The sequence below is a fragment of the Nesoenas mayeri genome (genome assembly GCF_963082525.1).
Source record: "Nesoenas mayeri genome assembly, chromosome: 5".
NCBI lineage: Eukaryota > Metazoa > Chordata > Aves > Columbiformes > Columbidae > Nesoenas > Nesoenas mayeri.
In genome coordinates this window covers 25809131-25877686 of record NC_137548.1, presented here as the reverse complement: position 1 = coordinate 25877686, position 68556 = coordinate 25809131, and the positions used below count along the sequence as shown (strand labels likewise).

General features: G+C 50.1%; 2 protein-coding genes and 1 pseudogene across 3 annotated transcripts; 2 read left to right on the top strand and 1 right to left on the bottom strand.

The window, feature by feature from the left end:
• Nucleotides 1-16172: 16172 nt before the first annotated feature.
• Nucleotides 16173-37862, top strand: VSX2 (visual system homeobox 2; the record flags this gene model as incomplete). The annotated part of the gene is made up of 5 exons (XM_080346115.1): nt 16173-16647; nt 17928-18012; nt 20828-20951; nt 36318-36498; nt 37531-37862. The coding sequence occupies exons 1-5, from the start codon at nt 16206-16208 to the stop codon at nt 37860-37862; spliced, it is 1164 nt and encodes a 387-aa protein (XP_080202241.1). The 5' UTR covers nt 16173-16205.
• Nucleotides 37863-40991: 3129 nt separating this feature from the next.
• LOC308041200 (acetyl-coenzyme A synthetase 2-like, mitochondrial) lies at nt 40992-51229 on the top strand (annotated as a pseudogene). Its single transcript has 14 exons — nt 40992-41588; nt 42974-43070; nt 44294-44493; nt 44968-45143; nt 46037-46189; nt 46980-47127; nt 47548-47685; nt 47884-47976; nt 48377-48489; nt 48984-49110; nt 49791-49918; nt 50452-50515; nt 50843-50964; nt 51053-51229. The product of its transcript is annotated as an acetyl-coenzyme A synthetase 2-like, mitochondrial (transcript).
• A 1057-nt stretch (nt 51230-52286) lies between these two features.
• Nucleotides 52287-67496, bottom strand: ABCD4 (ATP binding cassette subfamily D member 4). The gene is made up of 19 exons (XM_080345668.1): nt 67431-67496; nt 67182-67306; nt 66949-67076; nt 66593-66732; nt 63345-63461; nt 62929-63054; nt 62032-62082; nt 59341-59435; nt 58245-58366; nt 57301-57392; nt 57047-57136; nt 56572-56780; nt 56191-56282; nt 55944-55980; nt 54645-54694; nt 54325-54377; nt 53888-53964; nt 52587-52702; nt 52287-52424 (listed from the first exon to the last, which is right to left on the bottom strand). The coding sequence occupies exons 1-19, from the start codon at nt 67460-67462 to the stop codon at nt 52329-52331; spliced, it is 1848 nt and encodes a 615-aa protein (XP_080201794.1). The 5' UTR covers nt 67463-67496; the 3' UTR covers nt 52287-52328.
• Between the last annotated feature and the right edge of the window lie 1060 nt (nt 67497-68556).

Here is a 68556-nt window from a genome sequence, read left to right as displayed (position 1 = left end):
AGACTCTTTTCAGGTTTCCCTGCGTGTGTCTTTCGGAGACTTGCAGAGCAATTTCTACATTGTGCTGGGTGTAATAAAATCATAAGTAGCACAGAAGCTCTGGCTCCTCCTCTTGCACCAGGAAGCACCAGCAGCAAGTCCCTGAGCCCCGACAGTGTCTCTCCCTGGTGAGCTGTGCCCAGACTTTTCCAGGAAACTTGTCAGGGATTTTTCAGTTACATTTTCTCTTCTCCCAAGCATACAGTCACAATACCCCACAGCCAGGCTGAAAGAGACAGTGCAGCACTTGTCTAGGTATTTGAGACAGAAAAAATTGGAGAGAAAAAATACAGCACAATCCTACCTGAATGCTCCGTGAGCGTCCACCACCGTGTCTAACAGAGCCCTCTCTCTCCCTCCTAGCTGTCACCTGTCTATGTCAATTGGGAGTGCTGGTGCAAACCTCCATCATTTGCTGTGATTTGCATAGCTGAAAACTATTATTAGTTTATTTTTACTCATCTTGTAAATTAGAAAAAGGAAAAAAAGTCATTTGCTGATGTTCAGTGCTGAGCTGGAATGGGCTATTTATTTCAGGTAATTTCAAACATGAATTCGAAACTCTCAGTTAACAATTTAAGTCAGATTTGCTCCCTAGTTCCCCTAGTTCAACAGGGAACCTATCAGATCTGGGCAGTGATGATTAGCGATAGGCCTTAGAGAAATGCTCTTTTACAAGAAAAATGAAGCTGAAAACCCAAACATATTCACTGTCACAGATGCATCTACCTGTGCTAAGGTACCAGGTATTTAGAACCTTCAATGTCTTGGCTTACTATGTGAGTGCTGTCTTCTTTGTCACCCTGTTTCTGAGTTAAAAGCTCTGCTCCCCCTTAAGAGCACTGCTCACAGCAGCAGGTCCGTCTTTCCTTCTTCAAAGCACTAAGCCATCTGCAGTCCATATCCCTTTCCCCAAAAGCAGTCCATAAACAGCTGCTCCACCTCTCAGGGACAACTGCAGTGTTTGGAAGTCAATGGAACCAGCTCCTCTGTTCCTTCAGCATCAATTTAAATCCACATCTCCAAGCTGCGCCTGCACTAGGGTTGTCCTCTATCATTGACACTGGTGAGATCAGATCAGGCTCAGCACTTGCACAGGAGTTCAGGCTGAGATGCTGGCTTTGCTGCAGAGAGGTCTGAGTTAACAGGAAGGGGAGAAGGACCAAGCATGGCTCAGGATCCAAAATCTTCAGGTGCAGCAGTGTTGTACATAGAAATATTTGCATATAATATTATTCACAAACATCTATTTGAAGTATCTAGTCTAGATTTTTATGCTGTGTTAATTACCATGACATCTGAGCATCCTATGAATGTAATCCAATACAAATCATTTGACATAAATAACACTTTGTATGTTGGTGTTTTTGTTATCTTCTACACCTCTTAGTCAAAGGAAACTTTAAGGAGGATCTTCTTTAAGCAGTATGGTGATCAGTTCTCTGCCCTTTTAATTATCACAGACTTCTTCCTCTTAGGGAAAGACGGTACTGACAGATTTACTGGAGCTGCTGCATTGTGAGGTATCCAGCCTGGCTTGGTCCAGCTGGAAAGCATCACTCCCCGCTGGATCTACTGAGGAGGAGCAGAGAACAGAGACACTGAAGGTCTAAAGCCTAGAGAGAAAACTGAACATATGATTTAATGGGCTGCAGACCATTTTGCTGAGGTCACTGATGACATTGTGATGACAGTTGGTGGTGATTTTACCCTTTAATACACTCTTATTTCTTTAAAATAGAAGGCTATTTCTAGACATAAAGGAATTTAATGTTAGAATTAGCTGTGCACTGACAACCAGCAAATGTTTTACAAATTAAGTTCTGAGAATGTTAGCATCAAAAAAAACCCCAGCCGTTTAAAAAGTAATAGAAATTAATTACTACAAAATCTGCAAAGTTTTGATTACCCTGTCATTCATCTCCTTTCATTAGCACAAATATAAATGTGAAGATTTCCTTTGTCATTCCAGTAACTTGCAGTCTGGGTCAATTCTCTTGTTTTTCCTGTGGAAAGTCCACCCTGCACTTCAAAAAATATTTACGGAGGTTTGTTCTGGTGAGCTAGTCTGTGTAAGTGCTGGAAGCACAGCGTCTGTATTTATTCCCCGTTTAGTCAGTAACTCCAGGATGGACTGTCAGTTCCAAAGGAAGCTGATCAAGATCTTGTTAAGGTAACATGTCTCCTTTACAGGTCACTGCAAGCAAAAGAATTGATTAATTGTAATATCTATGTTGCCAAATTTTGCCATGTTGCCTTGCATCCAACTGTATTTATGGTTTTCACAAAGACCTCTGAGAATCAAGAGATTACAAGAAAATTTCAGTGATTGTTAAAAAGTGTCTGCGCCTTGACTGCTGCAAAAGGTTTGACAGCACTAACTGGAGCGATTCTAATGCTCAAAAAAGGAAGCTTAATACATTATTTAAAGACTTCCATGATTTTCAACCTAATATATTTATGTTTTATGGACTTAATTCAAATACTTCAGACTCTTGGGCTTTTACATTGAGCATTTTTGTATTTCGATAATTAAAATGTTAGGGCTCTGTGGCTAGAAGACGTGTTCAGCAGACTTTGAAGGATATTATTTACATATGATTTGGCTTTAATAGTCTCACCTTTTTGAGTAATATTTTACTCACAAGTAGTTCAAATAGCTTCTAGGAACATTATTCAATATGATAACATGAGGAGAGGTAGCAAATCTGCCCTTCAGGTTAATGCAAGAAAAGCCACAGTTACTGAAAGTATATTAATGCTTTATGTTTTTTTAAAAAATACATTGGTTCTGTTTTATAAATTCACCTCTGAAGCACATATAAAAGTGTTATGCACCTTGGTATTTCTGTTGCAGAGATTCAGAGGGATTACTGAAACGTTTCTCTACCGTTAATTTTCCCAGGTTTAGATTTATGTTAGAGGATGTGCGAACTGGAAGCATAATCAAACCCTTAACACATGTTACCTTTCCATTCTTCTTTCTTTTTTTTCTTCCCCACATTGTTTCCATCAGGATTTTGGAATGTGCTTTTTGAAAGGTTGTTAACTTCTGAAGGAACCTCCAGTTTGAAGCTGATTTTGTTGATGGTTGTTATGGAGGTTTTAAAGGAAAGGATGTCAATTTACAACAAATCTAAGAACATATTGCAATGCTGAGTGATGCTCACCTTTGTTTTTCAGTGTAGAATTTGTTAGGAATCTGAGGACAAAGGGCAGTGCCATCGCATGAGCAGAGGCACTAGGAGCACTGCAGTCCAGCCCTACCCTAACTTCGTCAGAAAACGATGGCTTTTAGCAAACACCAAAGCCAGATGACTTCTCTGGGCCACTCCATGCGCAGGATCTTCTCTAGATGACCACTCTGCACACAATCCAGGAGAGGCAGCGGTGCCATCCTGTGCCGTTGGCTTTGCCCAGTCTCAGCCCTGAGGAGCAAGCACTGCTTTCCTTCCAGGGCCTCCAAACTCCCTAGTTCAGTTCTAAGTACTTCCTTGTCTCTTTAACCTATTCCACCTGACAAACATGCCTGTGTCCTGGCTCATTTCCCTCAGCTCCACCTCTGCCTCGCAAACCAGACCTCTGGCAGGTGGCTGTGATTCAGCTTTGTCTGTGCTCTACCACACCAGAGCAGCAGCACTGACAGAGTCTTCCCACATCCCAGACTGTCAAAATGCTCTTTTAAGTCTTCTAGGTTGGGTCATAAAGAGCCTGGAGAGCGAGACTTTGGTGTTTTCAGAAATCTGTGCTGACCTGCAGACGGGCTGTCGTTCAGTGCTGTTGCAGTGGTGCTGCTCATCTCCACACAAGGATAAAGGCAGGGATGTGTGGCTAAATAGAGGCTATTTTCCAACAGAATGGAATGCACATTGGAAGATATTATGCAAGGATGTAAGATCAGACAGAGGCCCGGGAATGTTCATAAACCATGGACCTGTCCCAAGCAACCTGATGTTGATATAGACATGAGATCTCACAGGTACTAACTCGGAGTCCACAGAAACAAGTGGGCACCCTGGGCTCATTTTGCCATCTCAGCCCTTTCGGTCACCAAGGGGGAAGCTTATGGAACTCCAGTGATTCACACCAAAATGGGGTAAGTGATGCCTACTGCTAGATGCCTGGGCAGCTGGAGCACAACGTTTCTCCCTGCTGCAGAAGCAAGGATACCATGGAGTCACAGCGAGCTTCTGCACAGCTCTGGTTTGGGATTATCACCTGTTTACACCCTCCTGGGGTTGCCAGGATCAGGGATCTCTTGACTCCATCCCTCCACCCGAATTCTTCATGACTGCACTCTCATCGTGGCTTCAGATGGACATTTTGTGGCTTTGTCTGCCCTGCAGGTTATTAATTCATTAGGGGAGGCCAGGAGGCACTAATGACTGTTGGTGCTAAAGACCTGGCACCTCCGCTGTAGATGTTTGGGGCGATTTCTTTGGAATAGTTCTTCTCTGGTGCCATGGACTGAAGACCCATTAGCAGCTGGAAGATGCTGGGGGGTTCCTGCAACACGTCATCTTCCCATCCCCTTTCATCTGTGAGGACACCAGGCTGCACCTCCTGGGACCACCGCACAACAACAAGGGGAACAACGGAGGCGATCAGGATCCTCGCACCCAGAGTGCACTTCTGACCCAAAAGCGATGTTCAGTGTTGGCAGACACATTATTTGCCTAGTCTGACCTGTGTCAAGGCTGAAAGTGTTGTCTGTGCTGGAGCATGTATTTAAAAAGATCTATTAATAAGTGGAAAGATCATTCCTCAGGTAAACATTTTTAATGCTTGAATATTAGAGGTGGTTCTAAATCAGGTTTTCTCATGCTGTGGGAAATTCTAAGATTTTAGAAAATCTTCTTTCCATGGAGAATTAATGTTGTCATTTTAAAATGTTGGTTTGTAACTTCATTTGTTTAGTTTTTTTCCTTTTTCTTTTTCTTTCCTAATAGTCTTACAGGTCATCAACAATAGGTGACAGCAAGCACAGCCTGAACTATGCACACACCTATCGCTGGCAACACACCATGACTGACAACAGAGATAGCGATTCCTATTTAATGTTTTAAAATCATTAAGGTCATCAGAAACTTCATGGCACATGAAATATTTCACACTTTTGGCAGTACAAAGATTCTCTGCTGTGTTATAGCGAAAGAATTTTCCATAGTATTCATTCAGTACTATGTAGCAAACGTATTTAAGAGTTTGAAAATTGAAATGAAAATAGATTTCAACGATTTTTCATGATATAATGTGATAATAGGACGATAACATAAAATGAAAATGCAAAAATTAACATGAAAAAATAAATTTCAGAAGATTTTTCTAAAACATTTCAAAATATATTGGTGTAGGAATTTCTGTAAGCAACTATCTATTTTTCTGTCAAAACCCCAAACATTTCCATCAAAACAGCTCTTTTTCCATCAAGAATCTCTTTCAAAAATGTTTTTCCTACTCTACTAATTATTCTTACTGTGAAAAATCTAGGCCTTATATAAATACTTATATTTAATTAAATTAATTAATCTAATTATGAATTAGCTTGACCTTCCGGTGCTGAATCCTGTTATGCCTTTGTCTAACAAATTAAAGAACCTTCCACCCTCCAAAAGTGTCTCTCCTAACTGCTTATAGAGGGTGACCAAACCACCTCCTAATTTTCTCTCTAACAAGCTGAATAGATTGATCTTAATTCTCACTGTAGGGCAGGTTTCCCAGCTCACAGGTTGCTCTTGAAGCTCTTGTCTGAACAGTTTCCAGTTCTTCGGTGTTATTTTTGAAAGTGCAGACACCAAAAGTGGACACAGTATGAATCTGCTATGGTCTTGGGATGCCAAAATCATCCTCGACCTCCTAGGTAATATTTTTCTTGCAGATATATCCAAAAATTGCTTAGCTCCGATAGAGCAGATTACACCAAAAATCCACGTTTATTTTTTATTATCTGTCACATCTCCTGCATCCTCCTCAGAGCCACTGCTTCCCATGACAGCATCCCCCATCCTGTGACCTTCATTTTCTGTTCTGAGATATATGATCTTGCATTTGGCTATATTAAAATCACATATTGTTCAAATGAGCAGAGCCTGCCAAGTGATCCAGATTGCTCGGTATAACTGACCTGCTCCCATCATTATTTATTACTCAAGTAGAAATCATTACCGGCATTGATTTTGTATTTTCTTCAGAGCCGCTACAAAGATATTACACCGTGTGGACTGAGAGCCGATCTCTGGGAAACCCGCCTTCAAAGCTTCGCCGCCGGCGGATGATTCCCTGCCGAATTTTTCAGAACCACTAATTAGTCAGCTTTTAATTCATTTAACGTGCGTAATTCTGATTTCACCTCAAGCTAATTTTTTTTACCAGGAAGGTCACGAGATGCCAAGCAAAGTGCTAACCCGACATTTAGACGCGCCGTAACAGCAGCTGCTTCCACGCCGCTTTATTTCTTCCTCTCCGGGAAAACAAATTGTTCTCAAAATAATGTTCTCCTTTTGGGGACTCATACCCCGGGATTATTGGGATTGTGGATTTGGGCACCTTCAGTCCGCCGTGCGAAGCGGCACCGCAGCAGCCGGGAGCTGGTCCGACTCCGCCGGGACTCCCCGGGGGTGCCCCTCCCTGCGCGAAGGGGATGGTCCGGGGGCTGCCCGGCTCTGCGGGGGCTCCTGCTGGCGGCACCCCGCTACGGGGAACCGGAGGCCCCCATGCCTGGGACACCTCCGAGGCCGGAGCTGCCTCGTGTAATTAGCGGCATTAGCGGAAGGAAAGTTGCCTGCTCTGATCTCCCATCCCGAGGCACAAGGTCCCCGGGCGTCCCCGTCCCTTCCCTTTCCTCACTGCTCTATTGCACGCCGGGGCGGCCTCCCCCTTCTCCCCTCCCCGCCAGCCGGGAGAGGCTCCCGCTTGTATTTACCAGCAAATGATTAATTGTTGCTCGGCGCTGGCTGCTAATGCTGCTAATCCGGGCGGCTGCGTGTTCGGCCGCTCGCCCGGTGCCAGGCCCGGCGGGCGGAGGGGGCGCAGGGCCGGGCGGGGGCCGGGCTGCGCCCCCGGCTGTAATTACTCCCCAGACAAATCTCTGCAAACAGAGGAGCGGCGAAATCTCTGCCCATATTGCAAGGGGCTGCGTCCCCCACCCGCGGGATAATTTTGAGACTCAAATCCCAGCAAAGACCTGCTACAAATTGCTGCAAATTAAGCTGATTTTGCCCCGAATGAGGGATTTTCTGCTGCAGATCAGCCCTTCCCGGAGCTGATGAGGTGGGGATTAGAGAAGGGACTGAAATCAAAGGGACAGGATGGTGCGGGAGGGGGGAGCCCGCGAGGGGAGCGCAGCAGTGAAAGTCCTGGAGCATTAACACTTATTGATTTCTACTTTGCTGACATTTTATTCTATTACCAAGTTTCCGATTAGCCTAAACTAGGATCCCTGACAGCCAAGGCAGGGTGCGGAGCCCCGAGGGGCAACGGCTCTTTGGGTTTGCGCCCGCTCTGCCCCGCAAGCATCGGCTCTGAGCAAATGCCACCTCCCAGGAGCTGCCCGGCCCTGGAAGGGCTGCGAGGCGAGCTGGGTTTGCGGCACTGGGCGGGCTGCGAGCTCCCCTTGCTCACCAGAGGTGCTGGTGATTTTGGGGGGAGGGAGCTCTGTCCAAATTCTATCTCGTTATAAACCCCCAAATCTTTAACATTACATGTGACAGGGAGAGGAAGTTCACCTCCTTTTCAACATCAGTCTGTCTGTCCATCTCGCCCTCCTCCCTCCCTCTGGATCCTCATTTCCATCTGTTTAAACAGCAACAGCAATGTATGTTGCAGGTATTTCAAATTGCACCATTAAAGATTTTATGTTGTGGATGTTAAAATTAAAAAGATATATGTGCAAATAGTCACTACAAATTTAATCAACTTGATTTAATACTAATAGGAAACAGCAAATGGAATTTATGACTCAAAAAGAAGTGAATTTTTTTTAAATAAATACAAGTACTTTGTGCAAAACAGAAAAAAAAAAATCCCAATCTGAAGAGTTTATTAGAGTCTAATCCCCCAACAACAACCGAAACCGGGGCTGCCCACCCAATAATCCTGGCTGCCATTAAAATATTAAAGATAAATCTAATCGTCTCTTTATCCAAAATAAGCGACTTTTATGTGGAGAGAAAATGTCTAACCCTTTGGGAAGAGAATTACTCCTAATGCATCAAATGGAATTCAGTCAGGATGACAAAACTAGGTTTAAAAGCAAATGAGATGGTAATAGAGATAAAGGCCAGTATAACAAATTAAAAACACTCATTTACACGAATTAAAATCCCTCCTAAAAGGGTTCTGAGTAAGGAGGCCACTGGACGGTCTTGGTCCTTCTTGGTATGCAGGGGCTTATGCAGCCTCTCTTTACTCAGGGGAAGGCAGGTTGCGGTGCTGAGTAGCTATGGGGAAGAAGTTTTGCTCCTGATCAGAGCTTCTCAAGCTGTTTTTTATTCATGTCTTACCATGGCCCTTTATTGCATCCTCAAACCCATGTGCATCTGAGGTTATACCAGCCCATGTCTTCCAAATAGTTGCCCTGGCCCAATAATGCCCACGCCAGCTGATGTGCCTAGGGTGTCTCTGTTCCACTCACAATCTCCAGTTGGGATGCTGGATTCCCCCATCCTCCAAAACTTGTAACATGTTGTATCAGCTCTCGGTGTCACCCTGAGCTCATGCTGGGCATAGGAAGGTGCCCAGCTTGAGACCTGGGCGATGTCTATGGGAGCACCCTGTTGAGGAGGAGTCTCTCCAAGGAGCTCACCCAGCTGGCCTCCTCAGACAAAATCACCTCTGGAGCCTGGAAACCTGGCTTGCTGCATGCTGGAAGCAGGAGCTGCACCCAGGGTGGTTATGCTGAGCACAGAAACCCTGAGCAGAAGTCTGGGACCTGTGAGTTCCCTCTACGTTCCTGCCACCTGCACAGCTCAAAAGTAGTGGAGAAAGTCAGAGAGGAGCCCTGTCCCCACTGCTGTGGCACACTACCTTCCCAAGCCTCCTGCCTGGACAGAACGCCGTGGTGGGGGCTGCTGCAGCACCCTAGCAATCGTGTCCCTGCACACGGCTTCACAGCCCCACGTGGGAAGGCAGCTCCTAGACATGACCCTCTGGACCCCCATGGTGGGGACATGGGTGTGGGCAAGGGCAGCACGCCAACTGCTGCTGAGCGCCGTGGTGGGGGCTGCTGCAGCACCCTGCGTCCTTGCACATGCTCCCTGTAGGTGAGGAAGGTTGCAGCTGGTTCCACCACCTTGTTAGATCATTTTGAGATTGTCTGTGTGCCTCGGTTTTGGAAACCCCAATCTCTTAGTAGGTGCACTGGAAGAAAAATCCCACTGGGTTACTTCTTCCCAATGCTACAGCCACAAATTAAATCCAGCATGGCATGGTCCCAGGCAAGGTGCCATTTGCAATGCGTTACAGCCAAGCACATTTGCCAAAGCTGGGAAGATGCTGAGTTCCCTCAGAACCAACTTCATGAAAGACATCTGCTAAATCCATAAGAACAAGCCTTTACCTGCTCAGACTTCTCCTTCTAGTATGAAATGCAAACTTGTTTCCAAAGTGAGAAAGTGAGACAGTGAAATTTGAACTGTCCCCACTAGCAATATGTGACATTAATAGGAGCAGTTCTCTGCAGCGCTGGAGCTTCAGGCTGCTTAGATTCCCTGGCACCATTTTATCTTCACTTTGTGATTGTAAGATTGGTGCAATTTTATAGATGAGATTTTTTTCTTTACTTAATACTTAGGGTCTGGAAAACAAGATTGTTTCCTCTGGGAAAAAATGCCATTCCTCTTCCCAAATGTGATTGTTAGACTTCACCCTTGGTAGAAGGTAGAAGTCTTCTGAATGGTAGTGAAATAAGTGATGTTTGGTTTCTTATTCATATAAACGTTGCAATTACAGCTCATAAGGGCCTCTCCAGGCTCTCTAGCCCTCTCCTAGCTGTAAGTGGGACCCACTATACACAAGCCAATCATTTGAGGTGTTTGTGTAAACTGTCCTTAAACGTACCGAGAGAAGTTTCTCCAAGATCGTCGTTCTGTCCTAATGCCTGTCCTCATTGTTAAGAGAGTTTATTCTACTGTCTTGCTACAGACTAAGTAATCTCCAACAATTGTCCACTATATCTGCTATCCTCAGTAGATAGAGTGGACAATTTTGGAAGCTCACCACTGCTACATTTTAAAAAATGTATTTGAAGACTGATGGTATCTCACTTCAGTCATCTTTTTTCTAGGCAAAAAAATAATCTATGCTTTCTGGACATTTCGTTATTTTTCTGGTCCCTCACCAATTAGTCCAGATCTGTGATGAAGTTCAGTACCCAGAGCAGGTAGTGCAGGGTGCAACCCAGGTCATGGACTGGCTAGAAAGTTGCATTAGGTACTTGCCTTTGTCTTATATACTGTCCCTAGTATTGACACTCACCTATGGGCAGAAGCTGTGTCTAGTAATATTTTCCTATATGTTTATTTTCCCTAAAGGCTCCATGCTATGGAATAAAAATAGCTCTCCATTGATTTCCCCCCATGCCCCCTTCTCTGCTTTTCTTTGAACAGCGTAGACTATTTTGTTACCTGATAATGGATAGAACATCAAATTGATTCCCAAATTTCCTCTTTCTCACAAACAAAAAAAAAAAAAGGAACACTTAATACAGTTGAAGAACAGTGCATCAGAGAAAACCCTTTGGCATAGTGTATAATTTAGCTGTGGTACTTATATCCCGAAACAATATTTAGAACTGGGCAGGACATCCTCACCCAAAAGTTAGTATTAGAACAAAATGGCTAATGAGGTGGCCAACAGTCACAGTGTATCAAGTACATCTTTATATACATTAACGGCAGCTTTGTTTAGGATGTCCACATCAAGCATCATTACTTCCCTATGCCACATTTCAGCTGGCTTTAAAATTACCTCCACTGAACAAATTTTAGTCCACTTGCTTGGACCCTGGTATAGCCCATGTCTGGTCGCTTTGTTACTTTTTAATGAATCAACACCAGAAGAAGCACTTGAAACTGGTTGAACAAAAATAAGCTTGTTTGCTCCAGAACAGCTAAAAGCATGTCTACACTATGGGTCTAGTTCCGAATAAAAAACACTTTAGTAAGCTTATTTCAAAAGAAGATAGGAACATTTATTAATTGCATATTATTATTCCCTTCTATTTTAGGGGATGGGAAAGAGTGGCAAGAAACCTCTGGTGTTGCCCCATCCAGCACTGCCCACTCTCAGAGAGACAAGGTGGGATCAGATGTGATGGGGCACTGACATGTAATACCCACTCCAGATTGGCCCAAATTTTAAGATTTTTCCCTTTGATTTACAGGTCACTGGGAGCAGCTGATATATTCAGCTAACAGAAAGCCTTGGTGTCCAGCCCTTACCCGTCTGTAGCCCCACACAGAAAAGATATTGTCTAACTCCTTGTCCTGAGCAGGGCAGAACTGCCCAGTGGCTCAAGCTGAAAGATGCCAGAGGAAATATGTCAGGAATTGCTCTGTCCTCGCCACAGGAAAACTGCAGGATGGAGGAACAGCCTCTGATGCGGTGTGGTTGAATCCTAGCAGCTGGATGCTGCTCCACATGGCACGAATGGAGACACTCAGCCACAGGAGAGAAACAAAAGGAAAACTATGGATATGTCTGTGTCAGGAGAGAAGATGAGGTATAGTGGAAAAAAAGCAAAATGCCAAAAGAAGTGCTACGCGAAGTGAAACCCTAGATCTGTTCAGTGTCAGTGTCCAAGGTCCCACTGACTTCAGCAGGACGAGGATTTTACCTACCCAGGCGTTAAGATGTGCAGCTTGAAACTACCAGGATAATTCAGAGCAGGCAGAAACAGAGAGGTCTGCTCTGGGCTGCAGTAACCCAGCCAGCAGCTGCCAGCTGAGAGCATTTAGCAATGGGCATGACGGGTGTCATAATCTCCTTGTCATCGTGTACTTGGTATCTTCAGTGATTATTTATAAATCAGTATACTGACATGTAAAGAAAAATATATGCTTGGCATGGCACTGGAATAGACACCAGAAGCTTCTTATAGGTGAAAGCTTTTTTTTTTTTCTTTTCAGAAAGAACATGTCTAACAGACAACATGAACTCCATGGAGTCTGAGATTTTAGGACTTGAAGGGATCATTGCAACCTTCTAGCCTGAACTTCAACATAAAATAGCCTACAAAACTTCACCAAACAATTTCTGCATCAAGTCAATAGCTTCTGGATGAGTTATAGATCATCTCTTAAGAAGATTTTCAGCCCTTGTTTGAAGACTTTATGTGACAGAGAGAATCTACAACATCTGTGGGTAGGTAGCTATAGTCACTCTTTGTGTTTCAGCAGTTTTTATTAGTATAGCAAGTGTTGGTTTTGTCATATTAGCATTATCATGTCCTATATCCATCTACAGTGCAACATATGGTGGAAGGATAATATGGAAATGTCCAGTGCCTGAGACTTCAGTAGGTCACCAATGCTCTCCAAAGTTAAAAAACACAGCTAAAATGAAAACATACTGGGGAAGGATTTTTATTCAAAGTATTTTTCCTTGTATAGGATTTGAAGGGAGATAGGCAGGAGCTGCATGGCCACTTCCACTGGGAGAACATGCAGAGGAGACCAAGACAAGTGAGGCTTTGCTGGAAGGACCCAAAAGCCATTGTGGGGGAGATAGAAGAGCATCACAGAGATCAGATACATGACCTATTGGCATGAATCCACTGAAGTGTGTCTACACAAAGGGCAAAGCAGCTTTGAACTGAATGGTGAAAGAAATCACACAAAAAGCACATGATAGAAATGGAGAAGAAGTGACACTTCTTTGCAAACTGAGAGGGTGATGACAAATATTGCTCCTACTGGGATTCAGGACACCCATGGACACAGAAGGAGAATGGGAGAAAGTTGAGACTGGATGAAGAACGAAGTCAGCCCAAACTGTGTAATCTGGGTGAAGGACAGATTTGCAAACAGAAATGGGAGAAGTGGAAAAGTTCAGCATCAAGGATAACGCAGCAGAAGACGTTAGTCACAGAGGTATTGAAATATAGTATGTATTGAAATATAAGCAAGTGTTGAAATATCAGCTCAGTTTCATAACAACAAAAGCTTGCAGGGAGGCAAAGAGGAATGAGAAGGCATACTAAAAAGAAAACAGCCAAGCAATGAGTTTTGCAGCTCAGTGACTAGAGACTCAAAAAGAACTTGGCAGAAGGGGACAGAGCTGTCCTCACAGCTTTGGAAGCATGGTCAGGAGAATGGAGTGCTCTCCAGCATCACCAGGAGAAACAGAGGTGAGTATATGCAGGGTACCATTGGGTGATGTTCCACTGCAAAGCCAGCAAAACACTCCAGTGGGCAGGTGACAAAGTTTTTGGAGCAAAGCAATGAAAACACAGAGAAACTCCAGGATGTATCAGCAAGACCCCGTGTCTATACCTCTGCAGCCCGGCAGTGCTCAGAGCATTAACTTGTATTAAGTACAGTGCTTACTTCAAATCACCAGTCAAGGAGGCACAAAATGATAGAGGTGACACATGCTGTAGAATGGACCTCAGGCTGATAAGCTCTAATGGACTTGCCAAGTTGGGCTCTGTGGCAGTACTGCTTGAGTTAGAAAATGTTGTCATACTCAAATAACCCACACCCCTATACCTGTCCTTGTGTAGGGATGCAGAGCTCAGTTTGAAGTATAAAGCGGAGGAAGGGTGGTGCACAGAGATGAGAACATGAGCTCAAGTTGAGAAGCAGCCGTTGTGCATCTCTACACCCTGTGTGAGCCCTAGGCAGTTGTTTAGGCAAAGCCACAACATGCACCTTCTCACACTGATGCTGGTACCAAACAGAGGTAGCTGGCAACATTTCAGAGGGCTTCAGACCTGGTGGTCTTGGTTCTGCAACAGGCTGCAGCTTGGAGCTGTGTAACCCAGATAATGCAGAGTTGAGTCAGAAATGTGTGGGAAGGAACTGTTTCTGGGTGAATTTGAATCAGTTCCTGGACAACTGGAGAAATAAATGAATAATCAGAATAAAGTTCTAAACAATTTATTTGCAACCTGATAGCTTGAATTTTTACCCTCACAGACCCAGTCATGCTGAGCCAGGGTTTGTGTAACTCCAGGCTGAACACTGGGAAGGAAATGGCATACCATACCTGGGGAGCCCTGGCAGGGTGGGACGAGGGCGAACAATGCATTAGCTACCACAGACAAGACACAACCAAGGTTTAAGGTGGTAAGATGGCTTGTGGTGACCCTGTCAGAGCCTGTGGCATGGTCTACCCGACTTCTAGGAGTGAATCTGGTTGTTCAAGGTCAGCTCACCAATCCAGGCTGCTGTTAGGAAAGACCTGGAGGGAGCCCCAGCAGGGGCTCCTCCTCCTTTGCTTGGCAGCTGCTTTTAAGCTGAGGCTCATTCCTGGCTGCTGCCTGGGCTACGCGGCAGCCAGGCCTGTACCTGCCCATGCGGCCCACTCGTCTGGACCCTCACCCGGGGACTTGACTTCCCAGCTTGAACCGGGATCTGCCTCATCCCCACTGACTTGTCTGATGACCTTGACTGGAAGCTGAGCCTGGCTGCTGCCCACAAACTGCTCTGCTTGCCTTGCTCAGGTACGGGGGGATGGGGCCCTGGCTGGTGGCATCCTGCCCCAATGGCTATGTTATCACACTTGGCTCCCAGCTCCCTTAGGGAACAGTTGGCCCCTGCAGCACTCATGCAGTTTTCATTGACTCCTTGTGAACCATTTCTATCACTGTGGAGACATGAGCTGCTTTACAATTGGAGCTGGGAATATCTGAAACACCAAGTTGGTACACGACTCCCTTGCAGCTCTCACAGGAGATCGCCTCAGCAATACTGCCATTGGGGTGGAGGTGTCCTCAGTTTGCTCAGGAACGGCATGATATGTACCATTTGCAGCAGCCTCAATCTTTTGGCAGGCTAAGACTGGGTCTGCCGGAACACGTATGCAGAACATGGCCTGTGGGCAGTCCATAAAATCTGTGGCCATCCTGGACAGATCTCCCTGATTTCAGAGGCAGTTCCAAGCTCTCACTGTGCCATCACACACCAGGCACCAGAGAACCTCCCCCAGACACCCAGAGTGCCTTCCCTTCACAGGAAGGCAGGAGCTGTTTGACCTGATAGACTACCCCAGAGGCCTGCCAAGCTGAGGAGAAAGAGGGAAATGCTTCACATTGAAGCTAGGGTGGAACGTGGGATTTTTTTGCTGATCTGGAGCTGCAGTCCCAGCCCCAGCTTGGTGTCCCACTGATTGACTGGCTCCCATGAGCAGACTTTAGGAGCCATGCTGTGGTGGAGCTGTTGCCTCAGGTCGAGTGAAACAGAGGATGACTTATGCTTTCTCTTAGTTGCATGTCTTTGATTGGCACAGAGCTGGCAGGGATGATGTGTAAGGTATCTTGCCCATGAGAAGTGAAAGGCTCTCTCTGTTTCTGAAGAACCGTGTGGCTCAGAAACTGTGCTCATGGGCAGGAGTGTCTAGAGAGTCTGAGCAACTTTAACCACCTCTGATGACATGAAGCCATATGTTTTTTTCCAAAATACAATGCTTCCAGCTCTACACTTTCAAGGCACACTGCTTGGACTTCGTCCTTAGGCTTCCTCTGTGCACCCATATTTCCCTGCTGACCTGTATTTATCCCAGAATATGGGTTGAGTAAGAAAGCCGGGGAGGCCACTGTTTACCTACGTGGCTGTTTTGCTCATCTCTCCTCCGGGACCAGTACCCCGTGCCGTGAACGGCCAGGCTGAAGCCGGGAAGCACGGATGCTTCAATCCCTCCCTACCCTCATGTCTCCCAGCACGGCTGGAGGTGAAGCGGCGCTCGGGCCTGCCCCGCCGGGGCGGCCCCTCTCGGTGCGGGGGCGGGCGCCGGCCCCAGCCCGCTGGCGGGCACCGGCCCCAGCCCACCGAGCAGCGGGCCCGCCACCGCCGGTGCCGGCTTTTTGGCATCCCTAATCGCGGCTGGCCCCTGTGATTGGCTGCGCGGCTCTGACCCCGCTCGGGCTCCCGGCTGGGCGGATAAAAGGGGCCTGAGCCGGGGGCTCCCAGGCATTCCCGGAGCGGGCACCAGGGACCGCCGGCCGCAGCATGACGGGCAAAGCGGGCGCGGCGCTGGCCCCCAGCCTGCCCGGTAAGCCCAAGCCCGACGGCGCGGCCACCGCCGCCGCCGCCCCGCCGCCGCCGCCTCCGCCGCCCCCCGCGGCGGGGGCCAAGCCCAGCTCCGGGCCCACCCCTCCCCGCTGCACCGGCTTCGGCATCCAAGAGATCCTGGGCTTGAACAAGGAGCCACCGTCGCACCCTCGGGCCGCCCTGGACTCGCTGCCCGCCGGGCACCTGCTGGCGGCCCGCTCCGTTCTCAGCCCCGCCGGGGTGGGCGGCGTGGGCATGGGGCTGCTGGGCGCCGGCGGCATCCCCGGCTTCTACACCCAGCCCACCTTTCTGGAGGTGCTCTCCGACCCCCAGAGCGTCCACCTGCAGCCCCTGGCCCGGGCCTCCGGGCAGCTGGACAGCAGCCAGACGGCCAGCTCAGGTAGGCACGTCTCCGGTCCCCGGGGACCCCGCCGCACCCCACCAGCGCCGCCACCCGCTCCCGGCAGCCGCCGGCACCCGGTACCCCAGCGGGAGGCCCCATGCCCGGCGGTGGGAAGGCGATTTCGTTTCGGTCCCGAGGAGAAATAGTAGGGAGGGCGGGACCGTATTCCGCCCCCGTCCGGGACTTGCAGCCGCGGTGTGATGGCGCGGTCGAGGGCGCCCGGTTCGGTGATGCGCGGAGTCCCGGTGAAACGGCCACCCTGCGGCCCGGGAGGCCCCAACTCGTTGCCGGTGAATTAGGGGCCGCTCGGCATCCCTTTCTTAGACGGCAGCAGCCGCCTGCAACCCTGCCCGCAGGCCTCGCTCCCAGGCCGCTGCGGGTCCCCTCGGAGCAGCAGGCAGCAGCGTCCGACCGCGGGCGCAACACTCAGCCTCCTCCCGGGAGCGGCCGGAGCCGTCCGAAGCGGTGGCCGGCCCGGGTGGTGAATGCTGTCCCCGTCCGCAACACGGCCCTCCCGGCAGCGCGGCGCCGGGGCCGGGAGGGTGGCGGGGAGCTGCGGACAGCAACCGGGCCGGAGCGCGGGGCCAACCCCGGCCGCAGCGGCGCACAGCGGCGCCCATCGAAATGCGGGTCCCGGTTCCGTCCCCCGCTTGCGCCTTCGGGGCAAAGGCAGCGCCGCTCTGCCCTTAACACCCCCCGGCAGGGACACTTCCGGGGAGCGGGGGACCGCGGACAGACACCAGATCTTCCCAGGATATTTTATTTTTCTGGCAGCTTCATAAACCTCAATTTTTCCCTCTCGCTCTGGTGTTTCTGCGGCGAACTCCAGGATTCCCGGCCTGGGGCAAGCGGCCGCGGGTGTCCGGCCGCGGTCAGGGGGCTGCAGCTTCCCCATTTTCTTACGATTTTGTTGAGCTCGCCGGTCTCTGAATTTTAGCAGCGATACGACAGCAAACCCAGCAAACGATTCCGGGGTAGAGAGGGGAGAGCGAGAGCCCTGTCTCGGCCCGAAGTCTTCCTTGGCAGGGGTCGATCTCCCCGAGCCGCTCGGACCGGGACCAGCACCGGCGCCGGAACCGGGAGCAGCGCTGGGACCCGGACTGGGGCCGCGGCGGGCTGGAAGGAGCGGCCGGCGGCGGGCCCCGTCCGCAGCGCGATCGCAACGAAAGCTTCGGCCGGAGCCGCCGGAGGGAACGGAGCCGCCGTGTCCGGCCCTGTTTGGGGGTGCCCAGCGGGGAGGGAGCCCCAGCCCACGGCCGCTGCCTGTCTCTCCGCAGATTCCGAGGATGTCTCCTCTAGCGACCGGAAAATGTCCAAATCCTCCCTAAGCCAGAGCAAGAAACGAAAGAAGCGGCGGCACAGGTAAGCGAGCGGCTGCCACCCCACCGGCTCCCGCCGCGCCCCTCCTTAGGGCACCGGGCACCAGCAGCACCGAGTTCCGCCGCCCCGGCAGGTCCGATCCACTCTCGCCCCGATCCGGCACGGAGCGAAATACCCCTCCCGGCGGCGGCCGCAGGAGAATCCCGGCGCCCCTGCGGCTTCTTCCCCGGGCCCTTTCCTTTTTTCTTTCTCCCTGTCCAAAATAAATCGGAATTGGGGATGTGCCTTTAGGGAGCGGAGGGATTAGCCACAGGTGTCGTTTTATTTAAATTTTCTGGCTGCGGATCTGGGTATCCGGAGCCGCAAACCCGAGAAGACCGTGGGCATTTGGGCGGGATGCGGATCTCCGGTATTCGGGGGAAAAAAAAAAATAATCAACCTCTCTGAAATAATCAAAACCGTCCCTTGCACCGCATACGGCAATCTTAATATTGGCTGTCAGCAAGGGGGATTTTCTATCGATGATTCAAGTATTTTATTACTTGTAAATAAATGTTTTGGCAATGGATTAAATAGTTGGGAATCAGACACAGCCCGCAGAGAAGGTGGAGAAGGCTGGAGAATTGGTTAAGGAAACGAAGATCCGGAGGGGAATTGGTATCCCCTCGGGAGTGGTCAGGACTTGACTTCCCAGTTTGAACTGACTTCTCCCACAGTTAAAATGGAGTTGGATTGTCTGTGCCTTATAAACAGGAACAAAAAAATCCTGTGCTGGGTTCTGGCATTGCTGTGTCCGAAGAGTCAAGACAAAAGAAGGCCAGACACCATCCACCGAGGGTGATTTAGGAATAATTAAATCAATCCTGCCACGGCGCAGGAATGGTGGATTAGAAGATGCCCCAGTGAAAGCTTAGCAGGATGCGGGGTGGAAGGAGAACGACTATCCCAGGAGATATCCCACTATATGTGCAACAGGAGGCTTGGTCTGGAGGGCTCATGCCAAACCCGGCGTCCCTCACCAGGCAAATGCTTCCAGTTTTGGGTACTTTGGAGTAAATGCGGGTTCATTTTCTTGGTGGACTGGACAGGGCTGGGTGAAAACACAGCAGGGCTTGCTGTACAGATGACGGTCTGAATGGGAGAGAGGAAACGAAATTCAGATTTGTTTTATTTTATTTATTATTCTAGACAGAAACAAACCTGCAATATCTAGTTGTAGTCGTATATTCTGTAATAAATGGTTAAGACTTCTAGTATCAAGAAAAGGCTGGAAGATGACAGGCCAATAGCCTGCAAATATCTGTGGCATGAAAATACCAAAAGAGACAGTGGATTGTGTATTGCGAAAGGGACAGGGGCTACCCAGGGATGAGAGCTAAAAGGGGAAAACTTCAGCTGAATGTCAAGTAAAACCCTCCCGCCAGTGAGCCTTGCAGGGCTACGGTGCTCTTGTCAGACAGGAATGCTTGAAATCTAAACTGGATAAAAATTGGAATAATTTTTCCTGTTGTCCCAGAGAGAGAAAACACATGAGTTAATGTACCTCTGCAGTCCCTAGAGTTCACAGATTTGTCAGAGCTGAAGAAAAACTGTTTGAAGAGAATGGATTTAGGAGTTAATTTAAAGAAGGATCTGGCTGCAGGCAGGTCCCTTACATTTGCATGCAGCTTTTGTTAGTAATGTTATCGATCTGGTGGAATCCTTTCAATTCTGAATAGCAGAGGATATTTCTGATATTTCTGCAAGGTGTTTCTGAAATTTGGATGTATTTTAGAGACTTAAAGACTTCCCCTCACCCCCCCGGCTTTTTTCCCTTTCCATCCTCCTTCTGGGAGCTACATTTCTTAGTTTGACAATGTATTTATGTGTTTACTATGAACAAAGGCTGCAATTCGTTGTTGTTATTTTCGGTGATGGCGTTTTGTTTGTTTGTTTGTTTTGCTATTGGAGTGGTGTTAGTTTTTACCAAAAATCGCATTTTATGTATCAAGGCGATTGGAGGGTGGGAGTTCTAACCCTCGGGGGAGTGGAAGTGGTCCAAGAGCTCTCATCCAGCCCCCAGAGAAGGGCTTTCATCTGTCTCGGCTTTCCAGCTGCTGATTTTTCAATCTAATTGTCCCGAGCTGAGAACTGGCTGCATAGAGGCGGGTTGGGCTGCTGCCTGTCCAGGGCAGTCCAGGAGGATTTACAGAGAATAAGGGGGTAATGTAAACTGGCAGAGAGCAGCTAATGGGATATGGGCGTAGAAGCAACCAGGGTGAAGGCAGAGGAAGGGAGATGGCACCAGCTCTCATAGGGAAGGACCGATGAAAAGCAGAGAGGACCAGAGTTGATAAAACCTTTGGAGGATTCAGCTGAGGACTAGGGCTCCGGGGGAGGATTATTTGCCTGTGGAGATTGAAAGAGCTAAGGACCAGCAGCTGGGGAGGGGCTCAGCACCTTTCCAGTCGGGTGCTGAGGGGATGCCGCTTTATCTCAGTGTGGCTATCGAAGGGTTAAGAAACCTCTGGATGCAAGAGGAGGAGGGGGATGGTTTTCAGCCAGGCCAGGGGTGGGTGCCTTGTCCTGGTCGCTGTTGGTTGCTGGTGCTTGCTGCTGGGGAGGGATGTCTCCAGAGGAAAGTCCCTGAAAGGGAAGGTGATTTGTAACTATTTAAAGCGCTGTCTTCTTCATTTTCTGGTTCTCCTTTCACCCTGGCACCTGACCTTTTGTGCACAGAAGGACAGGAAATGGGGAAAACACTATTTGTTAGCAGGTTACCCAGGTTTCTGTAGCTTCTGTGTCCATTTCTCTGACTCTTCATCATCTTTGCTTCTTCTTCATGTATTTTTTGATCAAAGAGTTTTACTCCCCTCAGGACAATCTTCACATCCTACCAACTGGAAGAGCTGGAAAAGGCCTTCAATGAGGCCCACTATCCTGATGTATATGCTAGAGAGATGTTGGCCATGAAAACAGAGTTGCCAGAAGACAGGATACAGGTAATCATATCTCTTGAACCCCCTTATTCTGCCCCTCTCAGCCATGTTCCTTACTCCCTGAAGCAAAGGTAGTGGCGTGGGAAGGCTGACATTGCTCTGAATAAACCTTCCCAGGCCCCTGCTCTTGATGGGTAGGCAGCCAGATTAGCTGGTTTTAGCAGATTTGGATTTGGTGTTTGTGTGTCAACATATTCTGTGTTGTACTGGTGATTTGGGGTGGATGGGGCAGGGTGATATGTAACAGGGGGAATCTTAAATCATTGAAAGGGAACTGGTGTGCAAGGAAACACCACGGTGTTTTGAGTTCTTGGTGATACAGGCAAGAAGAGAGGCTCCCAGAGAGCAGGTCCAGGTGGGCAGGGCAAGGGGTCCTATCTGCTCCTCTGGTCGCAGGAGGGTACACAGGGCTGTCGCAGGCAGCTTGTACTGCTGTGGGTAGGACCGCAGTGCGGAGATGATGGGTGAGTCCCAGGGAGGTGTTGTCACTGTCTCTGAACATTCACTGCATTTGCCCCTTCATCTGAAGCTTCCCTGAAAATCTCTGGGGATAATTTTTTATTAATGATTTTTAATGTTTGGGGTTTAATGGCATGCCAGTCCTGCCGTGCCACTGTGAGGAGGAAGAACAAGGCTGCATGGAGCATCACCGCTGTGTAGTGAATCCCCTAGTGGTAAGGAGCAGCCTGAGCCACAGGCGTTCATGGCAGTCAGTGTGCAAGCAATCGCTACAGCCCAAAAAGCCTCAGGAGACTTACAACTGCTGTATGCAGGGTGGGAGGCAAAATGTGCTTGGACAGACCAAATATGAAGTTCACAAGGGTGGACTTCAGCAGCTTCTGCTGCCTCCCTCCGCCCCATGCCCTGCTCCCAGGTTGCTGCAGAAGACACAGTGCTGTAATGACCAAGCCTTGAACACGTTTTTGCTAGTGCAGGTGACATTTCTTGGCTGGCTGGGGATTAAACTGGCCTGGTCCCCCGCACAGTGGCAGTGGCTGCCTCTGTGGCTGGTGCATAGCTGTTTCTACCAGAACCACTGGTCTGAGCGCCATGTGGTGTTGGGAGGGTCCTGGTGTCCCTGGTTCCTCTTTCTGCTGCTTCTCCTCATGCACATCCAACACCCAACGATCTGTTCCTTCAGCCTGTGCTCTCTCTTGGCCAAAGAGATGGCCCAGGTGGCTGCTCCCTTCTGGGTTTGGAAGGTAGCTCGCAGGGCACCCAGCAAGATAACACTGATCCTGGAAGATGCTGAGGCATGACCCCATGCAGGAACAGGGAGATCCTCCCAAACAAAAGTGTAGTTCTTTTTCTCTCAGTCTTGAGCTCCCCTCACTGCCCCCATTCTTGTGCTCAAACAAGAGTGACATTTTTATAAAAGTAAGTTGTGCTTCTTATCCTGTTGTGCTGGCAGGACTCCTGGTGACCCAACAGCTTGTAGATAACCTGTGTGCTGACAGGATTTCAGAAATAATGGCCCGTCATCTGAAATCCTACCTGATGCATTAGTATTTTGCTCTGAGCAATTGGCCCTGATGCTTTGCCTGTAGAGAGTGCGAGCTGGATGGAGGGTCACTTCTCCACATGTGACCTCATAGGATATCAAGTCAAGAGGGGAGAGACCTGTCAGGAGTTTAGTGTACTCTGCATCTATCATCTGACGCTGGGCTGGAAAGGAGATCCTTTTAATTTTCATAAGGGATCTTTTCAAGCAAGAGGTTCATCTAGTAGCAGCGTGTACGTTGACTTGCAGAGGCACCATTCCTACTGTGGCCAGAGCTGAGGGCCCTCACTGTGGCTGACGCAGAGGGAGATGTTACAGCAGACATTGCAGAGCTGAGCACTGCATGTACTGCTTCGACATCTGCAGCATCCTTCTAGTCCTCAGACTTGGTGTTTTATCTCATTTAGAAGTGCAATAGTGGGTAATTCATTTCAGGTCACGCTGTCTTGCTGCTGGCATGTCATTCTGCAGCTGGCTAAAGAACAACTGCCAACTCCTTCCTGTACTGCAGAGTTTTTAAACCTAAGAATGCTCCTTACTGTGATCCCTCTGCCCCAGAGATCTGGTTAGACTTGTACAGCAGAAGCACCATGTGGTGTGGCTGTTCCAAAGTGTTGCTAATGACACATGTATTCCAGCAGAAAGTGCTTGTGAGTGACACTCTTTTGCTCATCATGAAAGGGGAAATAATGAGAAACAATAGAATTTCTGTGGCATGTGTTGTGTGAGAGCACAAGTACTATGCCAGGGTGAGCATCAGGGTCACATAGGAGTCCTGAGCACCACTGATGAGGGACAACTGTTAGTTCCCACTGACGTTCCCAGGGGGTCAGCACCCAACTGTACCTTATCACATAATCTATGATGTTTCCCTGTCCATGCTTTTTTTTGTGCCACAAGCTATGACAAGATGATTCCCAGCCTTGGTCACACTTCTTGGTATTTAACCTCATGTTCCTTTTCAACTTTAGCCCCTTTTGTACGAGTCCAATTCTTTCCCCCGTGTTATGTTCACACTCTTTAAATAAATCTAATCTGTTCACCTGTTTTCTTCTCCTGGCTGTCACTTTTGGTTTTCATCATTGCTTAAGCAAGCTGTGAAGATCGTTTCTTAAATAATTCTTCATAAATGACACACTAGTCTCTTAATGATGTAGTTCTTCCATGAAGCCCATCCTACCTGTCAATCTGTCTGGAGATAAGGGACCACATGCCTGCAGCTGTACACCGCATGTGTTCTCACCAGTTTGGCTGGACTTTGAGTCCTTGTTGAAACAGCCTTTGATTAGCACTGGTCTAACAGCTCCCATATTTATTTCTTCCTATTTATCTAATTCAGTCACTTCAAGCTATGTTTAGACTGATATTTTTTAAAAATCCTTCAGTGTTCTGTGTTCCAAATAGCATTTTATTAACTTTGGCTAACAAGCATAATAATGGCCCTAGCAGCTCAGACACAGGTGAGATGTGGAGGTTAGAGAAGAGTGTGAGAGCAGGGCAGGTATCTGGTCATACGTACGGCCTCCCAGAATTTTGAACACACGTAGGTATCTCAACATCCCACAGCAAGGAGTTCCACAGCAGAACTGCAAAAGTGAAGTAAATCTTGCTTTGAATTTATTAGCATCATTTAATGCCCCTTGGAAGAGACAGCTGACAGTGAATTTTTATCCCCTTCTTCATAATATTTATAATTTCATGTAATTTTTTTTTTTACTTGCATGAGCTTCTAACTGCTTGAGAGAGCTTATATTTTTGCATTTTCATTGCAGCTTGTAGTTCCTCCCATCTTTCAATATTGTTCTCTCCCTCTTGTAGGTCATTAATGAAAGTGTTTTCTAAGATTGTGCGAATATCACATGCTGTGGGCTTTCACAGCATTTCATGTGGGTTCCCACTGGATCCACACCTAAGAGTGATATCTACCCCTTATTTTCATTCATGGAATTATTTCTCAGGAGATAGTAGTCAAAGAGAAAATAAATCACCTATGAAATTCAATATGAAAGTGAAATTCAAAGACTGCAATTGAGAGAATGATATATAGGAGCTGCTTGCATTTAAAACCTTCAGCAGAACACTACAAATAGCTATCAGAGACCAAGGAAGTTATTGGTTTGAGAGAACACTGAATTAAGGAAAAATATTCAAATCCTCCATTTAAAGAGAAGATGAACGTGTATTTTTTTTCAAGGCAGCACTCTTTCACATTGCATGCATCTTCCTGCTGTATTGAGCTGGCTGCTCCTAGAAGGAACACGAACATCCTCACATTAGGAAACACGGGAAAAGAATTTAATTTTCCCAGTGAGACACTTTGCACAATTCAGACCAGATGTCACCATGGGCATTTTGCAAGATGCTTGAAAAAGACTACATCGATCAAAGTATTTGAAAGAATATTCAGAAGAGTTGAAGTGCTGATATTAAAATAAACCCAGACCATTCTGTAAAATCCAGGCGTGGTAAGTAGATTCCTGCAGGGAAGTATATCCCTAATGGACAACCTGTAGTATTCAAAAGCTTATAAATATTCCGACATACGACTTAAATCAGCGTCTTTCTCATAGCAGTTATTCTCAAGTGCAATATATAGATTTTTAGGTAAGTTATCCTCATTAAATTTACTAATATGTGACAGTTCCAAACTTCAAACACCAGTATCTACAATATTAAAATTCAGTAATAGTTTGATTTGAGATTATGGAAATGACTGTGTATTTGTCATTACAGTATGTCTCCTACTGGTCAAACAAATTGAATAATCAGTTCAGTATTTCCAAAAAGTAAGATCCTGACTGCCATTGCAGGGACACTACATTCACCTTTTCAGGGAACTAATAAATTAAAAAAAGATAATTAAAGTGCTAAAAATTGCCAGTCCTTGTCCTTAAATTATTGTATGGCAATTATGTGGATGAAGTATTTTGGGACAAATAAAATTGCTCATGTAAGCGAAAGGAACCCCAAAGAGATGCCAGTGCCATGTTTGAAGGGGAAGTGATTGTCTGTGTATCCAGCAAGCTTTGTTAGGCAGCTAAGAGGTCAGTTTTGGCTGAAACCAAAACCAAACCAACTAAAACTCTAATTGAAATGTATTATTTTAGGTGTTATTAATTAAGACATTTCAGTATCACTGTGTGTAGCCCTTGAGGATTTGAATGGGGATGGAGGAGTCAGGAGGGGTGGTCACCTGTAGGGAAGCATTCCTACCAAGAGTATTTTCCAGAACAAAAGACTTACCTTGCTTCAGTTTTGCAAAAGTGTTCCGTATTTAGAGGTGAATATAATTTGGAAAAGCCTGAGGCGCCTGAATTGCACGGAGCAGGAGCTCAGGAGTGAACCCATCAAGTCCCCTCAAGAAACACGATACAAAGTGTGAAGGAAAAATTGGTTTTACACAGCTTTAGCAGCTCTTTCTCCCTCTCGCACCAGCTATTCTTGCTTGCTGCAGAGCATTGAATTGTACGTGTGACCAGTGTAAGTGTGAAATGGAGGTGGTTGCTCCATGCGATCACTGACCATTCCCAGATCTGTGCCTGGAATGGCCACCAAGGGATTTCTTAGTGCTGCAGAAAGCAGCGGTGTTATTTGTTTTCCTAAGCTTGTGCTTATCATTATTACTCTCAATAAGTGAAGCCCTGACTATTCTTGCTAAAACTTCGGGTGACTCTTCCAGTTAGAAGAGAGAAAGGCCACCACAAGGCAATGTGCCATGGGTTCCTACCTCTATCTCTATATGGCACAGTCATGGAGATCAGGGAAATTACCAGAGCAATTAGGGTGATTTGAGACAGATTACTGAGGTGATGGAGATGTTGAAAGTGTTGTTGCTGTGTGAGCCAACCATTCCAATATATTATTTCTTTTTTTAAGAACCCTGCAATCCCTGCAAGAAGTTAATCATAAAAGAGAGCTGAGCAGCTCGTGCTGGCTGTCTTTGCCAATAATTCCTGAGCACTGGGGCAAGCCATGGTACTGTGATACCAGATAAGTGTCATTAACTTCCCCTATGCTTTTAAAAACGTAGAAAGTGTACAAGTGAGAGTAATAAAACTAATTAAACTTACTGGCTTGGTAAGAATATTGTTATGAGTGTTTCTTGTGGCGTATGGTCCATCTCTGCCGCCCTGTTTTTAATTGATATGTGAGGAGTTCATCCACTTTGCTGCCTCTTCAATAGCATGCTTATTTAGTTGATCTAAATTCACATTCATTTCCATTTTTTAATTAAGATTTGTATAATTTGGCCCTTTCCATAATGGAGTGTTTTCATTACCCTTTACTATGTCTCGTTTTCAGTCCATGTGCTAGAACTTTATTTACAAGTTAATTACCAGAGCTGCAAACAGAGTGTCTGGGTGACGGGTGAGCACAGTGGCCCAGATGACCCTTCCCAAAGGGATCAATATCTGAAAAGTCTTACACTGTATGCCTTTGGGCAGAGGAAGAAAATTAGATGGGAGACAGGAAGCAAAAAGGAGGCCCAGGAACATGTCTTCAGCTTACTGTGAGGTGGAGACCCTCCTGCTTGTCACTAGACCATGTGGGTTACCTGGCCAGTTTGTGGGATTTACCTTGCTACAGCTGGTAGGTGCAGATAAAATGTGTTTTCAGTGCAGAGATGAAAGTATAGAGGTAGGAATATTTTGTATACCCAGGTACCACTTTATCTCTCTGTGTTCAGTCCCTGAGTTCCTTCAGCCACAAAGCAACTTTCTAAGTGTGAGTGAAAATCAAATAAACCCAACCCTGTCAGTCCTTGTTTTCTACTCTGTTTCTTGCAATATATTTATGGATGTCACAGCATAAGGAACAGTGTGATTTTGGTGTGCACTACTGCAGGGGAAGCGGGGCTTTGCAATGACAGCTCTGTCCTTGTTCTCCCCATGGTCTGGAGACACCACCACTGGGGGTCAGATCCCATAAAGTGTTGGGGCACTGAAGCTCCCTGTGAGAGCAAAGGCAGGCGGGCAACAAAATATGCTGTAGCCCATTGCTGTGAAGTGCCTTGGCAAAGACTTTCCCCATCATGGCCAGGGCAATGAGAAATGGCTGTGCAGTCTTCCTGCCAGGCTGTGACAACGTGGGCTCTCTTCCCTGCACTTATACCCATTTTCTTAACAACCATCAGTTAAGGGTAACACTTCCCTGACTTAGCTTAGGCACTGTGGCTCCTTGATGACTTAAGCTTTTCTGGGAACACTAGCCTAAATCTCTGTGCTGGGAACACTTACATTCACTCCTCCTTTTGTCTCCTCTGCTGCTGCTGCAGTTTTCCACAACTGATTTTTAAAAAAATTATTGTGCAGTACAGCAAGGTCAATAGTTGATTCCCCTCCAGCCTTAGGATACCTGGCAGAGGGATCAGCTGATGGTTGTGTGTTCAAGTTTTCCTTTAATGACCCTTTATTATGAAGTTTTTATCCTTTCCTGACTTTGAATGGAGATTTCTTTAACAGTTCAATAACACAGGCACTTCAGAGACATGGTTAATTTACTCTCCCCTTTATTTCTTAATGGATCTATTTTTCCCTATAGTGTTTATCTTTTAACCTGATAGATCTCAACAAATTATTCTGATTCTTCTCTGGTGGCACAAATCTCCTTTAATTGTTCTTCTTTGTGGATGTTCTGCTAACCAGGTTTTGCACAGGCCTGTGCAGAAATGTAAAAAAATACTACCATCTTCCTCATGCACCAGGTTGTGGAGAAGTCTAGTACTCACTAGACATACAGATGATGCTGATCTCCCCTTGCATGAGGCTGACAGGTCCTTCTGTGGAGGAGAAAAGGGGAATGAGGTGGAGAACAAACTGTTGCTACAATAGCCTACAGAAAAGGTGGCTTCTAGAGACGACCTTCATCACAGGAAGCGTCTTAGCCTGGGTGAACTACGTGTGGGGCATACCTGGGAATGCCCTGGTGAGCTGGATGTGCTGCCCTGGTGCGAGCAGCACCCACGAGTGGGCTGCATGTTGCCAGCTCTGCTGGTCACGCCATCAGCTGTGCTGTGCTCTAGGCCAACCTGACAATGTCAGCTGCAGGCATCAGTGGCATGGCAGTGGCAAGTGCCCGAAACGTGAGCCTTTTGCAGCTGTAAGGCATCATGTGAAATCTCCTGGAGTCATGAGTTACATGACGAAGGTGAAGGGCACACAGAGCTGTGGAACAGGTAGAGCCAGGAGCAGACACCTGGTAGGAGCAGAGCTCAGAATGGCATCTGGCAGCCTGCATGGAGCCATAGATCCAGCTAAGCTGCTGGTCAGCTGTCATTGTGGTCTGACCATGATTAAGTCAGTGTCTCAGGGATGTGTTTGCCGTGCAGACGTGCTGCATAGGTTGAGCATGTGCTGAATCACTGATCTCACTGTACCTACCATGCATTTTGTGTGCACACTTGTTTTTCTCTGGGTAAGATGAGAGCCCTGCAACTTGATGAAGTTCTCCACTTTTGAAAGGTTACCTGCCAATGAGTGAGAAAACATGTCACCACATGAGGTGGCAAGACCAGGTGAAAACCCCAGACTTGCCAAGGGGACACAGTTTAAGACACGTTCCCTGTTTAAGAGGTTTTTTACAGCTTTGGCAGTGTAAGTCAGATAAATTGCAACAGGTAGCTCTTGGCCCACGTAGTGCTTTTAAGAGCCATATTCAGAGGCAGGCCTGGCCTGCAGGACCAGTGGCATGATAATAGCATGTACATTTTTGCTGGGCGCTGTATTGAGCCTGTATTTAGTGTGTGCCTTGTGCTAATTTAGCTTAGAGGGGACCCAAGCTCAGATGATCCATCATGCCTTTGCTCGAGAGGGATGAGTACTGTCTCACAGCTTGTCTCAGTACATCTGGTTGGACCTGTTGGCCAATGCATTACCAGGAAGGGCTCTTGCTGTGCTATGTGCAGGAATTGTTCTTTCTAATGTGAGCTCAGAAAGCTCTTTCCCAGTGTTTAGTAAGGGGAGGGATGATGAGTCCTGCAATCAGCCATGCAGCCCATGTGCAACCTTTACTGCTCTCATTTAACTTCATACCCACTTTACACCAGCCATAGAAAGTGATGTCACCATAAACAGTGCCAATAATTTTTACATTATGTTGAAAAGACAGCAACAAACTGTTTCCAGGCTTACACAAGCAGTACAGTCTCCATCACAACCCTGGGACAAGAAGTTTTCCTGGTGTGATTACTATAGTGGAGGGATTCAGGGAAGCCAGTTAGACCTTATACTCTTGTGACAATTCATTATAAAGCGCCAGGGCCTGTAAGTGCAGATGGGAAGATGCTCTGAGGAAGATATGGGGCTGTTCTTTGCAGTGCTCATATCCTCAGACTGAACCTGGCCAGAGCCACTAGCCCTGTCTGATACAAGGGTGAGGACATCGCTGTTTTTTCGGAGGAGTTTTTTGTTTTGACTGCTCTCATTGTAGAGATTTGGGTTGGAAAAGAAGGTAGAAAGGGAGATGTGAAGTTGTCAAGAGGAACTGAGTGCTGAGGTGGTAGCAGGGCATTGGGTATGGAGGTGAACTAGAGGTGTTTTCTGGTTTGCAGCTGGACCCACCAAAGGGCTTCAAGTGGGCAAGTGACAGGTATGCTGCTGAGCATGATTTTAGGAGCATCTTCCTGCTATGAGGGAGGATAGTGGGCCTGACCAAGATTTTCTAATCTGAGAGAGGCAACACCAGTATGTAGGCAGTGTGAGGAGCTTGCAGTGAGAAACAGAGCTTCTCTGAGCCAGTACTTTGCTGTGAGCTGACAGGATCAGTCCAGAGCAGTGTGGTAGGAAAGGGATGTCAGCAGCTACAGGGTGTTGGTGTACATGTCCGGGTGTTTCCCACAGCAGTAAATACCATGGAGAGAAGAGATTTGGTACATGAATGTGAGAAGTTCAGCTTCTGCATGGTTCAGCCTGAGATGGCTGGGCCCCTGCGAGAAGAGTGTGGTGCTGGATGGACATAAGTGTGTTGGGTCAGAAAGCCACCAACACCATCACATCAGGTGGGACCATGACAGCAGATTACAACCCAAGGCAATGTTACAGGAGAAGTCCAGAGAGCTCCCAGGCTACCTCTCCCAGGACAGGGTTTCTCAGCTGTGTTCTCACTTGAAGAGCTCAGTATTGGAAATGGCTTCTTGGCAAGGATTGTACAGAGTTACAGTTCAGGTCCCAAAAGCCGAAGGTTTGCTCTGGGGGAATTGTCAGAGAGCAGAGAAGTTGGCATGAAATGCCTATTAGTCCGTGTGAAGGGGAGATGGTCTCAGCGTTGCTTCTGGGGGTACTTGGGATTTTGTCCCTTGCCTTAGTTGCTTGTTTGTGCACATCAGCGTGTGGCTGCACCCCGCAGCGTGGGGCAAAGGCATGTGCTGAGGTGTCCGTGTGTCTGTCTGCGCCTGAGTGGACGTGCATTTGCCTGTGGCCATCTAGTGGACACTTGAGCATGCACTGCTGCGGGCTGGGACCAACTTGTGCTCAGTAACACTTCTTACTTTAAAGATCCCTGTTTCAATGCTGTGTCGAAGGCAGTATATGAGATTTGATGAAGGAAAATTTCCCCATTATCTACCCTACAATCTTCCTTTAAGGCAGGGTTGTCAAACTCATTTTCACCAGGGGGCACATCAAACTCGCAGTTGCCTTCAAAGGGCCAAATGTAATTTTAGGAGTGTATAAATGCAGGAGTAGTGGCCCCTGGTGAAAATGAGTTTGACATCACTGCTTTAAGAGATGAATTCTTGGGTGGGGAAAATAATATTTTTTTTAATTAGAAAGACAGAAAAAGGCCAATACCAATTCTTCTGTCTGTGTGCTCCAGCTTGGAAAGTGGTAGCTAAGAAAATGAGTGTAATCAGTGAAAATTTTAGGTTGAAACAATACAGAAACAATACTCAGTAACACCCTAGATACCTTAAAATATCTCTTTGCTAATTCAGATTCCTGGCTTGTGGCCAACCTCAGGGAGACTTCTCTCAGACTATGTTTCAGGAGATGATTAGGTAAACAAACTAACTAATATGATGAATGCGTATAACAAGGACACATTGAGTCGTGCATCCCTTTGCAAATGAGAGATTTCTCCTACCACAATTTGCTCTTCTGCATCATCAATAATCTGAAGAAGTATCTGTCATCTTCTGTGATTCAGAGGAGGAAACTGGCAAGAATAACCTTGCCAGTCTTGACGCTGCAAGCCTGCGATTGAGCACGGGATGCCTCAACTTTGCTTTGGGCAATGGGCACTGAGGGTGAGAATTAGATGATGATTAAGGTTAGAATCATCCCTATTTATAAAGCTTTGAAATGCTGCTGATTTGGGCAAGGGGACCTCAGAAGAACAGGTATGTGGCACAAGAATCCAGGAGATGACACTGAAGGTGCTGGCATTTGCTGTTATCTTGGGTCATAGGCTGTGGCTGCCCTTGGAGGAGACAGTGACAGTGTGATGTGCCCAAGGGGGTTAGAGGGTGTGTGACATTCAACTCTGACCAAATGATAGGGATTGAGTTAATGGGTGGATCCCCTCTGAGTGAAGTGTTAGGTTACCACCTTCTTTTTGCCAGCTTCATGTTGAGAGCAGATTTTGCAAGGTGGTGGGGTTTTGGTTTTGCATCTTTTCTATGCCCAGAGGACCAAACACACGGATATGGAAAATACTGGAGTTCCTGCAGTGTGTGCAGGCGTACCCAGCCTGCAGCATGCAATGTGCAGTGAGCATCATCTTAACCTGCTGCTGGTGCCTGAAGGGCGTCTGGCAGCCTTGTCAGAGGCTCACTTGGCTGCTGGCCCTAGCCTGGTCATGGCAGTGACCCTGCCAGGTCCAGCCCTTGGTGTGCCAAGAGCAGCACTTGTGGAGCCTCAGAAGCAGCCCAGGAGAGGCCTTTGGGCTGCTGAACAGCAAACATGCACACATGGGCTGAACTTAGATGTTAACACATCTCGTGGACAGCAAGACAAACCTGTCCTCTTCCCTCTGTTGTCCATTTTTTGAGGGTCCCTGGAGTAAGCTTCCCATGTTTTACAGAGGGTGCTCGTGTGATAACAAAAAGCTGTAAATCATTATAGGATGCAGCACATTGGTCCACAAGACAGCTCTGCGCATCAGATTGTGATAGCATTGCCCAAACATCTGATGTGCTTCAGTTTAAAATTAATCAGGGGGCTTCACCACTGCTCGGGAAGTGTGGAAGCACAAGCACAATTCTTCACTATACCATGGGCTGGGCAACTGAGAACCAGATGAAAGCAAGTGAGAAGCCAGGTGCATGGTACGCAGCCACATCAGTAATGCATTTCACAAAGCTGAGTCAACCTATGTGATGAGAAGGGACAAGAGGAAACATGGACAAACCTGAACATTGCTTGAAGCAGGCTGAATTTTACAAAGCCAGGAGAAGTTGTAGAGTAGATATCTCCAAGCAAAGACAACAAGCAGTCAAAGAGGTAATGAATACCAAAACCACGAGTAAATGTGTAAGTGTGAAACTCTCTCAGTGAAAAGTGAGATGCCAATAGTAAATAACTGCATACTTAGAAGTTGTGGCTAATGTACCAATACAGCCAAAAATACCTCAGAATTACTAAAACTGGTGTGTAATTCAGCTTGGAATCAAGTCACAGGAAATTTCTGATAACACATCAAGAAATTTAAAGAAAGCAGTAACATCTTCTTCCAGAAGAAAGTACCACTGCTGGAGCCACCTGAATGAGGGCAAAATCCTGAAAATGGGCCATGGAGCATATTTCTGCTGATCTGAAATGGCATGGGGGCTGCCAGCATCATGCTGGAGCTCCTCCTTCTGTGCTCCTTGAGATGGGCTTGTGGCAGAGATGCTGGGCTGTGGTCTGATCCCAGCAATGTTCCGAATTGAGCACCACTGGTTTCACTCAACTTCATGCCTAAGATGAAGATATGGCTCCTGGTATTAAAGCAAGATGGTCAGTCCTCCTGATTTTGGTTCTGGTAGAAATTCTGAGATTTCAAACTTTCCTTTTGCCTAGTTAAAACTGATAGGAAATTTCCATCAAATCATAAAAATGGGTTGAGGGAATCTCAGTATGATCTTACTGAGGTGTTGATGTAATTTTGATTTTCCCATTTGGCTTTAAAGCATAGATTTTGCATGTCATAGGTGGCCAAGCTTAAAATACAGAATTCAAAAGAAAGCCATAGATAATTTTGATTACATATCCACTGGCCGGACGCAGTTTCTCCTGTGGGACTGAATCTGCATTTTTTGATTGAAAATCTTCCACCGGCCCTAGTCAAAATTGGACTGCCAGCTGGCAAAGCTTCTGCTTGCTCCAGCGTTTGCAAGGTCCTGCTGTGGGACAGGGGATGCGCTGGGGCAGCAGGTTCAGTGGCAGCAGGCAGTGCTGGGGCAGGCTGAGCCCTGGCCAGGAATCATGAGCCATGGGGAAAGATGTTTGGGGCATCAAGACAGAAGGCAGGGGAAAGGGAGAGGTGGCAAAAGCATCAGTGAAGAAGCACCTGGATAAAAGAGCATCAAGTGGAGTTTAAAAAGTTGCCCACTTGGTACTTGATGGAAAAACCCCTTTCCTGGCTGAGATCCCAGGTATGGCAACTGCTGAAAAAAAACCCTTTGTGTAGAACTGAGCCCTGCAAACTGCTCTGGGTACATGGAAAGGTGTCACTGCAGCTCCAAACCAAGGTAGATTTGCAGGTGCCAGATCTTGGGTTGTGCAGGAATTCCTCTCTGAAACCAAGGGAAGTAAAGAGGAGTTCTGTGGCAAGGGATGTAATTGTCCTGGTTTATCCAGGGAAGAACAGGCAGCATCCCCCTGCTGGCTCAGATGTGTGGAGCTGCCCCCTTGCACTATGGAGGTGGTGGGGTGGTCTGATGGGTGAGAAGGAACCACAGGGGTTTATGGTGAGGCTGGCAAGGGAGTGAGCCAGTCATTCCCCTCCAGCTCTGCCCTATGGCCTCTGGAAGTGGGAGAAGCGCATGGCCTGGGGCGAGACCCTGCCAGCATCCTGCCGACTGCACACCCAACAAACCCCTGTGTCACCCAGGCACGGAGGCGGAGAGAGGCAGCTGTGCACTCCTGAGGGTCCTTGCTCAGGTCCTTGCTTGGTGGATTGTCAGCCATCCATGTGCAGGGGTTACAAACTGGCAGTATGAAAGTGTAAATCTGACTGTTCATCATGCAGAGGAGGTGACGCGTTGTGAAGCAGCCTGGCTGTAAAATCCCCTCTGACAAGCACAGAGTGTCTTCTGCTGGGAGAAGCTGGAATAACAGCTGTTGGGACCACCACCCCACCCAACCACAGAGTTTCCTGCGGGGCCAGGCCTGTTGGGCTCCCAGGAATGGTGAAGGCTGGCTGTCACCGGCGCTAGCAAGCTGTCGCCAGGGCTAGCAAGCCACTCACCTACCCTGCAGCTCTGTCCTTGTACAGCTTCAGTGCTGGGCAGGTTCTGTCTGCACAGGTAGAAGAGGTGAGCTTGCCTTGCCAGCTGAGAGCAAGACATCACCTCACAGCATCAGTTTCATGGTCCCCACAGCAGAGCTGGGGCTCTGCCCCAGTCTCCCAGTGCTCCTCACTGCAGCCTGAGCTCCCCCACAGCAATGGGTGGTGGGGACAAGAGAGGGTTAAGCTGTCAGCTCTGTAATGTTAAACAGGTGTCAAAGGCACCTCCATATATCTGCAGATTGAAATCAAATTCTTTGCAGTATAAAAAGATAAATTACCCAGGCGATTCCCGCCTCATCCCACTCATCAGACCAGCGCCAGACGGCAAGCAATTTTTTTTTTTAATGTGCTAACGACCTAATCAAGCAATCAAGTCGGAGAAGATTGCGGAGTGACCCCGAGCATCCATCTGCCAGAGAGACCCCGCCATTCATTTCCATTCTGCTGTGTACTTTCCGGGAAAGGGAGGGGAAAAAATAGAAAAGAAAAAAAAATCGTAAACAAATTAACACCCAATTTTCTGTGAGTCTAATTAGTTAAATGAGGAGGTGTTTGAGGTGTCCGTGGGGAGGGAGGGGCTGCCTCTCAGAGAGGGGCCTGGTAACTCCATGGCATTAATTAGCGCAGGTCAATGGTGTGGTTCCCCGGGGACCAGCTGCTTTAATTTCCCGTGATATTTCAGTGCCTGAGGCCCATCGATTCAAACTGAAATTAACTTATTTTTCAATCAGGCCTGGGCTGCCCCTGGGGCTGACTCTTCCTTTGCCTTCTTCTGAATAGACCTCAAGCAATTTTTCATCTAAAGCTGATGCCTCTGCTCGGCGAGAAGGGAGGGGAGCTGGAAAGGGAGGAGGGCAAGGGAGACAAGAGGAATGGAAATCGGAGGGAGAGCGCTAATAGATTTCTGCCAGCATCCCCCACCTCCACCACCATTGCCACCCGCCTCTCTGCTGGCTGCCCCCCAGGTCACAGCTCAGAGATTATTCTGCCAATTTTCTGAGAAGATGAGGGGCTTTTCAAACTGGGAATTCAGGGCACAGTGCACAGCTCGGCTTCCTCCTTCGCCCGCCTCTCCTGAGCATCCGCCCCCAGCCCAACCCTCCCCGCAGGCACCGCTGCCCGCAGCCCCGTGCCGCAGCTCCGACACCCAGTAAATAATGAAAGAAAATCCCAGGCACAAGAGCCAAAAGCCGCTAGAAAAAAGTGCTGCTATGGCAAATTAATTACATCCTGCAGAGAGGGATGGGATCTGCTCTTACACTTGGCCCTACAAGGGAGGGAGAGATACCCAAAGGCTGCTGCATGGGAGAAGAGGTTGTAGTGCTTTTGGGATGAGCATTCATGTGTCTGCCTTCCTGTCACTGCAAAAGCAGGTGTGTTCCCATGTGGTAAGTGGAATGACACACCAAAAAACACATTTTCATCCTTGTTGTCCGCCCCAGGTTTGGTTCCAGAACCGCCGGGCCAAATGGCGGAAGAGGGAGAAGTGCTGGGGCAGGAGCAGTGTGATGGCTGAGTACGGGCTCTACGGTGCCATGGTGCGTCACTCCATCCCACTGCCTGAATCCATCCTCAAGTCTGCCAAGGACGGCATCATGGAGTCCTGCGCCCCTTGGCTCCTGGGTAAGAGAGCAGCCACTTTCGTGGGGGATGGCGAGTGGGTCGAGATCAAGTGGGGGGATGTGAGGAAGAAGCCAGAGCTGTGTTAAAACCCAGGTGGAGGACAGTGAGCTGAGGTCCTCCTGTCACCCTCCACCACCCTAATAGCCCTCATCAATAGGGTCTGACTGCTTATCCCAAACTCCTGATGCTTCTTGGACCCTGATCTGCAGGATCTGGCTGGGGCAGGAATTTGCCACCCATGCTCAGGCTAGTGTTAGCCTTGACTCCCATGATGCGAGCATCCCTTGCCCAAGGCAGAAGGCCATCCCAATCTGACTCACCCAGCCCCATGGTGCTGTGTAGGATGCTGGGACCCCCAAACATGCTCTCCTTGCCCCAGGTCCCAGGGGGAACATGCTGCTGCCTTCTACTGCTCTCAGTACCTTGGGGAGCTGCATTTCTGTCTGGTTTTGCTTCGTTTTCTGTGCAGACATAGAGGTAGCAGCTACCTTACTATGCTCCTGCTCTTTGCTTCCTGCTTTCTAACTTTTTGGGCTGGTTCTGCCCCCAAACTAATGCCTGGCATCTTGACAAAGGCCTGTCCTGTCCTTCTATCAGTGTGAAACTGAAAGAGGCAGAGGGGTGGGTTGTGTGAGGAGCAGGTTGATACAGGAACAGGCAATGGGAGTTCTCCCTCCCAAGCCTCAGTGAAGCTTAGGCAACTGTGCTGCTGTCTGAGCCCCTCATTCTCATGTAGGGACAAGTTAGCTTTAGGTTCACAGAGAGAAATTAAAGGGAGAGTAATTACAGAGCTTTGGGGGCCGACCTGAGGCCAGGGGTGCTGGGGCCAGGCTGCCGGAGCTGGTGGCTGCCTTGCCTGGACTGCCCTCGCATGAGGGCCAAAGTGAGTGCCTCGCCGTTACTACTGTGTGAAGCAAGGGTTTCTGCTTTTCCTTAATTCTGGCCTCTCTTTATCTTTGCTGTTTTCAGTTCAAGATGGCTTTCCCATGCCCAGGCGCTTTTCTAAACCCGAATACCAACAATTCTTTTTAGGGATGCACAAAAAGTCTCTGGAGGCAGCGGCTGAGGCGGGGAGGAAGACGGAAGTGGAGCGCCAGGCCCTGCCCAAGCTTGACAAGGGAGACAAGGAAGAGAGGGGCCCGGATTCCAAAACAACCATTTCCCAGGAGGAACTGAGAGAAAACAGCATTGCTGCCCTCAGGGCCAAAGCTCAGGAGCACAGCACCAAAGTCCTGGGGACCATAGCTGGGGACACCCTGGCCCCGGGCAGGAAGACGGAGACAGGGGAGGGGGCGGCTGTGGCAGAGGATGAGAGACAGACGGAGAAGCTGAACTCATCGCAGAAGGAGGAGAAGCTGATCTAGGGGAGGGAGAGGCAGCAGAATCCAGCCTCAACAGACGTTGTGTCCTCTGGGGGCTGCATTCCCCCTTGGACTGCCAGGCCCCCCGGCTGCCCCTGCCCAGGGAGCGGGGCCCCAGTCTCTGCGTTTGGGGCTGCCTGGCAGGGGCGACCCCCACACATGCCCCTGCCCCTCGCTCCTCCACCCTGCCGGGCTTTCCTCACCCCCCCACCCCTTCCTTTTGGGGGACTGGGAAGTGACCCATCATAGTTGCCACCTGAGAGGACACTGAGGCTCTGGGTCCCTCCAGCCTCACAACCAGCTCTGGAGCTCTCTCCTCCTGCTCCAACCCAGGATCCCATCTGCCATCTTGGAGCGAGCCTGTCCTCCCCTTCTGCCATGCCCCTCCTCGGTGCACGTCTCTCCCCAGTGCTGCCTGGGTGTCCCGTCCCGCCATGCCCCAGGCAGACCTGACACCTTCTCCCAGCCATCACCTCTGCCTCTGGCCCAGGCCACAGCAGGACAAGCCCATGGCAGTGTTTGCATGAAATGGTGTCTCTCCATCCAGGGTGGTTTGCACCTTCCACCTGTCTCTCCCCACCCAGTGCTGGTGTCTGCTGGGAAGGGGCTGTAGCTTTAGAGTGGTTGAGTTTTGCCTCCATTTGGCAGGAAAGCAGCTTTAACCTGTCCGTGCGACAGCCTGGTCCCACTTGGCACCTCAAGGTGACCCCAGCCCATGCAGCTGGCCACCGTTGCTGGGTCTGACTCTGCCCCAAACGCCAAAGCCCTGCACCCTGTGGAGTGACCGAATGGTGAATTTATTTACTGAATACATTAGTCCAGGTGAGACAACATCTGCCCAATGTATTTATTGAATTAAATTTGTCCAGCTCGCCCTCTGAGTGTTAAAGGGAATGACAGCCATGTACATCCACCCTGATACACCCCATGATGTGTACATATGTCTCCCAGACAGCCCCACATGAGCACACGCAGACCCATGAAGCCAAACCCACTCTGCGGTACCATCACCTTCCCATCCCAGTAAGGCACTCTTTTCCCCCGAAAGCCATAGGACAGTGACTTCCAGGTGACCCTTTCTGTCCTGCTTTCAGTTGTGAGCACCCTTTCCTCAAAGCTACTGTTTTTCTTCCGTCAAAGTTTAAGCCCCTCCATTCAGCCCTTGTTTGTCTTTGTCCCCCAGTCGTTTGACGTGTTAGATGATAGCCCATGGTGTGTAAATAATGTATATACAGTGAGAAAAGAATTCAGTATTGAGGTGTTTGAGATATGGAGCTGTAACAACTTCTAGTCATCCAGCATCTGTGATTTATGTGCCATTTTCTGTAAAGATATGAACAAGAATAAAACTAAATGGGAATACTGTGTAAGAGTCTGGCCAATGATGTTCAAGGAGGGGGAATTCAGCCGAAGCTGGGAGGGGGTTGGACATCGGGCTGTAGCTAGAGAGAGATGGGAGCTCCAAAGGGGCACAGAGAGGTCTGCACCTTCCTCCCCACCCAGGCATGGAGAAGACAAGGCTTGGCTGCCACCCTCCCTTTGCGGTGAAAGACAAAGGGCTATGCTTGTACCTGAAGCAGAAGTTAGGCATCATGGCACACAACTGGTCATGGAACAAGTCACTTCAGCATCCAGAACAGCCCTAGTCACCCGGTATCACACGTTCCCTGGCATCACAGAGAAAGTCGGATCTTCGGGCAGGCTCAGCCTCTGCCAGGAGCAGGCAGTGGGGCCCAGCCAGCCCTGGGAGCAGAGGTGGCAGCCAAATGCCGCAAGCACAGGGGAGCTTGTTGCATGGGAGTGGCACAAATGGGTTTCCAGCAAGGCAAGCTTCAGTTTGAGAGCAGCAGGAGCCCATACTGAGGTATCAGAGAAAAAACCAAGATTTGCCCACCCTGCGAAGGGCAGCTGGGTATGGTCTGATGGAAACACCTGATGTCTTACAGGGGAAAAAGGCTGAGGCAGGGCAGACATGCAAAGGAAATTAGAGACTTTGCTTGTGGAATGATGAGACTGCTTGGGTTTGCCTTTGTGGAACAGCCGTAAGCCCACAGGACTGCATTTTCCTGGGGTGACAGAGCCCTCGTAAGTCCTGACGTAGCTCTAGGAGCAGCTCTGATACAAACCAGGTGTGTGGTCTGGGATGAGTGTACCTGCTGTCAAATAGCACCTGTCTCTCATACTGGTGTCCAGCCTGTTCACCCAAGATATCAGCCCTGCAGACCACCAGAGGTGTCATACTATGAAGAACACAGAAGAGATCTACTAACCTCTCATCACTGCTGTAGATCCCATTGGTGTGTCTGGCTGAGAACAGCCCTGCCTGCAGGGAGAGCTTTCTTCTGCTCTTCTCTTGTGCCCTCTAGGAAGGGAGGGGAACCTGGTCAGTGAAATTAAGGAAACCTCCAAGCTCTGCCGTAAAAAACCACTACTTATATAGGGCCTGAAGGAGAGGAAGGCAGACAGATGTTTGGAGGCGTGGAGGCAGCTTAGCTTGGCTACAGCAGGTGGTGAGATATCTTGGTGTGAGATGTGCTGCAGTGTTTCATGCCAAACCAGCACCTCAATCTACCATGGCCTCATTGAGTGCTTCCAGTTCACCCCGTGGTTCAGGCCTGTCTGAAGTGTCTGGGAGGAGGCAGAGAGCCCAGCCCAGCATGCCAGGGGAGACAGCTCACCCAGCAGTGAGGTGGGATGGGATACAATATCCCCCTCCTGCAGCAGACAGCCACAGGAGAAAATATTCCCTGGCCCACCAGAGACACCACAGCCCAGTGCTCTGCAGGGAATGGGCTTTAATTCTGGGAAGGAGATGGTCCTGTCACCCAAGGCTAGCATGGATGGGACCCTAACATTTACAGGTGGGCTGCCCTGGGCTGCCCTCATGGTTGGCAGAAGACCAGGGGGCTGCAGCCAGGGGGTTGTGGGGAGCAAGGGGATGAGGGTGAATAGAGAGAGGTGGAAGACAGGCAGGTGGGGGCAAAGCAGAGGGGTCCAGGGATACAGCTCATCCCCAGGAGAGTGGGAGCAGGCTGGTGGAGCGTGGCCCAGGCGCTTCAGTCCCCATGGGGTGCCCAGGCACCCGCTCAACCTGGCTCCAGTTCAAGAGCAGCCGTCAGGACTCAAATTATCATGAAGGTTATTTTCAGTTAAATATTTCTACAGTCCACCCTTTTGCCCTCCCTTAAAGGGATTGAATTTCATTTTTCCCATAGTGCTCTGGGAGAGAGGAGGGGAGGAATGAGTCAGAGGAGAAGGGGTTCCCTGCACGGGAGAACTGTTTTGTGTCCAGTCAGCCCAGGGCAACATAGCCCCAGGACCTCACAGGGGCCTGTCTTGGGCAGGTCAGGTGTCCCAGGTGGCTGTGAGGGCTCCAGGCATCCATCTCCTTGATAAAAGGCAGGTGCCCTGGTATGATGGCTAGGCTGCTGGTCAGGGCTCTCTGCCCTAAAGCTCTTCCTTGGGGTCCCAGATGCTCCCTTGGGTCAGTGGCTTCCCGAGCCTGGAGCCATGGGCCCCTCACTGCCTACATGCCTGAAGCCGTCGCCTTTCCCAGACCCAAGGACCACCAAGGCTTGTACAAGGTGTCGGTGGAGCAGGGGGACGCCTTCTGGGGAGCACTAGGGAGAAGCCGTCTCAACTGGATCACTCCCTTCCACTCTGTCCAGGACTGCGACCTGCGCCAGGGCAGGGTCTCCTGGTTCCTCGGTGGGCAGCTCAACGTGGCAGGTAAGGAGGGAGACGGACGTGGGAGCCCTCTAAGTGCCTGTGGGTGCCTCTCTGCAAAGATCTTTGGCCCTGGGAGCAGACTGCAGGAGCACAGAGTTAAAGGGTTGGAGTGAGGAGGACGCTCCAAAGGTCTAGTTGGTCCTGCAATGGCTGTAGTGTAGTGATGCAGCTGGTCCTAAGGGAGCAACTGGCTCTCGCTGGCGGGGCTGCACCTGGATGAGGGTGTGCTGGGAGCCAGGCTGCTCTCCCTCAGCTCCTATGGCTCACACAGTAGCTCAGCAGTTCCATTCTGCAGGACCACAGGCAACAGCGCTGGACTCTGTGCATTCAGCAGGCAGTGCTGCACTAGGCTGTCCCTGCGCAGTGAAGGCAGTATGTATCTGCAGAAAGCAAAACGCAGGAGCAATGGGTGGTACTGGAGGTCCCCACAGCCATGCGAGGCTCTTCTTCTGTGGGCTGGGGCTACCAGGGGAAGACATAGGGGCTGGTGACACTGTGTCCTGCTTACAGTGCTCTTGGTCCCAGTGTCCAAAATACAAGACAAGACCTCAGAAATCATGTCCTACACAGTCTATTTGGGTAGGAGAGCAGTGGTTATTTGCCTTTGGGATTTGAGGTCTTACTGTTCCCCCTTCCGTGTGTGTTTCTTTCTCTACTGTACAACTACAAATGGTGAGGAGAAAAAGGCATTTTGGTATGCAAACTGGGGCTGCTACACCATCCCATGACCTCAGTAGCGGGTTTGAGGAAAACAAAGAGGGGAACAAGGCTTCTGAGGAAACTGCAGCTGCCAGCAATGTAGGAAACTTTTCACAGAAGAATTACAGCCAAAGCCTCAGCCTACTATGTCCCTGGAAAGCCAGGAGCTGTGCATGCCTGGCCCATGGTCTCCTTCATCTTGGACAAATGCACCCTCCAGCCTTCCTGTGCAGAGCTTTGCCTCATCCTACGTTTGTTATTTAGGAGCATAGCCACTGAAAATCTGCCCTTAGTACATGCCAGAGGCAGCTGCAAGGCAGTGCTGGGTGGAGTCATGGCTGAGTTAATGTTTGCCAGGCCCTCTGAGGCCACTGGGGATGTGACCTCCAAAGCAACTTCAAGCACTTTTTGTTCTGGACTGCATTAGGTTGCAATTAACGGGGAAGCTGATAGTGGGGATTGGTAGGTATTGGAGTGCTGAGGAGTGTAATGAGCTTGGGGTGGTGCTTGTGGTCTGCTGGCTGGTATCCACAAAGGTTATTCCAGTGGATGCACAAGGCTGGTACTGGAGAGACTCACACACAGCCCTGACTCTGATCTGAAAATGGGGCTGCCAGTGCTGGCTTTGCAGGAGGTAAGAGGTACTGAAGGTTGCTCTGGCAATCAGGCTGGTTCATCTTTTCCAGTGAACTGTCTGGATCGACATGTCCATGTAGCCCCAGACAAAGTGGCCTTAATCTGGGAGAAGGATGAACCAGGAGAGGAGGTGCGGGTCACGTACAGGTCAGTACTTACCTCTAAGCATATGAGACATGTCACAGCGTGCATGAGGACTGCACAGGGCTGATCTGCTGATGTGCTTCACGTGAGGGGATGCAGCATTTTTTTGTATAGATAGATCAACAGTATGGTGGCTGTTGGCTTGCCTGTGCTGATCTGAGACTTCAGCCTACACCCTGATTAACCCTTCGGGCCCGAGGGGTCCCTACCCGGGTGGGCAGGCAGATGTAAGCCCCTTGAGGCAGCACCGCAATGCTTGTAAGTAAGATCACATGGGAAAGTCACACATGTGCCTTCCTAGCAAGGTTCCTGGTGTCTAAACTTGGAGGTGAATGGTCTGCAACAGAGGCCAGATTCACAGCCACATGGGTGCTGGGAGGTCCTATGCTCATCCACACATCAGCAACACTGCTGGGTTTGGCTCTTTGTGGGGGCTGCCTGTCCAGCCTTGCTAGGTTGGTCTGGGCCCCCCCCACCTTCCAGCTCAGTTTGCCTGCTCTCCCAGTCTCCACTGCAAAATCCACTTAAATTCCTCTGCACACAGAACAAGTCCCTCTGTCCTCTCTGGCTCCAGACCTCACACGATAAACGTGACCATCCACCCCTGCCAATCTCCCTGCATGGAGAGCCCTTCCATTAAATGAGTCACTGACAGCCAAGCCATGGTTTCTGGGAGGGATGCTTCTCAGGAGAGGCATCGTTTTGCTCACTGCTTTCCTACAACTGCGGTTCTCGCTGGTGGGCACAAGCTCTGGAGAACTTGACCTTGTCAGCTTTAGCAAAGCACAAGGCTCTGTTTTCATGGGGGAAGTTATCAGACTCCCCCTGTTTAGCCTCTATCCTTGCAGGGCACTGTGTTTCTTCAGTTGTATGGGCTGATAAGAAATGTCATTGGGAAAGTCAGCTGAGGTGGTGTGGGCTTGCTGAGCCAGATAAATTGCCAGTGGCCATTGCTGGCCCTATGGCTTGCTCCTCATGCTGGCCAGAGAGAGTGTCAGGCTCTGTACAGAGGCCATTCTGATTTATTTATTTTCCATAAATAATGGCCCATGCTAGTGACTGTCTTCTCCTTCCCACCGATATTTTATAGTTCTCCCATGGACTCTCAGTGTTGGGGGTTAGGGTACACAGGGATGTAAACTGCACAGCTGAGCCCCCTCCATCTTTATGCACACTGGTGAGATCTGCGAGAAAGTCTCTAACTGTGCCATTGCTTCTTTGGGCAGGGAACTGCTGGAGCTGACGTGCCGCCTGGGGAACACCTTAAAACGTCAAGGGGTGAAACGTGGTGACAGGGTGACAATCTACATGCCCCCATGCCCACTGGCGGTGGCTAGCATGCTAGCCTGTGCCCGCATCGGGGCTGTGCACGCTGTGGTGTTTGCTGGGTTCAGCGCAGAGTCCCTTGCAGACAGGATCCGGGATGGTAAGAGCCAGTAGGTAACAGGGATGTGTGTTTCCCTTGGGGGACAGTGTCGAGCTTGTTGGTTTGGCAGCTGGGGAGGCTCAGGGTTGCGCTGATAGCAAAACTTTCCTAAGTAAGACTCCCTGGACTCAGTGAGGGTGGCCTGCCATGACATGTGGCCATAGAGCAGGGATTAGCACTCCAGGAAACCACACAGGCTCACTAAATATTTTCCAGCCCATAGGATGGACTGGTTCTCTCTCTCCTTCATCCAAGGGACTGAAGTGGCCTAGGATACAGAGTCTCCTCTGAGAGGGTGCAACACAGGCAGGAATGAATGACAAAGATGCAAAGCTGCTGTTTCTGCTAAACGGAGGGCATGAGTAACAGGGGCTGGGAGACAATGGGAGAGGTGCAGGGTCATGGCAGAGCCAAACTGCTCTGTGATGGATGAAGAGAGGCAGAGCTGCTTATGTGGTTCTTCTGCCTTTGCAGCCCAGTCGGAGACAGTGATCACAGTGAACCAGGGGCTGAGAGGTGGCAAGGTTATTCAGCTAAAGAAGACAGTGGACCAGGCTGTGAAGCAGTGCCCAGAAGTGAAACGGGTTCTGGTTTCCATGAGGACTGATAGCAGGGTTCCCATGACAGCCATGGATGTGCCGCTGGAGGAGGTGAGAGGCTGCCCAGCACTACTGCTGCTTCCCATGGGCAATGTGCCTCGTCTGGGAGCAGGGACAGAGCGTGGAGATAAGGTCCTGGCTAGCCATGACAGTTTTTCGGGTGTTGACATGATGCAAGGACGTTGTCCTGCAGCAGTAGCAGCTGGAGCTGCACTCAAGTTCAGGAGAGTCTTGGGAGCCATCAGGAGAGGTAACTGGTGGCTGTTCCTGCACACCAGCCCTATACTGTCATGGGCAGGCAGTGCAAACCAGGACTAGTAGCAGGGTGGACCAGGGTCTAGAAACACCCCAGGTGTGGGCTGACATGTGAGTTCAGCCTTGTACAGCCACTGCACTGTCACACACGGCTCTGCTGGCAGACCTGGCACCCCCTGTGAGTGCCGCTGGCAGCTGGTGTCCACGTAAGCAGGCAGAGAGGCTGCTCATGCGCTCTTTATCCGTGGCACACAGGATGGCCAGGCTGCCAGCATGGAGCACTTCTTCTGAAGAGGTGAGCCCCTGCTCTGTGTTTCTGTTAGCTCCCTGGGGCTGCAGAGAGGTCTCTCTGCCTCTGCTCATCCCATCTGCAAGCAATCAGTGCTAGAAAGCCTTCTTGGAAGAATTCTGTGCTGGTCAAAGCAGCAGCAGAGTAAAAATAGCTGCCTCTTACTCAGCAGGTCTGCTCTGGCTGACGACAGCATTTGCCAGCTCAGCACAGTGAAAGAGAGGTCAGGATGGGGAGCAAGGGGGTGCAGGTGGGGAGGTGGGGGGGGGACAGTATGTGGGGAGCCGGGTAGTGCAGGTGCTTGGAAGATGCTCAGGGGAGAAGTGCACATGTGGATGTAGGGACAACACAGGGAAGCCTGTGAGAGCCTGAGAGACAATGGCTGTGCTCTCTCCTGCAGGAGATGATGAAGGAGGATGCACACTGTGAACCCGCTGTCATGGACAGTGAAGACATGTTGTTCCTTCTCTACACATCAGGCAGCACTGGCAAACCCAAGGGCCTAGTTCACTCCCAAGCTGGTTATTTGCTGTTTGCTGCTCTCACGCACAAGGTAACAGAACCCAGCCACAGAGTGCTTGTGAGCTGGCAGTTCATAGACAGTGCAGGGAATAGAAGTGGTGTCTTGTTGCACCATGAGATCATCTTTATCCAGAACACAGTCTCTGGGAAGCCCTCCTAGAGCATCAGCCCAGTAGAGCACATCTGCCTACAGGTAGTGGGGAAGAGCAACACATGCTCAGAAGCAGGGCCTCCCAAAAACTTACTCCTTTGAGCTCCTCTGCTGGGATCCTTGCTGAGCTCAGGGTTTTCCTGAGGGTTTATGGTGCGTTTGGAGCCTAGTAGTGCCTGTGGGTGGCTCATGGAGGCCTCTACCACACTGCCTTTGCCTACAACTCCTTGCCTTCAATGTGGTCTTGTGGGTGTGGAGGGTCCATCCTCACCCTGAAAGTTCTCCTGCTTTGATACTAGAGGATACTTGGATCAGCCTTGTCTAGACACCAGTAGAAGGAAGAAAGGGCTGTAGCTTTCTCCTTTGGAAAAGAGAAAATTTGGCTGTTAGTTTGTTTTGTTTTGTTTTTTTGGTCTCTCTTCCTTCCTCCTGCACCTTCATAAAGCACTCAATATTTTATTTTATTTTTTTTTCTGATAATATAATACTACTATGATAATATAATAAAACTCTGCAGGAAGAAGGTGTCCCTGCAGGGATGGTGTGAAGATGGAAGGATGTAATAACATTATGGCTAAGTGAGGGTACACTGCTCCTGGTTGTCCCCCCTGCCAGGAGGGCAGGCCCAGGTTGTCCTTATCTCCCTCACTGCCTCTCCTCTCTTGAGCAGTATGTGTTCGACTACCAGGACAGAGACATCTTTGGTTGTGTGGCAGACATTGGCTGGATCACGGGGCACACCTATGTGGTCTATGGCCCCCTCTGCAATGGCGGCACTACAGTCCTCTATGAGAGCACTCCCATCCATCCTAACCCTGGTGAGTGAGACAGGGTCTAGAGGGAGCTGGGGTGCCCTGTGCAGGGTGGGCAGCTGGCGGCTCTATGCCAGGACACAGACAGCAATGCTCCTGCCTCCGCAGGAACAGACTGTGGGCTGTGCCCAGCCGAGAGCTGCAAGGGGAAGGGACTTTTCCTCTGGTTAGGAAGCCACTGCTGCTTCTCTTGGGGTGAAGTTGTTTCTCCCTGTCCCTCCCTGCAGCAGGAAGAGTAGCAGAGCTAGGTCATGTGGTAGAAAAAGGGTTGCAGCTGCGCCTGGGCTGCTTTAGTCATTCCCAGAGTGGGGTTAACTTAGCTGAGGGTACAGGCACTGCTGGAGAGCCCTTCCTCTCACCTCCTCTCCCTCTCTCTTGGTCTTGGGGGTCCTGTGCAGATGGTTACTGGCTTTGTTTCCATTCCAGGCCGCTACTGGGAAACAGTGGAGAGGTTAAAAATTAACCATTTCTATGGGGCACCCACTGCCATCCGCCTGCTCCTGAGATATGGCGATGAATGGGTGAAGAAGTATGACCGCTCTTCTCTCAAAGTGCTTGGCTCAGGTAACTGCTGGTGGCATGGGCTGGAGCAGCACATCCTTGAACAACAGGTTTTGCCTCTTCCCACAAATGCCAAAAGTAACAGCACATGAGAGTAGAAAGTGGGCAGACTCTCCTATTTGGGGGGTGACTCCATGAGCAGGCCTTGGGAAGCTGTGTTTTTGACCTGATCTTTCAGCTCTGTTGTCTTTCCCCTTGCAGTGGGGGAACCCATCAACAAGGAGGCGTGGGAGTGGTACTTTCGTGTGGTCGGCGAGACACGGTGCCCAGTAGTGGACACGTGGTGGCAAACCGGTGAGATGTGTATGACCCCTTGTTTCAGCTCTGCTCTCCCAGGCTGTAGGAGTGACTTGCTGCTTTGTTGGCCAAGCGGGAACGGTTGTTACCGGCACTCTTGTATGAGCAATGCCGTAAGGGGCCATAGGCACCAAAACACGAAAGAGATAAATGGCCTTTAAAACTATCCCAGAGAAACACAGGGGAGGTGGTGGTAGGGAGCTGATCTCTGCTGAACTAAATGAGCAGGATCATCCTTCTGCAAAGAGCCTTTTCCCGCTCTCCAGCAAACCCAGCCTCAACCTGTGGTCCAGCAGCATGCAGCAAGGGCCAGGGCAAAGGCTGTTGGCCAAGCAGTGCTACCTGGCTTTCCTCTTGCCCCTGACTTTGATGAGCATTACAGCTTCTTTTTCTTCAGAAACAGGAGGCATCTGTATCTCACCTCGTCCTTCTAATCCTGGAGCTGAAATCCTTCCAGGCATGGCTATGAGACCTTTTTTTGGGATCAGCCCCTCCCTCTTGGATGACAAGGTACATTTTTAACCTGCAGCCCCAGCAGCAGCTTAGCTCACTTTACCCCAGGTGCTTGCAGACAGGTGTGGAAATCTGCAAACTCCTTTCCTGCTCACCTCTGCTAGATGGCCACCCTCTTTACCAGAAAGGGACTACCAGTAAAGCTGTTCTTGCACCTAGTGCAGAAGTCCAGTTGTTTTCTACCTTGCTCTGTCCTGACAAGATGGGCTGTGCTTGGGTTCTCTACTGGCCTTTCCAGGGTGAGGTAGCTGGGCAGGGACAGCCAGCCTCCCTGGATGAGCCCTGTGTCCCAGCACAGCAAGCAGCTGGTGGCAGACCTCCTCTGGGAGAGACTGGGCCTGTCCCCTTGGGGCCAGGGGCATAGGACACCCCTCACTGCCTTCCCTGGCACTGCCATCACAGGTTGTTACTGGACATAGTGGTAAAAATAGGCAATGACTAAACAACCCAAGTACCCTCAGCCATGGTTACTAAACGTAACTATTTTGCAGGGAAATGTCCTTCGGGAAAACAACATCTCTGGAGCCCTGTGCATCTCACAAGCCTGGCCAGGTATGGCACGAACCATTTACAAAGACCACAAGAGATTTCTGGAAACCTACCTGACTCCTTATCCAGGTAAGGAGACATTGTGGCAGGTCACGGCAGAAGTGTTTGGTTTGGTACCTCTGGGTCTGCTTGCTGGCTTTCTGCACAGGGCAGGACTTGGGAGAGCTGGCACTGTTGCTTCATTCTTTACACTCCCCACGGTGTTGAGGGCCTTCATCTGTCCCTGCCTGAGACCTCATCACTGCCATGGGAATAGGCTTCTGTCACTCACTTTCCCCATTGGATCACATGTGGTTTTATGGCACTGGATTTTTCCTTCTGCCTCCAATGCCCTCAAGCACAGAGAGGCCTCTTGGTGCATCTCTTGCAAACCCTGTTGGCTCCTGTCGCTCATACAGAGGCACTGAGCAAGCCCAAGTGTGTGTCTCCATGTGAAGCAAAGGGGTCAAGCAGCAGGACCACAGGTACCTCCGCTGGGGCAAAGTGTTCCCAGCCCGTGGTGATGAGGCATGACAGGCATTAGCACACTGCAGAATGAGGAAAGGCGCCCAGTGACAGAGCAGGTAGCAACAGAGGCAGACGACTAATAAGGAAGGTAGGCACCTTCACCTGGAGCAGCTGAGAGGAAGGAGCAGAGCACATGAGCCCTGGTGTCAACAGAGGAGAAAGGTCAAGGTGAGAATGTGACTGGTGAGTAGCTCACAAGCTCACGGTAACAACTGACGATGGTGTGGTTCTGGCCCCTGCAGGGTTTTTCTTCACTGGGGATGGCGCGTATCGTACCAGTGAGGGCTACTACCAGCTGACAGGACGGCTGGATGACATCATTAACATCAGCGGGCACCGGCTGGGCACTGCAGAGGTGGAAGATGTTGTGGTAAGAGATGTGGGTGGGAAGTAAAGCCATTTGAGGGGGCAGTGAAGGGGCACTGGTGGTGCCCAGGGAAGCCTCTTGGAAATACCCAGAGAGAAACACGCTGCTGCTGTAGCTTCAGGGAGCACTGCTGGACAGATGGCCTGCCTGCAGGAACAGCTTCCCACCCTCTCCCCTCCCTTTTCACTCTGCAGCAAGAGAGGTACAAAGCCTGATATGCTCGATGCTGTAGGCAGGCAAATCCCAAAGCATCCATGGGCCAGTAAAGGTTGTGGGACCTAGTGGAGCAATCTGGAGGCGCACAACAGTGTCTAGAAGGTACAAGCCTAAATCAGCCAGAGACAGGGGGAAAGACTTGTCTTTGCAGACCAACCTGCTAAGGCAAGAAGGAAAAAGGGCAGAGGCCACCTGAGGCCCTTTCCTATTGCTCCACATTACTGTGGGCTGCAGCAGCCAAGCCAGGGCAGGGCGGGTCCCAGGTGGCAGCCAGACTGCTGAAAAGTGCTGAGACAAACCCTAGCCCTGTTTTCTTCCAGAATCACCATGTGGCAGTGGCGGAATCTGCTGTCATCGGCTACGCACATGAGATCAAGGGAGAAGGTGAGACACTTGCTTTCCTGCACTCAAAATGCCTGTCCTGGGCTGTTGCAATGCAGTGGGAAATAGCACTGTCAAACCAACCACTGGTAGCAATGCTGTGCCAACACCCTCGAGTGGGGATCTTGACACAGCCATCACAAGCTACACTGCAACCAGTTGGGCTCTGCATGAGGTGCAAATGCTGTGGTCAAAAGCACTTACAGCTCATGGTACTGAGTATTCCCCAAGGCCACCAGCAGAGAGGCAACTCTCCTGGCAGTAGGTCCAGGCAGCCTCTCAGGAAGACCCTGCACACACTGCCCAGTAACCCCATGGTCCTTCTGCCAGGAGCCTACGTGTTTGCTGTGCTGAAGAAGGGCAGCAGCTACACGCAGGAGACTCTTGCTGCTGAACTACGGGAGCTGATCTCCAAGAAGATTGCAAAGTATGCAGCTCCAGAGTACGTTCAGGTAACGCCTGTAGGCTGACCCAGCACTCACTCTGGCAGCCTGGTGAACCCCCTTCCCTCAGCCTTAGCTCTGCTCCTCCCTGTTACAGGTCACGCACCGGCTGCCAAAGACACGCTCGGGGAAGATTATGCGTCGGGTGCTAAGGAAAATTGTGGAGGGCAAGGCCAGTGACCTTGGTGACATAACCACCCTGGATGACCATGAAGCTGTGCAGCAGATCATAGAGGGACACAAGCATCTGGTGGAAAGGCAGAAGAGCTGCTAGCTTGGCTCTGTTAGCAGCCACCTCCTGGTCCACTGCAGAACTGGGGACACATCCAGAAATATCAGTAAGCAAATGGTGCTCAGTAAGTTCTCAGGGGCTGTTACCTCCACTGCAGTCTCAGAGCGACCTCTGCACAACAAAGACCCTCAAAACCTCTGTCTTCACACCCCTGTGGGAGGCAGGGAAAAAACCATGATACATCATAGGCAGAACAGTAAGGGGAGACCAGCTGTGTTTCCTCCCTAGAGGAAAGACCCACAGAAAGCCAAAAGCCCTCAGTGGGTTCCTTGTGCCTTGCAGTAGCTGTGGCAATAGCAGCAGGGAAGGATACTACAGGCAGCCCTGGATAGGTATATTACTCCTACCCTGCTCTGCTCTTCAGCAGACTAGTCTAAGAGCACCGCCGATATTCAAGCATCTCCTCCAAAGCAAACCCCAGAAGGAAAAGATGCAGCAGCCAGGTTAACTACTGACTCTTCTCCATAAACATTATTGGAAAACAGGCCCTAGATTTTAATACAAAAATGTTCCTTAGACCTGTAACCCTGTGTCATAAGGAGAGCAGAGACATGTCCTTCTCTGTGCCAGCCATCTCCTTCCCTTACAGTTCATCCCTTGGCTCCTGCTGGGGAGCACAACCTTCGAGACAGCCACTAGTACAGAAGCCTGTTCTGCAGAACTGTGTATCAAAGAGACGGAGGTCCCAGTGAGGCACAGAGGGCAGAACAGGTGGCTGTAGCCCAGCCTTGCACCACTGAACCATGCACAAGTGGAGGCTCCTCTGGCCATTGCTTCTGCAAGCTCCATGAGGCAGCATCTTCTCTTTGGGCAGCCTAGCAGCTCAGCCCCTTCCCCTGTGAAAGGCAGGGAGGTAAGAGAAGGGGACTGGGAGAAGGGTGGCATAGATGTGTCTGCTCCTGGCAGAATCTCACACCACAAGTTCAGACTTGGCCCTGCGTCCACCAGCAAATTGCAGAACTGGTCTTGCACTGGATGAATCCCTTGTTGACAGCTGTTGGCTCAGCAGCCCCACGTCTGCTATGCAGAGCTCTCTCATGCGTGTGCAGGATCTGTGGCTGGCCAAACAACAGCATGCCTTTCAGCATCCTTCTCCAGCTGGGAGCCGCTTCATCTTCTCGCACCGGGTGAGCTCCCATCTTCCCTCCCCATGAAGTTTTAAAATCCATCTGTGGAACTGCAATTCAATAACGCAATGACTGAGGGATGTCTCTGTGAGGTCATATCTTCCCACCCTGAGGGTCTCCAGCCTCAGTCACTCCTCTCTGCTCGCCAGGGACCCTCTCTACCTCCCCCTGGTCTTCCCACCACAGCATGGAGTGCTGCCTCCCCATTGTACCTTTTCCAGGCTGGCCCTGTGTCCCACGCTGATCAGTGTCATGCCCAGCTGAAGGCACACATGGTACAGTTCATGCTCCACCTCTTCCGTCAGGGCACTGGTGGCTTCATCTAGCACTGAAAAGAAAAGCCATAAGCCCCACAAATGCCCTTTCTTCCCGAGTGATCATCTCTCTCTGGGCAAAAGACGAGCAACTGCTGCGAACATTTCACATATTAACCAAAGCTCACCAAAAGCATCTACAAAAGACAAATGAGGAGAAGCCTAAGGACCCTGATTTTCCTCTGGCACAGCTAGTGTCAGCCAACGGGGAAAGTGCCCTTCCCCACAAGCCCTCAAATCCACTCAAAGAGCGCAGCTGACATCTTCCTCTCTCTCAACAGTTGCCAGCCACTGCCTCACCTCCACTGCTGTGAAAGCCAAGACGAAACCCTCCCAAGGTGGGCCATGCCCCAGAGCACCAGGCTGAGCAGGAACCTGTGCACCACTCCCACCCAGACCCCACCTAGAGCAGCCAGGATGGCCTGGGACACCTTCCTGCCAGTTCAGGGTAAATCCTACAGATGTGGAGCAGAAAAATTCAATTTGTCTTACATAATCTCTACAGCTTTTAGCTTGCAATCCACAGGTTCCTTCTGCCCAGACAGCACCGAGCTGTGCCGCTTCAGGGGAAAGAGAGATACTTACATGTGGCTACTTGCTACTGACACTGGCTCTGTTCACCCACACCCACCCTGGCCCTCACAGCAAGTACCCCAACAGCCCCTGCAGCCCCCAGCCATCACTAGCCATCTAGATGTGCAAAAGGAATTAGCCCCATCTGCAAATGGGCGCTACTTCTGAGATCTCTCAGGATCGTTTTCCCCATCACTCCTCGTCTTCTTTTGCTGCGTTACAGCTAAATTTCCCACATTGCTTCCACAACCCTATAGAGGTTCACGAGCTTCAGCTACGGCAGCTGACACCCTGCTCCCTAGCACGCACACTTCTTTGTGGCAACTCATGAGCAAGCTGACAGGGGGCTCCCTAAGGTGCCATTGGACCTGGACTGAGAACATAAATCACTGGTTCCCTAAGAAGGGAATGTCTTATATACAGCCTCTTGATTTACCACCCTCCACACAGATAACAAAATGTTTTCAGCCCTGAATCCTCTGTGTGCTACGCTGCTAAAGTAATGGCCAAGATGAAGCATATTCCTAGCAAAGAAGCAATTTCATGAACTGTCTCTGCACCAGCTTCTCTACACCAAGGGCACCACCTTTGTTTTTTCCTCTATTCTTTCACAGTCACTCACTCACCTGCATATTTTGGCTGGAGGTAGAAGAGCCGTGCAAATGAGAGCCTCTGCATCTCCCCTGGGGACAGGATGTCACACCTGCAGCAGGGTCAAGATTCAAAATGTCCCTCGACAAAGACAGCTTGTCTGCTGATGAGCTTATGGTTGCTGATATTGGAGATCCCAGGAAGGAGCTGTCCCTTGTGTCCCCCATGCCCCCACCGTGCTGGGACCGGCTTCACACCACTGCGCACAGTCAGCTGCCTGCAGAGCAGCATGGCTGGTGACTGTTGGCATTGATGCTTGGGCATGAAGGCTTTGCCCCTGTACACTGCCCACCTTCCCCAGGACACAGGTGGAAACAGATGTTTGTAAGTCCAGCAGCCATGTGCATCTGCTTGGAAGTGTTCCCCACCAAAAGGGATCACCCGAATTCAGGCAGATGATGAGCTCCCTTACCAGTTCCAGTCCACCGGCTCGTCCAGACCTCCAGCCCTTGCCAACAAATCAGTCTGTAGAGAGCACAGGAGACTTGTGAGCACAGCCCCAGCCCTGTCCATAATCGCCCCCTTCCTCCTACTCTCTCTTTTCCTGCTTGAACTGAAGTTGCTCTGTATCCCTTCTCCTCTTCCTGTCCCACAGACCATCCTGTCCCAGTTGCAGACAATGTCCCTGTATGTGTGCAGTACACAGTTACGCTGTGCTGCCACAAAACTTCATTGCCTCTTCCTTCACTGGCAGTACCAGGCAAGACAGCAGCAGCTCTACCGGGGACTCACCAGCCCAACCAGCTCCAGGAATCGCACAATTCTCTCATCATCTGCAGATCCTAGGGGAGAATGCAGTAAAGCATAAACAGAGTCAATGTGTGCTGAGGCCACAGCTGCAAGGAGTTGGTGGGGCAAGAGGGAAGATTTGGAGGATCTCCTGAGGTCCAGTGTAGCTGACTATATGAGGTTCTGAGCTTTGGCACACAGAGCTCCCAAAGACTGACCTTCCCTAAAAACATTAACTGTGCCTGTAAGCAGCATGCCAGGAGGCAGCTTGGCTCCACAGACACACCTGAGACTTGGCTCAGTCCATGGTCACAGGTGGACACAGCCTGAACACAAGGATCCAGGCCTCAATTGCCAAGGCCCTGCTCACCAGCCACTGTCTGATGGCTGACTGCCCGCTGCAGGCAGCAGAGTCATGGGAGCAGTTGCTCACGTAACAGCCAGCAAAAGGAACCTAAGTGGCAGTGGGAAAAACCTCAGGGTGAACCAGCTGTGGACCAGAACATACTCTTACGCTGATACAGCTGCTACAGAAGCTGAGCAGAAGGGCTGTGCATCTGCCATGGACATCTCTGAAGCTGCTGAAAGACCACAACAGTAGCTGATGGCTGCAGTTACTCTCTGCAAGACTGTGACTCTCAAGTGTTGGAAAGCAGCACGTAGCACTGTTTCACTCAGACAGAATCACAGAATGGTTGGGTTTGGAAGGGACCTCTGGAGATCATCTAGTACAACCCACCAGCTAAAGCAGGTTCACCTCAAGTAGATTGCACAGGAAACTTAAACCTGGACATCTGTGAGCTGCAGCAGAGCACATGCATGGTCTGGCTTGGGAAGAGGGCAGGGAAAAAGGTCTACATAGTCTGACCTCAACAGCATGCAAGGCCCTGCGACATCATTTGAAAAAGGGGAACAGTGGAAGATGGAGCTGGATGGAAAATGAGACAAAGGCAAACATGGCTTGCCCAAAGACAGGTTGTATTAGACAGGCCAGATGTATCCCTACACCAGGTTTAGAGGGCAGCAAGGTGCCTCGACATATACCAGGTCTACTACAACACGGAGAGCACAGCCAGACTGTCCTCACAGCATCAAGAGAACATGTTCTCTCTGAAAGGGAGGGAATGCAGAGCTGACTTTAACATACAGTAAGGTAAATATTCCAGGGAAAAGCAGTGAGCAGCTAAAGAGAAATGAATGAGTGCTCCTGATGAGGCATGGTAGGGGAGAAGCTGCACTGGGTACAGGACAGGGAGCTGACACCACAGGGTTGGCTAATTGCTCTGATAGATTTCCACTTACCTGAAGCTGGATAGATCTCCTTCAGGGGATAGATCACCTGCTTAACAGATAAAAAGAAACTGTATCAGAGGGAGCTGGATATAGCCCATCAGAGATGCAACAGTGGTGGCATGAGTTCAGGCATGAGGGAAGGAGCAGCCACAGGCATCCTCCCTTCTGCAGGCCTTTCTGCAGCACACAGGTTTGCAGGACACGACCATGGCTGGGAGCAGAGCTGGAGCCGGAGCAGAACCAGCCCTGGGCTCACCTGCTCACGCAGGCTTCCATCTGTGAAGAAGGGCCGCTGTGGCAGGAACACCACACCCCGGGGACCAAAGCAGGTCAGCATCTTGATGCTCCCTGCACAGAGACACACATCAAGCTGGCAGAGACAGCCAGCAACTCCTCACCACCCCTTGTGCAGTCCTGCCCCACGGAGTAGCCATCTAACCCCAGAACAGGGCACAACAAGGCAAAGCAATGAGAGGCAAAGCAGAATATGCAACACAGAGATGGGTGGCTCCAACGCATCAGCAACACATTCATCATCACAAGGTGGCACTGGCCTCACAACCCCACACTGCCACCTTCCAAACTCGGGGCAGTCCTGGTTGAGGAAGAGAAGGCTGAGGCAAGCAGCAGTCCTTACCCCGTGTGCTCTCCCAGAGTCCCCCCAGAGCCCTCAGGAGAGATGTCTTCCCTGTGCCAGTGTTCCCCACAATCATCACACTGTTCCCTTGTGAGATCCTGAGGCTCAGGTCCTTGATCAGCTGCTTGCCAGAGGACGGCACCGAAAGTGTCACTCGCTCCAAAAGGAAAGCTGTGTCCCTTGGCACTGGGTCCTCTCCAGAATGGCTGCTGTACCACCACCAAGACAAAGGAGAAGAGATCTGAGGGTAAGTGATCATGCTGAGGTTGGTAAATATTAGGCACATCCCTTTGCACCTTAGACCTCCTGTGACCCTGTGACAGCAGCCTCATCCCACACACATCCCAAATGTCAGACCACGGTGAGCACTGCCTGCTCGAACCAACGGCAGGCAGCACGCTGTTACATCAAGGGCCACCTCCATCCCGTGACAACCCGACACTGCAAGGCAGCAAATTGCTGAGAGGAGACTCACTTGTCCAAATCCCAGCTGGCTTTGGCTTCTGAGTAGTTATCATTTTTTTTTCTCCCAAGGCTCAGCAGGGTTTCCTGCAGTTCTCCAATCCTGGACAAACAAGAGGCTGCATGAATGCCAGGGACAACTCCAGCAGCCACCTCACAATATCCAACCTTGTCCATACTCTCTCACAAGCCAATATTTCTCATTTATTTAGCACAGACCTGTGCAGGGTCTTGTCCCACACTTCCCTCTCTTAGAAAGAAGCTCACCTGTGTGTGTAGCCAGCTACATCCGTTATGGTGCTGGAGAGATCTATGAGCTGGCTGAAGCAGCCAATGAGGTAGATGGAAACAAAGGCGTTCTGGGGAGAAATCACACATCAGAGCAAAGGTCAGCACTGACCTGGGGCATGGCTCTTTCCTCCATGGCTGCAAGGAAGCAGCCAAGGAGTCCAAACATCTGGCCACATCAGCAGTCCCAGCAAGATGAAGGAGGGGTGGAGAGTTACCCAGGGCAGTGGGAGTGACGATGATGACTATATTCAGATGGAGCAAGGCTTCCCTGCTCAGTACAGCAGTTTTTGCCAGGTGGACACATCTCCTGCCACCCAGGAATGGTGTTTAGAGAGTGTCTGCTGGCCAGCCCAGGGCCCAACATGCTCACCCCGTCTAAGTCACACAGACCCACGCCACCAGCCCCACACCAGCATTGTACGTGGCCGAGAGCAGAGTGTCTCAGCCCACAGTGCCCACTTTGCTATTTTTAGCTCTGCATCCTCTGTCACAAGCCAGTTTTGAGTACCTGGGAATGAGTCAGGTCAGGAAGGCAAACTCAAGCCAGCTCAGCCTTGCACGTGGCCAAGTTTACCATGGGCAGCAGCCCAGGGCATGACCCCAGACCAGAGCACTGTGCAGACCCAATCCCCACCCACACCACTGAAAGCCAGAGGCTTTCTGACCTCCTGTTTTTTTGTTTTAGACACAGAAGTATGGGCTAGTAAACTCATAGGGGTACCCTTGACAGCTCTCACCTCCAGGTTAATCATACACCAGCTGGCTCCAAGCTCCCATTTTCATGCCACCATGGGCAGGGACAGCCTAACCTGAAGGTCAGTCACTGAAGGTCATCCAGCCCCAATGTCACCAGCCGCCCAGGAAACCTCCATCTTCAGTGCACACTCACAACGGGGTCTGGGAGGTCACCCTTAGCTCACCTTGCTAACCAGGGCGATGAGCTCTGTAGGACTCAGGTCACTGTAGACCCCAGAAAAGATGGGAATGGCAATGACCACATAGCTCAGGATGCTGCCCAGGTAGTCAAAGGTGTTGATCCCAACTGGGTAGAAGCACATTGAGAGAAGACAGTGAGTTGTGGTGGGAACCTCTGTCCCAGCCAGGCTTAAGTGCAGCCCATGAGCCCAGTCAGAAGACCCACGGACTTGCCTCAGTCCTTCACAATGCACTGGAACAAAAGAACCAATTTCACAGGACAGCACAAGCACCAGGCTAAAAACTCATTTGTACAGCCAAGAGAACTTTGGGGCAAGCCCCCAGGTAGAGAAACATCATCCAGACACACAGCTCAAGAGCCACGATGGGGCAAAAGCCACTTTGCCTGCTCGTTTCTACTCTTCAGGGGCCTGGCTGACCCCCAAAAAACAGAATAGAAGGCAAAAAGGAAGCCCGGGGCGAGATGGTTGGCCATGAAGTGTGACTTGGAGCACAGGACAAGCAGAAAGACTGAAGATGCCAAACCGTGATAGAAACACCTGTGTACAGGACTCTCCATCCCTTATGTTTCTCAGAAGGTCACTACGCTGAGATGAGGAAGAGCTGTCTTGACAGTGGTCATTTAACACCCAAACTTGGAGCTACTGACAATGGAAGAAGGAGATTTTCAAAGGACAACTATGCTCAAGGGACAGAGTCTATAGGAAAGAATTTCCATAGCTCCCAACCACATACACAGTCTTCTCCTTTCCCAGAGCCCAAGCCCTTCCCCTTCTTCCTGGCCATGAAATGCCCGTCCCACAAAGAGCAGGGATTCCTGCAGATTCCTCTTTTTGGGCTTACATAATCTGACTTAGTTTGGTCCTTCACAGCTTCACTCTCTACAAGGCTTTTTCCCATCAGGATTGCCATTTAGAACTGCAAGAGGCACCTTGCTCACCCTCGGGGCTTTCATGCAGCAGCAAGAGGTGGAAGAGGAACACCCAGCACTGCTGCTCTAGCAGTTGTGTTCCCAAGCCTGTGGGCCACCACAACAGAGCTACCACATGCCCCACTTCACCCCCCAAACTCCCCACTCACTGTATAGCCACAGCTCCTTGCACATTAGCTCTCTCTGGGTCTGCAGCAGGCTCTGCAGCCTCCGGTCCGTGCGCATGTGCTCCACTCGCCCAGCCCTGTAAAATAAGATCGCAACATGCTATAGACTTCTTGTGAGCACTGCAAAAAGGTCAAAGCATGGGCTCCAGGACTGAGTCTTGGCAAGGATCTGGCACTGTAGCTTCCAAGCAACAGCTCTTAGTTAAGCAGTAACTGAACACCCAAGAGCACATTCCTGAAGAGCTTCAATTAAGAAGCTCAAGGAAGAAAGCATCACTGCAAATCTCTCTCAGAGCCTGTGGGTGCTGCTGTTGCATACAGAAGGAGGTGAGGCAAGGCCCTGGCCTGGGGCTATGCACACCCAAGGTCTCACACACTTCCCAAGCAGAGCCTGGTTGGAACAGAGGGAGCTGGAGCTAAAAAGCAGAGGGCAGAGGCAAGGCCAGGAGATGACAGCAAGCCAATACTGGCCACACAGCCAGCAGCCCCAGTCCACTCCTTCCCAACTCAGAGAAGTGGGACACAGACCAGTTCCAAGCTGTGCAGCCCTCAGTGCAGGTGACTCCAGCCCGCCAACCTCGTCTTTCCCAGGCGTATCCTGCGGGCATCAGGGGATTGTCCATCACTGCAGCTAGCAGCAATGGCCAGGCTGAGCTGGTTGCAGGAGGCATATCTCAGCTCCAAACAAGGGCCCTCAGCAAGTGTGGCAGCTCCTTCTGCTCCTTCACCAGAGCTGGGCTGCCCTCAGGTGGCAAAATGCCGAGAGAGCTCCAGGCTCCTGCCTGCTGCAGCAGCTGCTGCCCACGACTCACAGGGGCCCAAACAGGCAGGGCCAGGAGCTGCACAACAAAAACACAAATTAAGATTTCTGAAGAGTCTCAGTTCTAAAGATTCTGAGTTCTTAGAAAAATACATTTTATTTCTCAAAAGTACATGGGGTTAGAATTCAATTTGGCATTACTGCCCTACAACCTGTGTCAGGTGACTGCTGAGCTACAATCTTCACTGCTGAGCATTCAGAAAGGACAAAGCCTTGGACACAAGGAGTTAAAGGTGAGGAAGGCAGCGGAGACTAGAGCTACTACTTCTTTTGCAGATGCACAGATTGCTGTATTGGTTTCTGCTTTTCCTCCCATTCAGTTCACTTTTAAAGCAAGGTTGCCAAAGGCTTAGAAACCAAAGAAGTAAAAAGGTGACAGTGCTCAGGTTTTGGTTTGGTTTTTTTTTTTTTTACTAAAACCATAGTTAGGCAGGTGTAAGAGCACAAGCTCTCACAGTTTTGACAAGCTAGAGAAGTCCAGCAATCAAAACCAACCAACCAACCACTCTACCACATGCTCCTCCTCTTGCAGGATTCTAGGAATGCAACCTTTTAAAAATTTAATTTATTTTAAATTAAGATTCATACCATGAAAATGGCTGGTTTTGTGCAATTCAGTTAAATTCTAATTTCCCACTAAGCAGAGCTTTTCCAGTAATGAACTCTACTGAAGTAAGACAATCTGTTTTCTGATATAACAATTCACTTTCCATTTTCTACTTAGTAATACAATAAAAATCTTCAAAATTAGGAGAAAAAGTACTGCAGCTTAAACAAGGGCTTGTAATTAGAGTATCTTCTCCATTAAGAAAAATTATCATCAACCAATAAAAATCAACCAGTCCACAAAGAAATAACTCAAACTTGCCAATGCAAACCAAGATTGATTTCAGTTATTTAAATCAGAGTTTCATGCCTGTCAGTATAAATCTTTATGAAATTGGTGATTTTAAATCAAACCACTTTGGGGACAGAACCACAACACTTGAAATGCTCAGTCATTACAGCATGAAGGAGCCAAATACAGATGACAGGCAGGGAAGACCAGACAGGACAGCTGGTGCTTGCTTAAATTCCTGGAAGAATTGTGATTTCACAACACGCAGGGCAAAGGCAGACATGTGACAAGAGAGGAGAAACTACCTCCTGCCACTGACCAGGCAACCCAACACAAGCTACAGTAAAATCGCAGCAGTTTTCCTGAGTTCTAGCCATTTCTGGGACACACTTTAAAGGCTCCAAGCAGCAACCCAGCAAACTTCAGGGCATCACTAAGTGAAGAGGTGCTGTTGGGCTCCTGACTGTGTGTTCAGCTTTGTGGTAAATGTCACTGGGCAAATTTGGAGAGTGGCAGAACCGTGTTGGGAGGGTCAGGGCACAGGCTGACCTAGAAGAGCAGCAGAGGCAAGGAGGACAGGCAACAGCCAGCCTACACACAGCAGACACGCAAGTTAGCAGCAGCAGGATGGGGCCAGCAGCAACCTGAAACAAGTCCCCTGCGGGAACATCCTAACAAGGAGACCCCAAGCAATCTCCCAGGTAAAGACCACAGCAAAAACTAAGCAATGGTCTCAATGAATCTGTATCAGGCTCCCGGGGATGTCAGAAGGGAGGCAGACAAAACATCTCCAGCTGCTGTGAAGTATTTCTGCAGATGATGCACAGAATGCAAAGGAGAACAGTGTCAGGGCTGTAGGACCCTACAAAAGCCCTGCACTTGCAGTGGGATGGAGGGGACAGAAAGCTCCAGCTGCACAAACAGGATATGGACTCCTCAGAGATACCTGAATACAAGAAGGATGCCCTGAGCTGGCAGGATCTCTGCAAGGACAAAAGAAATGAATGCTACTAACCTGTAGAAAGCAACTGTTTCTGCATTGACACGGATCTGCATGTGCTTGAACCTGGACAATGAAAAAAAAACATCATTAGGATCACACATAAATTCCAAGTGAATTACGTAGCCAACATCCTTGCTAGAGGAAACCTCTCTTGCATTTGTCAGATCAATGATCTGAGGCATCTCTTGACAGAAATATTCAGTCTGGTCAAAAAGGCACTGGAGAACAAAGCTTAGCACAAGGTAACATCACTCTGGGCTGCCAGCTCAGTGGCATATTCGTTTGGTATCCTGCATCTCTTCAGCCTGGGGGCCTCCTGTTTGCTGGCCCAACATGTCTACAATACAAAATCACCACAACCGACTGCTCTGGTCTGGGCTTCCTGTGCCACACCAGCTTCTGCTGCTGGATGCCCAGGGAAAGCAGCTGCTGAGCACCTGTCATACACCCCTCCAAGCTGGCAGAGGAAGGGGAGGAGATAAGTTACAGAGCATATGGAAAGACTGTGCTGTTTGGGGTACTTCCTGAAGGTGGTAGTGAACCAGACACCTGATTTCTGTCAGCAGATACAGTCCACTGAACTTGCACTTGCACCCAAGGAAACCCCACGTGCAGTTTTCTTCAGCACATCCAATGCCACAGCAGATGCACAAGCAACAACGATCATTAGTCAGGCAGCAGCAATGAGGAGACTGAACCAAGGGCACCGCCTGCCATGACAGAAGGCAGTGAAAAGGGTGGCTCAGTACAGAAACTTTGGGGGAGCACAGGGCAGGCAGGTTTCTCTGAGCATGGGGAAAGTCATGGACAAGAGCAGTAGCGGCATACATAGCACTGAACAGGGACAAAAATGCAGCTCTTGCAGGAAGTGCCAAGAGGCAGTGAAAATGCTGCTCTGCTGGGACTCACCTGAAATCCCCCTCCAGCTTTTCCTGCTGCACAAGTTTAGACACAATTGGGCTCATCAATATCTTGTTGACGATAGTCCCAATGATGAAATACCCAAAGATGCTCACTGGGCCTAGCCAGCCTGTGCTACAGAGGAGGAGAAAGAGAGGTCAGCTAATAATCCAAGCAAAAGGACAGCCGAGCACTCTCAGGCTCAAGAAGTCAGAGCCCTTAACTGTCACCTCTTTCAGCTTTCACAGAGGTTTGGGGGCCAGTACTGCACACCCCAGCATCCCCAAGGTGGAAGTGCTTATGGAGTACAGAGACCACTCACCCACATATACAAGCATCTGTCAGGGGAGTTGCAACATGGGTGCCAGGCTCCAAAAAAGAGCATAGCAAAGAGGTGTGAAAACAGGGCCAGGAAGGGTCCTTACCTGTGGAAGCACTGATAAGTGTAGTAGGCCAGTGTAAAGGGTGAGATGATGAGCTTGCTGGCCATGGAGCTGAGCTGCCTGCAGAATCTCTCCACATCTTGGCTGATGCGCTGGTCCCTGCTCAACACAAAGAACCATCGACACCATTAAAGCCCAAGACTGAGAACCAGTTGGTGCAGGATGTAGCAACTCCCTAACATGGCACAAGCCACACTGTTAATTAATTGCCTGAACTTAGGGTGGCTGGGGGGGGGGGGGGGAGGGGGGGGGGTCAACAACCCTGCTGGGAGTGACCTGCAGTTGCGACTCCCATTCCCCTACAGGAGATAATTTCCATGAGCCAGCAGGACCCACCCAAGGGCCTTCCTGGAACTGAGGAAGAACAGCTCCTGCTGTTAACTTCACCATGTTCCTTGTATTAATTCCTTGTTCCACTTTCAACAACACTGGTCCACTCTGTGCTAAAGGTCCTCTCCTGAAGCCACCCCTGTACTACCGAAAACTACTGACTCTCCTAAAACCTTCAGTGCTGGTGCTGCATCTCAGGCACCAGAGGTACCAGGACCAGCTAGAACACAGGTCAGGCCTTCGCCAGCTGTTGGATATTTGCAAATACCTTCCTCAAAGCCACCCTTCCACAGCAGCTGGTCCCTTTGCTCTGCATGGAGTGCCCTCTGATCCCTTTGGTGTAAGGAAGAAAGCACTTCCACCCACACATCCCACAAGAACAGGCAGCACCACACCAGGCCTTCTCACCCCAGCAGCGGCAGGCATGTGGGTGACAGACCCTCAAGTCCCATCCATCCCACTGCCGAGCAGCAGATGAGACTGGGGATTTCAGCATATAACAACTCCTTGTTACCTCATCTGTCTGGAGCACCTGGAGAGCTTCAGATTGATGCTCTATGCACAGGCAGAAAGGCCATGACTGTGACTGCTGGAGTCCAGAATGAAGAGCAAGGCTGGACTCCTGCACAGCCACTGGCACAGATACCACATGGACATTAGTCTCTCAAATCTTTCGCAGTCCTGGAACATCAATATGTTTACTTTTGAGGCAGCTCTCACCCTGACTGATCTTACAGTCATCATTTTTCCTTTTCCTCAGACTGTAATTGTTCACATAAAGTTATAATTTAACTCGTACTATAGACACATTGCAAGATATTGCTTTTTATGAGCTATTAAGCAACATATAATCTTAACACATAAACAACAACTCAGATGCCCTGCTAGGAACCACAAGTGTTTGTATGCCACTCAGAACCCACTCCTCATTCCTTCTAGATGGATGACACCATGCATCTAACACCCAGCTTGGTTTGCACTGCAAAATGGGACATCACTTTGTCACTCTACTTCATTCTCTAAGTACCTGGTGCACAGAAGAAGTTCTCATCAAGGAATTGAAAGATAAAGACAATTTTTGCTGTGGTATCAAAAAAGACACTGAGGTTTGAGCAGAAGCAAGGTGGTAATGAAAAATACTTTGCAGAAATCTCACACATTCAGTCTACTAAGGTCAGGAGAGCTGGTTCTATCGCCACAGGGCATATAGACCCAGCTATCCCATGCATTTCACTGCACAATACAAACACATTCCCTGGTTAAAAATAAACCTAAGCAGGATTGTCATGTGGTGAGGGGCCTCTGTCCTCCCCTTCCCACTCACAAAGGAAAAGAGCCATGCAGGAGCTTCTGGCCATGGCCAATGTGCTACAATGCCTGGGAAGCACTGCACGCCTTGGTGACAGACATGGCTTTTTAAGCTTCCCTCGCAACTTCATAGCACTGCAAAATACCATCAGAAATTAACACTTAACAAAGGTGGGAATAACTCCAACAGCTTCTGTAAAGTGCAGCAGCGTCATGAAGCTGTGATTTCATGCTTGTCAGCAGGGCTGTTTGACCCAAACTAAGCCCTCTCCTTGCTTGCTGCTGCCCCTGCACATGGTTGGTTGCTCTGACCCAGCACTGGGGCCACAGAGGCAGCCAGCAAACGGGACTGGCTAAAAAATGGTACAGACAAAAACCACCTGAGAGATCCAGCATGATTTCACTGTGCAGCCACACAGACCAGCTGTGCCATGAAGGCACAGGGACAGGTAGCCAGGAGCACTGGGCAGCAGAAGCACAGAGGCTTATTCAGTTCCTCAAGGTCATCACTACGAGCAAAAAGGTGGAAGTTCCCACAAGACAGTCACTGCATACAGAGACCCGGGGCTTGGACTCCTCTGATGCCACCGATGTGGGAGATGGCACCAGTGCAGTGAGTAGCTTAGGGGTACCCCTTCCAGGGGAGGAGAGTTTGGAGTCTCAAAACAACTGTAAAAAGCCACACAATTTGGAAAACAAGTTATCTCCTGGTTTCTAGTTGTTCAGCAAGAATTTTATAATAACTTATTTAAATTCTGGAGGGGGAAAAAAAACTTCTACCTCTCACATGATATCTAATGTAGGATCTTTAACTCTTCAAAGTGCATAACTATGACAGCAGTGCCCTGTGTGCAAGGACAGGCTGAAGGTCAGGGTCAGCAGGCAGTTGTGAGGATGGGAGATGTTCTACCTTCGCTGCACAGCCCGGGTAGACCAGGACAGCGCATGAAGTAAAATTGCAGGGCGTTTTGGTTGTGCTGGGCTAAGCAATGAGGGACTGAATACTCCTTCTCTCTCACATTTCAAATCACTCCTGATATTTCCTTCCTGGAACAGGAAAGGGGAAATGCAGCCTTCATAGAGTGCAAAACAAAGCCCATCATGGACCTGGCTCCCATGGGTTATCAAAACCACTAAAAACCCAGCTAAAGAAAACTGCATTCAGCTGGAGACTCTGGTGGCTGAAGCTCAAACACAACAGGGACCATCCTAACACGCTGGCTATGTGAAAGCAGGGAGTGGCAGTAGTCCCTGATTCAACCAGGCCCTTTGCAATCTCACACTGAATGTCAAGGGTTGAGTTTGCAGCAGACAGCATGCTTTATAGCAGCAAGCCATCCCTGTTCTGTCGGGCCTCCATTTTCCTCGCAACAAAAACATCCTAACCCTAAAAACATCACGACCAGCAGTCACGAAGCTCCCAGCAACAGCTACCAACCTCCAACTCAGGGCAGATGAGGGTATTTGTGCCTAGATGGCAAAAGCTTCTAGGGCTCAATCCCCTACCCAGAGACACAGAGAAGCCAGGAAAAGGCATGGAGCAGCCCAGGAGAAGCCAAGCAAGGGGCTGAGAAAAGCCACGGGCAACCTACGGGTTATCGATGTCCTCACGCAGCACGTGTAGGCTGTAGTAGACCTGGCCCTGGAAGTAGCAGCTGTGGAGGTATTCGGTGAGGGACTTCCTCCAGCTCACATACATCATGTTGCGGATAAACTGGTCAAAGCTTTTTAGCTGGAACGAGGGCAAGGAGACAGACAGGAAAGGATGAGTGAGTAGAACGAGCATTTCACAAAATGAAATAAAAACTAATAGTTTGTAGCAGTGATCTGTCCCACACATGGCTACCTAACGGGCAGACCTAGATCCTTCGTTACCAGGATCGTGCCAGGAGCCATGTGTAGTGTCCCCTTCCCCTCCCAAGGCTCGGGAGCCTCTGGCCTGTCTTACCGTGGAGTTCGCCACGATCAGAGTCAGGGCAAGGGCAGTCAGTGTTCTGAACCCGGGGAAGTCCTTGTTCCCCAGGACCTCGTAGTACTGGCTGGGGATGACGCCGACCTGGTAAATAACCAGCTGCTCTGGAGGGGAGAGAAGGCACGGAGGTGACGGACCGCGGGGCGCGGCACAGGGGGCGCGGGGGGGTGTGGAGCAGAGGCGGGTGCGGCCCCCGTGCCCAGGCTCACCCAGCAAGGCCACGCAGAGGAGCGTCAGGAACATGAGGGCGGCCGGAGAGGGCCAGCCCGGGAACAGCACGGCCTGCAGCCGCAGGAAGCGCCGCACGAACAGCCCGTCCAGCCGGGCGCCGGGCCTGCAACAGATGGAGACGCGGAGACCGTCAGTGAGCCCGCCGCCCTCCGCCCCGCCGGGACCCCGGCCGCGGAGGCGGCCCCGAGCTCACCCCTCACACACCGCCCCGCCCGCCCCGTCCTCACCGGCCGCCAGCCCTGGCGCTGCCTCCCGCCATCAGCGCCCGGCTGGACCCACCCGGCAAAGCCCCGCCCCCCGGGCGCTACGACAGGAATATCCATCACCTCTCCTCGCCGGGCATGGGCCCCGCACCGCCCGCTCGGGCAGGGGCCGCCGAGCGCTTCCGGGGGCGGCATCACCAGAAAGACCCCGCCCGCCAGCACCGCCCCGCCCGCGGGCCGCCGAGCCGTAGCGCCCCCTAGCGACGCGCTGCGCTGCCCGCGGGACACGGCGCCCCCTGGCGGCAACGGGACGGGAGGAGCGGCCGCCGCCGCCCGGGGCGCCGGGGCGTCCTCGCGTCACTCGTCGCCGCCTCAGCGCCTGCCTGCTTGCACAGGCGGCCCGCTGCGTGCAGCAGCGCGACCTGCTCCTCGGGAACCCCAGCGGCTGAGGGACAGTCCCCGCGGGCAGCTGGCATTGCCCACAGGGGACACGGGAAAGGAGGCGCTGGGCTGCTTCCTGCACGTTTGGGTTATTTTGGGGCTGGCGGGGACATTTTGGACGGCTTTGACAGGACACACAACTTGTGGTGGCCTGTGTCTGCGGGATATTTCTCAAATCGAGACCTTGCGATGAGGCAGCGATCCCCAGCCTGGCAGTGAATGGCAGCATGTGCTCCTGCTCTGCCATGTGAAAGGGAGGGTAGGGAGAAGCCCTGGGCAGGGGGTGAGAAAGGCTTAAGAAAGCAGCAATGGGCTGTGCCAGTGCATGGACCCTCTCTGGCTTCCCAGCAATCCCAAGTTTAACACAGAAACTGACTACTTTGTCTAGATTTGGGTAGTCACCCACACTCTGGGTTATGAAATGTTTCAGCATAAGCAAATTTCTGGACAAGTCTGTTGACAGGAGACAAGGGATCCCACAAGCTGGAGTCCTTTCCTTCCTTGTGTGTCTCTCACATCTGCCATCGTGCTGACACCAGTTCTTCTGCAGAGCCTTTGGACTTCTGCACACACTCTGTCCCTCTTCGCATACACGAAGTAGCTTAGATCGCCTGCCTCTCAGCCCTCTTTTCTCTTCTCTCATCCTCATCTCCCTTGTCTTTGCTCTGCTGCTACCTCCTTAGGGATCTTGGCACTTCAAAACACAAAA

Bases quoted from the DNA above. Each gene is read 5' to 3' on its own strand.
- ABCD4 (XM_080345668.1), bottom strand. From the start codon at position 67,462: ATGGCGGGAGGCAGCGCCAGGGCTGGCGGCCG. The intron at 57,393-58,244 runs GTGAGCTAAGGG...ATTTCTCCCCAG, and splicing joins TCATCGCCCTGGTTAGCAAG to AACGCCTTTGTTTCCATCTA. The intron at 56,283-56,571 runs GTAAGGACTGCT...GTCTCTGTGCAG, and splicing joins ACTCTGGGAGAGCACACGGG to GGAGCATCAAGATGCTGACC.